The 72,089-nt window shown below is 36.1% G+C and overlaps 1 long non-coding RNA gene across 2 annotated transcripts; it reads right to left on the bottom strand.

The window, feature by feature from the left end:
* Positions 1-20,818: 20,818 nt before the first annotated feature.
* LOC117076885 lies at positions 20,819-51,164 on the bottom strand. 2 transcript variants are annotated; one of them, XR_004434527.1, is made up of 5 exons: positions 51,125-51,164; positions 40,336-40,453; positions 24,898-25,050; positions 22,415-22,593; positions 20,819-21,331 (listed from the first exon to the last, which is right to left on the bottom strand). It is a non-coding gene; the product is annotated as an uncharacterized LOC117076885 (long non-coding RNA). The 2 variants fall into 2 exon arrangements; XR_004434521.1 differs by lacking the exon at positions 24,898-25,050.
* Positions 51,165-72,089: the final 20,925 nt, after the last annotated feature.

The following is a 72,089-nucleotide window of genomic DNA, read 5'->3' as shown; positions in this document are numbered from 1 at the left end:
ACAAATTAATGATAGCGTAGGTAGGTTTCAAAACAACAACTGGCCTCACAAGTTGGTGAGTTTTGTTATTTTCCATTGTTCCACATCTGCATCATAAACACCTATAAACCCTCCCGAGTTTGTTACCATTAGTTAAGAGATTATAGCTGTAAATTAAAATTATTGCTCTGCCTTCTTGAGAGGAGTTAAATTAAAATAAATAAGAATTATAAGTCTCTACTTCAATATTTTCTCTCATCTACAAGAATACTTCTTGAAAAGATGCCATATCAGCCTTCAACTCTTTAACTCAATGAGAATTCTATACCTTAACTGAGAATTTCAGTGTTTAGTCATAGAACATGCATGCCACAATATTTTAATGATTATCCATTTACTTTATCTGTGGTCAAAATGCCATCTGCTATAAATCTGGCCTTCTTTTTTTTTTTTTTGAGGCGGAGTCTCGCTTTGCCACCCAGACTGGAGTGCAGTGGCACCATCTCGGCTCACTGCATGCTCCACCTCCCGGGTTCACACAATTCTCCTGTCTCAGCTTCCCGAGTAGCTGGGACTATGGGGCGCCCGCCACCACTCTTGGCTAATTTTTTCGTGCTTTTAGTATAGATGGGGTTTCACTGTTTTAGCCAGGATGGTCTCGATCTCCTGATCTTGTGATCTGCCCACCTCAGCTTCCCAAACTGCTGGGGTTACAGGCGTGAGCCACCGCGCCCGGCAATCTGGCCTTCTTACAACATAGATACCATATAGAATATTATACTTCAATATGTAAATTATTAGTCCAAAGATTTTTCCTATGTAAACGCTATATTGTTAATCTGCTTCAAATTTACTCCTGCTTAGAATTTAAAATAATATTATGCATACAAAATGAACAATTAATTCATTCAGATAATTTTGCATTTCCAAATGTATTATTATATAATGTTTATTTGGAACACTTTATAATAGGGTATGTTATTTATGTTTTAATTTTTAAAGTTTTGTGAAGATCATTCCTAGTTTGAAAGTATAAAATAAATTTTTTTCTACTTTATGCATTTTAATTTTAAAAAATCTGCATTTTATTTTCAAAGTTTAGCTTTAGATTATTGCCTAATATAACACGATTAGGACCCAAAATAATTTATATAATTTGATATTCTCTATTCTTGTTAGTTAAAATATTAAAAATCATAAAAATTATACATGATAATAATAACAAGGTAGGATAGTTTAAATAATAAAATACTAAGCCAGGTGCAGTGGCTCACTGCTGTAATCTCAGCACTTTGGGAGGCCAAGGTGGGTGGATCATCCGAGGTCAGGATGTCAAGACCAGTCTGGCCAACATGGTGCAACCCTCATCTCTACTAAAAAAAAAAAAAAAAAAAAAAAAAAAAAATTCTAAAAATTAGCCGGGCATGGTTGCGGACACCTGTAATCCCAGCTACTCAGGATTTATTAACACAAAAATTTGTTTAAGACTGTTAATTAATTGGAAAAGAACAGGTTAAAATACTACATATAGTATGACTTTATTTCAGATATATTTTACTCTTGATGATTATTTTTTCAAACCCTGTTCATTACAAAACTTGATATTCTTTACCTGTTACATTGTGTAAGTAATTTTTGCACTTATTTTATTTGACCTTTAAAATTATTCTGTAAGGTACATGAGGCAGATTTTATCATATCCATTTCACAGATAAGAAAAGGAAGTCTTACGTAAATTTAAATGAGTTAATCAACTTTCATGTGACTAGTAAATTACATTGAAAAGAAACTCCAACTCAGATTTTTAAATTCCAGGTCTGGTGCATACTTTCTTGGAGATGTGTAACTTTCTATAGATTTTGGATTCTTAGACCTAAAGTATCAGATAGATTCAAGATAATTTGCAGATTCTATTTATTTATGTGTTTTTGTTTTGTTTTGTTTTGTTTTGAGGTGGAGTCTTGCTCTGTCACCAGGCTAGAGTGCAGTGGCACGATCTTGGCTCACTGCAACCTCCACCTCCCGTGTTCAAGCGATTCTCCTGCCTGAGCCTCCCAAGTAACTGGGACTACAGACATCCGCCATTTATATGGCTTTTTTCTTAAAAAAAAAAGAGTGTCTGGCTCTGTCATCCAGACTGGAGGACAGTGGCACACCCATATCTCATAGTAGTCTGGAACTCCTGGGCTCACTAAGATCCTTCTACCTTAGCCTCCTCAATTACTAGGACTGTGGTCACATGCTGCCGTGCCTGGCCAATTAAAGCACTTTTTTTTTTTTTTTTTTTTTGGTAGAAACATGGTCTCACTATTTTGCCCAGAAAGGTGTTGAACTCCTGGCCCCAAACGATCCCCCCGCCTTGAACTGCCAAAGTGCTGGGATTATAAGCATGAGTCACTGCACCTGGCCAGATTATATTTTCATTGTAAGTGTGGGAGCAATGCTTTTTGCCAGCTTTCTACATTCTAGGTAGAATCTTGCTGTCTTTGTGAATTTACTTTTGATCTTCCCTCTCTCTCCTATCCTCCACACACAAAATAAGTTGCAGTTCTAGCTTTTTGTTGAGCAATATATTAGTATTTTATTGCTGTAGCAGAAATTGCAACAAATTTAGCATCTCCTTTGAGTCTCATAGGCTTAACTCCAGGTGTCAGCTGGAGCTGCGATCTCACAATTGAGACAATGGGTCTGCTCCCAAACTTACTGAGCCCTGGTGAAACTCAGTGACTTGCCACTGTAGGATTGAGGCTCTCAGTTGTTAGAGGCCACCAGCTCCTCCTTGACTCGTGGTCATCTCTATAATGTAACAAATTACTTCTTCAAGGCCAGGGAAAGAATCTCTCATCTGCTGCAAGGGAGTTTGATACAGACTAATATCATTACCAGAATGATTGTCTCATCACCTTTTCCACATAGTGTTAACTAATCCAAGGAGAGATAGTGTCACACTCACAAGTCCCACATACAGTCCAGAAGATGGCATTGTACAGTGCATGGAAAGGGGGCAGTGGTCACGGTGTCATCTTAATTCTGCCTACCACAGTTACTGATTTAACAAAAGATCAAATAGATAGTAAACTGTGATAATTCTTTATACCAGAAAAATGATTTTGAAAAAACCTTTGTAGTAAACATCTTAAAAATGTATTGAAAAAGTCTTCCAAAAAATATTCCAGTAAAAATCAACCTGTAAAAGGCAAGATTGTCTTACCTCATGAGTTTTTGACTTTTTTTTATAATGACTTAGAATTTTAATACAAATGAAATAACAAAATAATGAAAGATTAAAAAGTCTTGGAAAAGTCAAAAAAGATGACTCACTAGACCCACCAGGGATGTGCCTCTTCCACATAGAGGAAGCAAAATATTGAGTAAACCTTTCCATTTTGAACAGATCTTTTGAGAGAAAACAATGAAATTTAATAGAGAGGTGATTAAAGATACCATGGTTGAAAAGCAAGAAAGCAAGACTGTCTGGCTGGTGTCACCAGGCTCCAGGACCAGCTCCAAGACCTGAACCAGACCCAAGGAAATTGTTAGTGAAAAAAGCCCAGGGCACCCCATTCCCGCTGCAGACCTCTGACGTTCTAGCTACAGGAGTTCCCATGACCCCGACAGACATTTGAACAGGTGGGCCGAGCTGCCTGAAGACCACACCAAGGCACTGCTTGAACCTGCATGGAGCCCAGATGCTTCAGTGTGCTGGGTAGCTGGAGCAAAAGGAAACTCTGGGCGCCCACCCTTCAGGGCTCTGCATTGTGCCCTGAGCAGCTGCAGCTTGTGCTGTCTGCTAGGCCAGGAGAGTAAAAATGGGGCTGGGACCGGCTAGTGTGCCCAAGATAGGCTCCATCACCATTGCCACAGGACTGAAATGCACTAGAACCACGTGGCCTCATGCCTATGAGTCCCTCCCAAGACTCCAGGCTTGGCGGTTCCCACAACAGCCTAACCTTCTTTGCCCCATCTGAGTGGTTTGCTGGCAGCCTGCGAACAGTCCATTCCCATCACAGCTGATGCTTGACCTGAGGGGCCAGAGGACAAATCCGCTGGCCTGTGACCATTTCTCCAGGACGTGACCACGCCTGCAGGAGGTATGGCAATGTAATTGTGTTTTTATCTCAAACAAAAAAGGAACACCCACTATCAGAACACAGAGAAGGGTGTGGTACGGTTTTGTGTGGTGGCACAGGAGCTGGGCACCCCCCCATTTAAGGAGAATAGGCCAAGGAGGGCACAGTCACATTGCCATGGTTTTAAAAATGATAATGTGACATGACAACTAATACCAGGGGAATAAAAAAAAATCATCAGAGATTATGATGAACATCTCTATGCCCACAAACTGGAGAATCTAGAGGACATTGTTAGCATTATTGGACATGTACAATATCCCAATATTGAGTCAGGAATAAATAAAAATCCTGAACTGACTAATAACAAATATGAAATTAAATCTGTAATTGAAAAAAATTCAAAAAGAAAAAAAAAAAAAAAAAGCAAAGCGGGACCACACAGATTCATAGCTTCATTTTACCAGAATCAGTAAGGAAGAGCTGATACCAATCTTATTGAAACGATTCCAAGAAACTGAATAGGAGGGATTCCTCCCTAATGCATGCTATGAAACTGGCATCACCATGATACCAAAGTTAGGCAAGGAAACAACAAAAAAACAAAACGGGCCAATATCCCTGATGAACAAAGATGCAAACATTCTCAATGAAATGCTCATGAACAATCCAACAGCACTTCAAAAAGGCAGTTTATCACAATCAAGTGGGCTTTATATCAGGAATGCTAGGATGATTAAACATTTATGAATTAATAAGTGTGATCCGCCACATGAACCAAATTTACAACAAAAACCATATGATAATCTCAATAGATGCAGCAAAAGCATTTCATAACATCCAACATCCCTTCACAAACTAGGCACTGAAGAAATACACCTCAAAATAATAAGAGCAAACTATGACAAACCCACAGCTAACATTGTACTGAATAGGGAAAAGTTGAAAGCATTCCCCCTAACAACTGCAACACAAAACAAGGATGTCCAGTCTCCCCACTCGTATTCAACCATAGTAATGGAAGTCCTAGCCAGTGCAGTCAGGCAAAAGAAATTTAAAAAGACACCCAAATCAGAAAAGAAGAATTCAAGTCTCTTTTTACTGATAACATGATCTTCTACCTAGAAAGCCCTAAAAGATTCCTTCAAAAGGTTCCCAGACTTGATAAATGATTTCAGTAAAGTTTTAAAATACAATATCCATGTATAAAAATCAGTAACATTTCTATATGTTAATAATGTTCAAGCTGAGATTCAAATAAAAACTCAATTCTATTTAAATAGCCACAATATTACCTAGGAGTACATTTCGTCAAGGAATACATTTATTTATTTGCTTTTGTTACTATTTTAATAAACACAAAATTTTGCATATTTATGGGGTACAAAATGGTATTTTGATGCATGTATAGAATGTGTAATGCACAAATCAGGATAATTAGCATATTTATCACCTCAAACATTTATCATTTCTTTCTGTTAAGAACATTCAAAATCTACTCTTTTAGCTATCTGAGAATATACAATAAGTTGTTAATTATAGTCTACCACTATGTTTTTTGTTTCCATTAATAATGTTCTCTTCTTTTTTTAGACATATCATTAAACCCCTCCCAACTACAGCCCTCACCAAGTGGAAGTTTTTCCTCTCTGTTTCATTCTCTCCATTCTAATAGGACACAACTTTTAGGTTTTCATGCCCCATTTCTATCTAACTTTTTAATTTGATTGTAATAATGTATTATTATACTTTTAGAATATTATTAAACTTTTTCTTGAATTACATCTCTTCTATATTAAAAATCTTTATTTAGCTATTTCAATATATACCAAGTCCCTTTGTCATTATTTAATTTCAAACGACGAATTTACCAAAAATTAACACATTTTCAATCATTTTATAATGACTCTATTAAATCTACATTTTTTTTGCAGAGTTCAGCACTCACTTTTTCTTATCTTTTTGTATTTTTCCACTTTTAACTTTTTTGATACATTTGAAATTTTGGTTTAAACTGTTTATTTAATATTGATCTTAGAGTTCAGGCTAATATTGCCTTCCGTATATGTATATAAGTATTTGTATTTTATGGTGACAGGTGAATGATATCTTAACTAGATGTAGAATTATTAGGCTCCCTTTTTACAGCATTTTATAAATGATATTTTTATGCTTCTCAAGTTGTTGATTCTTATTCTGCTACAGGTGACTTTGTCTGGCAATTTACCAGAAACTACATTTACGTTTTCAAGGTCGTACCTAGAGCTATATGATTTTCAAATCTGTCCTATCATAAACTTGGTGAAACCTTCCATAAGAAAGCTCCAACATTTCTTTATTACTTATTTAATTATTTCATCTTTTTCTCTTTTTATTTCTTCCCTCTTCTGGTAATTTCATGCCAGTTTGTTGGCACTCTATGTTCTGGTCTTCTCTGATACATCTGCTACCATTTACTATTTACTGCTGTAATATAGCTCCATGTACATTCATATTTAATAGCTGTATTCAGTGGGAGAGGCAGGGCAGAACGTGCTTATTCCATCAAATGGGTAAACTTGGAAACTTCTTAGTGATTGAAATGAAAAAGAAAAAAATATTAAACAGCAGATTAAACAAGGATGAAACTGAGCTAGTAAACCTGAAGAGAGACATAAAAATTACTTTAAAAGTAACAAAGATAAACATGTAGATAAAAATTATGCAAGACCAGATCAGAAACATGAAGAATAAACTGAAGTATGGCATACATTAAATGAGAATTCCGGAATGAGGTAATAAAGAGAATGAATGAGAGAAAATATTTAAAGAGACTTAGCTGAGAAATGAAACAGATTGCTAAAGTAACTAGAACTTCTGCTTGTCTAACACCAGTCTACAATATGTAAAGCCGGGGAAAAAAGATCGCTATAACTTGTAATAAACGAAGATTTTGTATTAAAATTGTTGAAGCAATCCCATATATCAATAAGAAAAAAATAGAGAAAAATGAACAAATGATACGAGGAGGTTTTTCTTTTTGTTTTGTTTTCCGGAAGAGAAAACACTGATGGAGGATAAAAATATATACAAAAGTATACGGTCTTGGTAATCAAGGAAATGCAGATTAAAACTCTAAGGAGACCTCATTTTACACGTGTTTTAAATGTAGTCAACACTTACTCTATTGAGCACTCATTAAACACAGGGCATTGTCCTAAGAACTCAAGGGGCTGTAAAGTTGGAAAATGTACAGCAGATTAACTGCCATGGACAATGGTACAGAAAAATAATTTCTACAGAGACAGAGTAAGAGAATGTTATCCCACTTAATGGTAACATTAACCGTAAATTATTAGAATAATAAAATGAGTGTATGGAAAAGGAGATGTCCTATTTAAATGTTATATGGAGAAATAGTAAGATACACTAACCTTCCCCAACTGTGAAAATGCAGGGTTAACTCAAATTTTTCATAATATTTAGTCTTTGGAGATGGAATTAATTGTTCTCTTTATTTACAATATTGGACTAGCCCTTATAATCTAAAAATTACTACTACATATGTCTGCTTCTCTCAAAACATGGTAAAAATGTTCAGAACAGCAATTCTGTTTTTTCATCTTGGATAGCTAGAATCCATCACTGTGTATGTCCCAGAACAAATTTTGGTTCCATGAATAAAATGTATAAAACCATTTATTCAATGTGATAAAAATTGAATACCAGGCAAAGAAATCTCTACTGTCTTGGATAGACAATGAAAAATCAATGAAGATGGACTGACATGATCAAAATCATATTTAAGAAGATTAATTGGCCTGCACTGTACTTGATAGACTGGAAAAGAAAGAGACGGAGTTACAGGACAATTAATATAGTCCATTATGAGGGAATAAGCATCTCAACAAGGGTGGCAGCACACAGTACAGATAACGGGACTGTTCAGCGGGCAAATTGAATAATAAATGAAGAGGTGTAAGGAGCTCATTGGTAGGTGTTGATGGCTAGGAGAAAACAAAAGCGGGAAGGAAGAAGAATACTTGTTCAATGTGAATTTCTCTACAATGTTCATAATGTTCAGAGAGGATCATTTCAATTGCATGTTATGAGAAGAAATTAATCTAGCAAACCAGTTAAGTAGAAACAAACACCAACACAATGAATTGGGTATCAATAATATCTAGGGCAGCTCAGAATTAAAACAAGTTAAAAAAGAGTTGATAGTGCATGAAAATATGCAAATTACTTGGTGTGGAAATTATTTCTGGAAGATGAATATTGTAAAGCATTATATTAACACAAGAGTAAATAGAATTAGAAAATAAGAGTAGCAGATGTTATCTTTTGTTTTCTACGTGTTGGAGCCAGCATGTCTTGTGTTCTCAGCTTACGCTTGAAATTCCTGTCGTCCACCTTCCGCTAATCATCAGGCGTTTGAATTTCATCTCAGCGCTGGATAGGGAAGCTAGAATAAAAAATGTGGCACAATGCTCTGGAAGCATTGCTAAATAAGTTCCAAAAACGTGGCCATTCTATTGTCCGATTTTTCATGTATAATTGGCCAATATGAGTTGGGATATTTGCAATATGTTTTAAGACTTTAAAGCAGTGGTCCCTAACTTTTTTGGTGCCAGTTTTGTGGAAGAAAATTTTTTTCATGGACTTGGGTTAGGGGGCTGGTTTTGGCATGATTCAAACACATTACATTTATTGTGCACTTTATTTCTATTATCATTACATCATAACATATAATGAAACAATTACACAACTCACTGTAATGTAGAATCAGTGGGAGTCCTGAGCTTGTTTTCCTGCAACTAGATGGTCCCATCTGGCAGTGATGGGAGACAGTGACAGATCATCAGGCATTAGATTCTCATAAGGAATAGGCAACCTAGATTCCTTGTATGTGCAGTTCACAATAGAAGTCTCACTCTTATGAGAATCTAATGTCCCCACTGATCTGACAGGAGGCGGAGCTCAGGCAGTAAAGTAAGCAACAGAGAGAGGCTGTAAATACAGATGAAGCTTTGCTGGCTCACCTGCCACTCACCTCCTGCTGTGCTGCCTGGTTCCTAACAGTCCACAAATCAGTACCAGTCCCTGGCTCAGTGGTTGGGGACCCCTGCTTTAAAGGACTGAAAAATTATTTCCCTTCATTGTCTATCTGTTTATACATGCATAATCTATGCTTCTCACTCTGTTTTATATCTACCTGAATAGTAATATATAAAAACAGACATAAATACGTTCAAATTAGACTAAAATATTCCTGAACACTAAAAACTGCATTGTTATTCAAGATCCCAAAATTAATTTCAAAATATGATTTTAAATTTTCTAATATAGATAATACTTGCTTCATACTGTAAATAGGAGCTAACATGAGGTGTCCCCGGAAATCTAAATCTACCTTTTTAGCTTGAGTACAGCTTCTATTTGAAGAGCCTCTCTTTATGTTTACTATAATGTTGTAGATGTATGCTATTTCAAGTTAAAATTTAACACATCTTGTTGGTGAATTAACATTCTCCATTATACCCTCATTTGCATATATTTAATGGTTCATAAGTCACAATATATTTTCGTAGATTTTATCAGAAAAATGCTAAAATTATGTCAAGTCAAAATAACCAATTTATATTAAAATATTATAAAATGAAATATTCTTGCCAATCAGTTTCTCTATCTCTAATATATGAAAATGAGGCCTGCTTATTACAACTTCAAAAGAAGAGCTAACTGATGATAGGTGCTTATAATAAGACCTTCAGTTCTTTGGAAGAAAATTCACCAGGGTAATGGTATATAAATAAATGCTTTTGGTTTTGATGACTTGGGTATAAAATTGTTCCTTTAACCAAAATCTGTATTTATAGTCATTATTGACAAGAAAGCTGATTTCTCCATGAAACAGGTTATTGGGGCATTCATTTCCAACCAAATCTGTTCTTGTACTCTTTGGTTGCATTTTTTTCCCTTTGCAGAATTGTTATAAAACATCTACAGCAAAAACATTTCTCTTTTAAGTAACAACAAAACCATTCTATGGGACCAAATTCTTTTCAATACATCATTTTCAGATGCTCCAAAATTACTAACATTTTCTGTTATCTGTGTAATTATGCTACCAGGTTCCCTAAGGAATTAGGTTTCTGTGTAAATAACTTTATCATGAAACATAATACATACAATCACTATCTAGTTTGCAACAAACAAAAAATATTTGAATATGCTCTAACATTATACACACAATTCATATATATGTTTCAATTCTTCATACATGGTAAAGTCCAAACCTTGCAACCCATTGAAGTCACCAAGAGTAACTTTATTAACTATTTTATGGTTAACTATTGACTACTTTAATTTTATTAGATTTGCATCTTTTTTGCTTCTTTTCTTAAATACCATTTGTAATATCCACTTATTTTTCTGAAAGTTAGATAAAATATCTTAGGGAATTTTAAATAACAATTAAACACTTCATACATCATTTTGTAATTCTCTGTCAGTGCTTTACCATTTTCGGTAAGGTTTGTGGTGATTTGTGATGACCAGGAGCCATTGCTGAAGATGGAGCGTGTTCATCCTCTGTGAGAACCAGTGAAAAATAACCGTGTGGAGAGGGCCTGAAATACATGGTATAATTAGCCTGATTAGTTTCTCTGCATGTTCAGATTTTGAAAAATCTACAGTGAATAAAATTGTCCTTTTCAGAAAAACAGCATTATTTTTATATTAACCATGTAGTTTTATTTTTACATATCATTTTTTTTTAACTTTTATTTTAAACTTAGTGATACAAGTGCAGGTTGGCTAGATAGGTAAACGTGTGTCCTGGGGGTTTGTTGTACAGATGATCTCATTACCCAGGTATTACGCTTTGTAGTAATCAGTTGTTCTTCCTAATTCTCTCCCTCTTTCCATCCTCCACCCTCCAGTAGTTCCCGGTGTGTGTTGTTCCTCTCTATATGTCCATGTGTTCTCGTCATTTAGCTCCCACGTACAAGTGAGAAGATGTGATATTCGGTTTCCTGTTCCTGTGTTAGTTTGCTTAGAATAATGGACTCCAGGTCCCCAGGTCCCTGTGTGCTCCTGTAAAGGACATGATATTGTCCTTTTTTTTTATGCTTGCATAGTGTTCCATGGTATATATGTACCACATTTTTTTAATCCAGTCTATCACTGATGAGCATTTTAGGTGGATTCCATATCTTTGCTATTGTGAATAGTACTGCATTAAACACACATGTGCATGTGTGTTCATAACAGAATGACTTATATTTGCTTGGGTATATACCCAACATTGGGATTGCTGGGCTGAATGGTATTTCTGTCTTTAGGTCTTTGAGGAATCACCACACTGTCTTCCATAATGGCTGAACCAGTTTACACTCCCACCAACAGTGTGTGTGTTCCTCTTTCTTCACAACCTCACCAGCATCTGTTATTTTCTGACTTTTTCATCACAGCCATTCTGACTGGTGTTAGATGGTATTTCATTGTGGCTTTGATTTGCAAATATCAGTGAGGTTGAGCTTCTTTTCGTATGATTATTGGCCACATGTATGACTTCTTTTGAAAAGTCTTGGTCGGGTGTGGTGGCTCACACCTGTAATCCTAGCTACTTGAGAGTCTGAGATGAAAGGATTGTTTTAGCCTGGAAAGTAGAGGTTGCAGTGAGCCAAGATCGCACCACTGTGCTCTAGTCTGGGCAACAGTGTGACACATCATCTCGAGAAATAAGTAAATAAATAAAAAAGATAAGTGTCTCTTCATGCCCATTGCCTACTTTTTTGTGGGGTTGTTTGTTTCTTGTAAATTTGTTTAAGTTCTTTATAGATGCTGGATATTAGACCTTTGTTGGTTTACATAGTTTGCAAAAATTTCCTCTCATTCTGTAGGTTGTCTGTTTGCTTTATTGATAATTTACTTTGCTGTGCAGAAGCTCTTTAGTTTAATTAGATCTCATTTGTCCATTTTTGTTTTTGTTCCAATTGCTTTTGACATCTTCATCATTGACGGCAGTGGTGGCCTGTATGGAGTGGCCGCTGGGAAGATGCCAGCTGCAGCAGGTGAGGTAGGGCCGGGGGCGCCAGAAACAGGCAGAAGCCCTGTCCCCTTCCAAGTTGGCAGGGCAGGAACCCCACCATCCAGGCCAGTCATGGCTGTGGACCTGGGAGTCCCTATGTTCTGGGGGGCCCGGGAATTCCCCCTGCCTCTGCAGGCTCAGGAATGCCTGTTTCTGCCTCCTGGCCTCTCCCTGCTCTTGGTACCCACTCTGATTTCAAAGCAAATTGAAGCCAAGTCCAGGTGCTCTCGTGACCTGCCCAGGTATGGGTGGCTCTGACAGACTAGCACCCTGCTGCCTCAGCCCCCTCTGGACTTTGAGTGCCAATGAGCATGAGAGGGAGGCTGATGGAGTGGTGAGGGTGGCTCAGCATGAACAGCCTGGGAGCAGTGGATGACATGTAGATGGAGGCAGGAGGCAGACAGGCTCCTGGGAAGAAGGGGTGGGTCACTGTTCCACCCTCATGTCAGCCACAGCTTGAAGCCTGGGGGCTGGGCTGTCAGTTCTAGGTGGAGTCCATAGCCCACAGCAAGAACTTATGGTGCTTTTTCCAGGCCCGTCCATGCCCCCCATGGACCAATCAGCATGCACTTCCTCCTTCCTGAAGTTCATAAAAACCCTGGACTCAGCCAGATTCACAGAGATATCCAGACAAACTGCTTACAGCTAGGAGCTAACGCTTCCAGGTCTTCTCTCAGCTGAGGACGGCACACTCATCTGGTGACCTGTCTGCAGATAGGAGCTACCCACTTCATGTCTCCCGAGAGCTGTACTGTTGCTCAATAAACTATCCCTTCACGTTGCTCACCCTCCATTTGTCCGTGTACCTCATTCTTCCTGGACTGAGTAGGAGAACTCAGGACCCACCGAATGGAAGGACTGAAAGAACGGTAACACAAACAAGGCTGAAACATGCCCCCCTGTTCGCCACATTGCAAACAACAAGAAGGAAAGACGAGCTGCAGCCCTTCAGGAAGCCCAGACCTAAGGGATCCCTGAGTCAGGGCTGTTACACCCTATTTGGGGTTCTGTGGTTCCTGGCACATCCAAGCTTCGAGGTGCCATTGCGTTCCCAGGGCCCGCAGCAGAAACTGCTTGCAGTATGTCTGGTCTAGTCACAGCCTCCCACGGAGCTGGCACATGTGCTGGCACCTGCAGCTGTTCTCCTCGCTGCAGCAGCCGATAGCTGCCTGGCTGTGTGCAATGGCTGGCCCCCGTGCTTACTCACTTATGCATCCCTTGCTGATCTGCGTCAGCAGTTGTGGGATTCCGGCTGGCAGCACGAGCCCAGTGCAGCCTGCCAGGCCGAGGAGGTGGAATGAGCCCAGGAGGCCCAAGCAAACTCGGGCAAAGGCATCATCAGCCACAGACGCTTCCAGCTGGAAGAGCAGCACCCCAGGGATCCCGTGACAACAATGGTATAATATTCTGAGAAATGTCTTTTTTTTTTTTTTCATGTTTGCATTACATACAACTTGTAACACAAGCTCATTTAAGATTTCTTGTGTCCTTTTAAATCCTTCGAATAGGTTTCTAGGCAAATTAATGTTTCTATTATAGTCACATTTTCAGAATATTATAAAAATATATTTAACAATAAATGTACCACATATTATTTGACCAACTATAATGAAATAAATTTAAATACTGATTTATTCACCGTTTTATCCTTATGGTTTTAATATATTGTTTTAAGTGTCTCACATACACACACGAAAACATACATAAGTATATATCATGTGTATATCTATATAGTTATAACTACAGATAGCTATACCTGCATCTATGTAAATATGTATAGAGATATTTATATGTGCACAACATAAATCTATTCTCTCTCTATATATATATAGTGATTGCATACCTTTTTATACACATACACATACATGTGATGTTACTCTTTAATGTTATAAAATGTATGTTCTCTCTCTGAGTCAAAAGATCAAAAATGTATAAACAATAGCAGATCAATTCAATTTTTCTCCTAGTTGCTGAAGAATGAAGTAGGAGAATTATAATTAAATGTATAATAAATTAAGTATATGATACTCTTTCTTTTTTTTTCTTTTTTTTTTTTACAAGACAACCTTAATAGAAAGATTGGAAGCTTACCAGATGATCAGATGATTTCCAAAAGTAGAAGCAGTAACAAAACTGTGATTTTTTTTTTAGTAGAATAAACAGCATTTTTTTGGAATCATGGAACTCTTACATATTCACTGGATGGCAGAGTATTAACAAACTCTGGACTTTAGATACTTTACTTATGAAATCAAAACAGCAATAGTGTTCAATATAAATAAGCTTCAACACACTATAAAAATGCATTTTAGAAGGAAAAATTAGATAATGCAGACCATCTATATAGGGGATATTTATAAATGATGTGTGAAATATTAAAAATGCCTACTTGAAAGAGGTGGCAGACTAGGCAGTAAATAAATAGATGTGTTAGTCTGTTTTTAGGCTGCTGATAAAGACAAACCCAAGACTGGGCATTTAAAAAAAAAAGAGGTTTAATTGGACTTACAGTTCCACACCGTTGGGTAAGTCTCACGGTCACGGCAGAAGACGAGGAGGAGAAAGTCATGTCTTACATAAATGGCGTCAGGCAAAGAGAAAGCTTGCACAGGAAAACTCCCATTTTTAAAACCATCAGGGACTTTTTCACTATCATGGGACTAGCAAGGGAAAGATCCACCCCCATGATTCAATTATCTCCCACCAGATTCCTCCCACAACACGTAGGAATTATAGGAGCTACGAGATGGGATTTGGATGGGGACACAGAACCAAACCATATCAGTATAGGTCCACAAAAATCCAAGGTTATTAATTTAAACTGGGGTCTCTTGCCTTTGGAGAGAGTTGCTGATCTCAAAGACGTGGATTAGAGATTGTGCAATGCTTTTGACAACCTTGAGAGTCTAGAGTGGCACAAATTAAAATTCAGAAAATGGCTTAGTGAACTCTCATCCCTTCACACTGGAAGCCTAAGAATCTACATCTGAGCAGTAAGGGGTAATTAAAAAAAAAAAAAAAGAAAAGAAAAGAAACTCAGATTGACTAGAGTCCATTTAAGTCATTGCAATGGTGCAGATGCCTTTTTTTTTTGATAGTTACCACTCTTTTTTTTTATTGTACTTTAAGTTCTGGAATACATGTGCAGAACGTGCAGTTTTATTACATAGATATACACGTGCCATGGTGGTTTGCTGCACCCATCAACACATCATCTACATTAGGTATTTTTCCTAATGCTCTCCTTCCCCTAGCCCCTGACCCCCTGACAGGACCCAGCGTTTGATGTTCCCCTCACTGTGTCCAGGTGTTCTCATTGTTCAACTCCCACTTATGAGTGAGAACATGTAATGTTTGGTTTTCTGTTCCTGTGTTAGTTTGCTGAGAATGATGGTTTTCAGCTTCATCCATGTCCCTGCAAAGGACATGAACTCATCCTTTTTATGGCTGCATAGTATTCCATGGTGTATATGTGCCACATTTTCTTTATTCAGTCTGCCTTTGATGGGCGTTTGGGTTGGTTCTAAGTCTTTGCTAATGTGAAGAGTGCTGCAATAAACATACGTGTACATGTGTCTCTACAGTAGAATGATTTTATAATCCTTTGGGTATATACCCAGTAATGGGATTGCTAAAAGTTACATTTCTTTTTTTTTTGAGATGGAGTCTTGCTCTATCATCCAGGCTGGAGTGCAGTGGCATGATCTCACTGCAATCTCCGCCTCCCAGGTTCAAGCAATTCTCTTGCCTCAGCCTCCCGAGTACCTGGGATCACAGGCTCCCACCACCAAGTGCAGCTAATTTTTTGTATTTTTAGTAGAGACAGGGTTTCCCCATGTTGGCCAGCCTAACCTAGATAATTTCAACCCCTGACAGAGAGATTGTCGGTTATTGACTTTAGCATTTGTCAGAGCAAATGATAATCTTTCCTAAAGCAAGATAACATCATATAAGAACTCGAATTATTTCTACAATTTCATTAAGTACAGTATCTGTCTCACAATCAACAAGTTCAAATATTAGAATTATCAGACAATTAGCTTCTAAATAACTATGCTTTTTTAATTCAAGAGATAAAGACAATATTAAATACTTCAATCAAGGATTGAAAACCATAAAAACGGGCCAGGCGCCGTGGCTCAAGCCTGTAATCCCAGCACTTTGGGAGGCCGAGACGGGCGGATCATGAGGTCAGGAGATCGAGACCATCCTGGCTAACACGGTGAAATCCCGTCTCTACTAAAACAACAACAACAACAACAACAACAACAACAAACTAGCCGGGCGAGGTGGCGGCGCCTGTAGTCCCAGCTACTCGGGAGGCTGAGGCAGGAGAATGGCGGGAACCCGGGAGGCGGAGCTTGCAGTGAGCTGAGATCCGGCCACTGCACTCCAGCCTGGGCGACAGAGCCAGACTTCGTTTCAAAAAAGAAAAAAAAAAAAAAAAAAAAAAACCATAAAAATGTAAGAGTAATTTTGCAAAAGCACTAAATAGAAACTCTAGATCTTAATATATATTCTTTACAATCAAGACATCTATGGGTGTGGAATACAGAAATAAATTCAAGTAAAATGAGCAAAGGACAATTAAAAAATATTTATACGTTTCAATATAAAGATAGAGTTCTCAATTACTAATGGTAAAACAAAAAATCACAGTTGAATTGTAAAACTGACTGTTAATTGAAATATAATATATAAACACTTGTGACATTAAAGTAAAACAGAGCGTGGAATGGTATTTGTGGCTTATCTGTATTAGAAAAATTTCAAAACATAAAATCATTAGCTATTTCTATATATACACACATATATGAAAAATAGTAACCATAATGATGGTTTTCTGACTGGCAAAATCTGCAGATCCCACCAGAGCTTCTTTTTTATAGGGGAAGAACACCACTCACAGCTGGCATATGATGAGGACACTAGCAGAGAAAGTCACTAAGGAGAACCACACAACCAGGCGTGAATATCTCATCACCACTGCATGCGCCCACAAGATATTCCTATGTTGTCCCTGTTTCCTCCAAGAGATGAGCCAGTAAGACAGAGGAGAGTAAGAAAGAGTCCTTCAAATGGCGTGAAAACCCAGAAACGGAGCTTTCTTTAATTGTGACCCAATGTTAATTCTTGAATTTTCTTACATAGCTTGTCCAAATTGTACTGATAATTAAGCCAGAAATAATAAATGAATAATTAAATTAAAATTAATTATCTCGCTATCATTGCAAAAAGAAATGAGTACACCTAAAATATTTTTGTCATAAAAATATTGATATTTGTGTACATCTAAGTTATAGTTATCAGATTAGTATCACTAACAGAATATTCATATAATATACTGAGATTAAAAGTGTGAAAATGTTGTTTCTGCTTTGGACAATTTATGACCCATCTCTGTCACTCTGGCTTTATCAAACTAATAACCTGTCAATCTAAATTCTTCATGACAATGAGCACTTTTCTCCCTTCCAATTAGGTAAGTGAGTCTTTAGCTAAGAGGTTAGATGTAAGAAATGAATTAAGATCAATACATAATGATGTGCTGCTGTGAAGGAATATAGAAGACTTTTAGTATGGCGTGAAGAGTTTTGGAGAAAGATTCATATATTTGAATAGATGATGAGCAAAAATGTAGAAAACATGGCAGAAAATTGTTTAAAGTATGAGAAAGTAGAGAAAAAGAGAAAGAAAATAAATGTTTCATGATTAGTGAGGACTTCAAAGCATACAGGAGCCACATCCTATAACTTTTGTAATAGAAGCACAGCCATGCTCTGCTGTAGATGGTTTCTTAAAAGGAATGATGACTGTAAGCTGTCAGTCAAATTCAGTAAAACAATGCTATTTATTACAATACAATAATCACCTACCTTGGGAAAGTTTTTAAAACTCAGGCTTCTTGTATTCTTCATAGGCCATTGGAGGGCAAAACATTGTAACTCTCTTGAGCAGCAAGTATGATACTATAATTTTACTCTTCTAAAAATAGAAAATCTTTACACATGTCTATGGCAATGGTTTTCCACAAATGTCAGCATTATGCTTTGTTTTTTAACTTTATCAGTCATGTCAATAATACTCTACTTGATTTCAGTCACTGTGAGGAATCCAAATATACCCTGTATTCTCCAGGGCCTCTGGCGCTGAAGAGAAGACATCAGCTCTAAATAAGGAATAAACATGAGGGTTAAAGAGATTTTAGGAGAGCCTGTAATAGATATGAGATTTTCACAAATTGTGTGTGTTAAATTTTACCAAAATAATCTTAGAATCCTTTAAACATATACATAAAGCTCCAAAGTCATGTTTGTATCATAGTGACACACATGTATTTGTGATTGATGGCTGGTAAGAATATTAAGCATATTCTGACATATCCCATAGATAAGATCTCTGAACTACTTTATACAACTACATCCACCTCCTTTCACCATCAGTACTAAAAACTGTTCACTGTTGTAGATGAAAATTGAGTATCGTTTTTAAATTTTTAGTGGTTAATAGATATTCTATGATAAAAAGGATTATAGTCAACAAGTTTGAGAAGTGTTCGTTTACAAATTAAACAAGTTGATACATTTCAGCACTTTTCATAACATATACTATTTTAAAGAGGATCAGAGAGAATAAGCCTGGAATGTATAGGCAGAAATAGACTAAAATCTGACTATGGGATTTTATAGGATATATTATGGTTTTGTCACTATTCTAGGAGAAATAGGAAGGCTTTGAAAGACTAGAAATGAATTTGTAAATAACTTGGAGATTAATGGATGACTCTGGAATGAGTGTAGGAAATGGATGTAGATGTGGAAGGAAGAAAGGAAGGAGAATCTAAGTTAAGAAAGTATACCAGTTGGTGAGATGCAAAGAAATATATTTGGCCTAGAGCAGGGATGTCCAATCATTCGGCTTTCCTAGGCCACGTTCGAAGAAGAATTGTCTTGGGCCACACATAAAATACACTAATACTAATGGTAGCTAAATGATGAGGTAAAAAAAATTCCAAAAAAAAATCTCATAATGTTTTAAGAAAGTTTACAAGTTTATGTTGGGCCACATTCAAAGCCAACCTGGGCCACATGCTGCCCGTGGGCCGTGGGTTGGACAAGCTTGGCCTAGAGTAGTGACTATGGAAATGTAGAGAGAGGCATATATATATGTTCCAGTGTTCAGACAGTTTTTTTAACTGATACAGGTATTCAGCAAAAAAATTATTTGGTACCTGCTATGGAAATAGAGCTTTTCTAGTCAGAGAAGATGTATCATTGAACAAACAAGATATTCCTAGGTATGAAATTTGCTGTCTCCAGAATCTGAGGAGACCCACCAGGAATTGTGCTTCCTTCTTTGTGGCAGGCAGTGTAAGGTATAGTAATTTGTCTTTTACTTTGAACATTATTTCTTTGCATGTCCCTGAACACCAGATCTTTAAAAATTTTATGAATAGAACAGACTACTGTTTTTCACATGATAAATCTCTCAGTCCCCAGGTAATGTATCCTATCAAGGGCTCCAGTCTGTCCAGTCTTGCTCATCCTACCCAATCAATACAATGCCATCCATGTAAAATCAATTTGATGTTCTGCAAGATATTCAGACAGCCCAAGTCACTTTGTTCTATATTATAACAGAGTGCAGGATATTAACATAGCTTTAGGGAAAATGTGGAAATGCACATTGTCTGCTCCACATGAATCTTCAGTTATCTACTTCATACTCTGCTGATAATGATGGAAAAGGGTTCAGTGGAAAAATTGTTGGCTGCATACTATGTGTTTGAAGATTTTTAAACATTTATTATAGCAATGGCTGGAATCGGGTCTACAGTTGGTTGAGTTTGTAATAGTCTATAATCATCCTCCAGGATACATCTCATTTCTGTAAGAGTCACAATGGTGAATCAAAGAGGAATATGGCAGATACTACTAGTCATAAATCCTTTGGATTCTTAAGGGTGGAACTAATTTCTACCAATGTCTATTGACCGGGATGTAATATTGGTTTTGATTTACTATCATGGGTTAATGTGAGTAATTACAAAGGCTTCTACTTGACTTGAACCATTATAATAGCCTTTGCCCTACAGTCTAAGAATCCAATTTTGAAATTGTGTCAATTGCCAATTATGTCAGTCCCAGTTATGTATCTATCCCCTCAGCCTCATATACCCCTACCCTAAAGGTGCTATGATAATGCTCTAGGACTCTAGCTAATAATGTCTTCTCAGATCCAGTGTCCATCAATTCTCAGAATGTCTGGGTATTCACAGACTGGGTATCCCGGTGCTCAGTAGTCTGTGTAAATGGCTACATGTCCCTTTTAGGCAATAATTGGAAGAGTCATTAGCTTGTACACTTGCCACATTTTCATAGCATGAGTCCTTCTAAGTACCCAGCCAGCTCCTCAGCTGATGGATTACAGGGTGGTCAAGTGCCTATGTGTGGAAACCACACACAAAAAGCAAAACTTTTAATTGGGAGAACAGCTTTCATCCAATAAGTCACTCATCCTTGACTTTTTCCTGCTGGGTGCTACCCTTATCATCTGCCCTCAAAGAACACTGTATTTATCAAGCATATTTATAGCTCTATCAGGGCCAAAACTTTTTGGTTGGCATTTTGACTTTGGAGGTTGTTGAAATAATTGTGATCCTCTCCCCCTGCTCCAACTTCTGAAAGTTAAACGCATCCACTTGTACTGTATTTCAGGATTCTAGCTTTACCATGCTATCTTTAAGCTGAGTTCTGTAACAGGTTCTAATATTAACTTGGATGACCAAATATCTGGGTTTTTCCAGAACTGAGGGGTTTCCTGGGATGTGGAGCTTATGTTGCTAAAACTAGGACCACTGTCCATCCAATATAGTCTAGTTCTCCTCTGGGCTCCAGAGAAGAACAATTGACTATGCTGTTTCATTGATCCTTGTGCCTCTTTACCAGAACATTTCTCATGAACTGGGTGAAGGATGCAGCCTCTGGGTATTCTGTGGGTCGTAATTATGTGATATGTCTCTGGCCATACATAATGTATACCTTCAACATGCCTGTTTTCCTGAAGTTTTTAATTTGTATTAGTTCATTTTCACACTGCTGATAAAGACATAGCAGAGACTGGGAAGAAAAAGAGGTTTAATTGGACTTACATTTCCACATGGGCTAGGGCGGCCTCAAAATCATGGCAGGAAGTGAAAGCACTTCTTTCATGGTGGTGGCAAGAGGAAAAGAAAAAAGCAAAAGCAGAAATTCCTGATAAACCCATCAGATCTTGTGAGACTTACTCACTGTCTCAAGAATAGGATGGGAAAGACCAGCCCCCAGGTTTCAGTTACCTCCCACTTGGTCCCTCCCACAATATGTGGGAATTCTGCGAGATACAATTCAAGTTGAGAGTTGGGTGGGAACACAGCCAAACCATATCATAATTCCATCCTTTGTTGTTTGTCATGGCAATTCTGGCATTTCAATTCACTCCGTGAAATTTACCATCACTTTTCCCAGGCATTTAGGAGCCATCTTAATACTCAATTAACATCACTTCCTGGGGGCTTCACCATGATGTTAAGTCTTGTCTCTTGGAAGAGTGCTCCAAATTAAAAAAAAAAAAAAGTCCTATCAATTTTTACGTTGGCCATTCTTTTCCCTCTGCTCTCCTGCTAAAGGCGATGGCTTCCTTGCATGCCACCAAAGATGGCCCTGGCTTACACACCTGTTTCAGTTTGCTCATTACTCAGCCTCAGTTCCATATTGTTTTTTCACAGGAAACCACATAGCAATAGCCATTCAGTTTCTTATTCTTATAACCACTATATCCTACATGTCAAATAGGTAACATATCACACGGACTAGCGAACTCTGTCCTACAGGAATAGTCTCCCAATTCATCACTGCTGATAGTTTTAACAATTGGACTGCCACACTGTGCCAGCAGCTGCCTGTGCTCCATCTATTGCTAGTTCTAGTGTTCTCACTGCTGGCCAGGTGGTGAGGTGTCCAGCTCTGAAATCGCATCTGACCGCCTACTTTCTTGGGTCACTTCCAATACCAACTATTACAAGTTGAGTTCTCTGGAAGCAGATCCTGAGGTGGTATTTAACATGTAGAATGATTATTAGAGATTAATACCCATGGAAAGAAGACAAAATCAGTGGTATTGGACAGAGGAAGATGTTGAACTGCAACTGAAATCCAACAAACCCTTGATTCATCTGATGGGGAGCCTGTAATATTGTCCTGAATCAAACCAAAATGTCTGCACCATATACCACTGCTCTCTTACTCACTAGGTACGGGCAATAGTAGATGATGACGTCTCTGCAGCTGAGGCACTCCCTCCCTGAAGGACCTCACCGCTGGAGGGTGTGTGCTGCCTTCTCTCCTCAACTGTGCAATAGTCTCGTCTTGAAAAGAAATCCTGAGGTCGACCTCCTTCTCTCCCACCACCTCATTTTCTGATGTCATACTACAAGAGGAAAAGAAAGCACACACTTTTGAAGATCATTTTTCGCCCTATTACTATTTGAACCTATATTCTGAGTAAAAATATTTATAAAATTTAAATGTATCTAATCATTTTAATAGTAATAGTAATTATACATAAAATTAACACTCGCATTATAATGATATACATAAGCTGTACATAAAGAAAGGGTATTGAGGAGTTCGTGACCAGCCTGACCAATATGGCAAAACCCCGTCTCTACTAAAAACACAAAAATTAGCCAGGTGTGGTGGCCTGTGCCTGTAGTACCAGTTACTCGGGAGGCTGAGACAGGAGAATTGCTTGAACCCATGAGGTGGAGATTTGAGTGAGCCAAGATCGCGCCACCATACTCCAACCTGGGCCATACTAAAAAAAAAAAAAAAGAAAAATGGTATTGAATGAAAGCTTGGCCTTATTGAACTGGATCATAATAAAAGCATAGGATAATTAGGATGGAGTTCAGCTGCCTGTAATAGAAACCTGACAAAAAAGGCAAATGGTACAAATGGATAATTAGTTTTGTCTTTTTCATGTTAAAAGTAGTTGGAAGGTAAGTATTAACAGGATTGGAGTTGTTGCTCAAAGTCCTAGACTCATCTTTCTTCTCCACTATACTTGGCCTGCATCTTTTATCCTTATGGTTATAAGATGGTAGCTACACTATAGGTATTAAGCCTCTATATCAGAAACAAAGAAGGGAAAAGGGTAAATGGGAAAGGTGGTTGATAACTTTTTTCTTTTTATCAGGATAAAATAGCCTTCCCAGAAGCCTTACTGGGGAGACTTGTGCTTACATCTCAATGTTTAGAAATATGTCATGTGGCCACCACTACCTGCAAGGATGCCTGTAGGTATAGTTTTCTACCTGAGCTTATTGGTACCCAAAACAATGTCAGGGTTCTTTTATTAAGGAAGGGCAGAATGCAGCCAACAGTGTTTGCCATGGGGTATGTTTAATTTTTTAAATGGCTACCCACTCTCTTAATACTATTATTATTGTGAAACAGACTTTATACAGAAATTTAATATTTTTAGGATTATATATAGTATTATATACTATATTCACTTGCTTTTATTTATGGAAAGAGCCCAGTTTTAACAAATCACTTTGCCCTGAAACTATCTTACATATAGTTAGCTAATTAAAGTCACAGGCATCTGAGATAGTCCTTCCAAATTTGAAGTCGCACTTCCAGGATAAAGAAGAAAATAAATGAACTTTTTTTTGCAGTTATCTATCATAAAAGTATGAACAGCTTTTAGTCCAGATGTTTTTAAGATGTACTTTAAAATCCCCTTACCACTTAGCGTATAGCAAAAATAGATATATTATTTGACAAGAAAAAAGATAAGACCATACTCTAATATAAGATAAAAATCCTAGGAGATCAGAAATAAAATAGAAACTCAACAAGGTAGGACTAATGCCTGAGGCCAGCTGGACTGCAAGACCTGAGGCAGAAAAGAGTGGCCGGGAGGTCATTTTCTGTAGCATAATTGGGAATTAAAATGCCCCTCTTGAGATTATGGTGACTAAAATCAGTTTCTCTCTATGAAACAGCAGGCTAGAGCATGGAACTTCGTGCATGTAAGACGGATGAAAATAGCTGAGGGCAATTATTGCTTGGGGCTGCAATTTCTATCAAGCCGTCTACTTAGAGTCTCAGGAGGAAGCAGGCAGAATCTCAAAGCCAGAAGTTTAATCAAGTTGCCTGCATGCTTAGTGAATCGTCTGTAATATCCCCAGTATAACAATGGGGTAGAGGTGCTGAACATCTGTTTTTACTGGGGACTTCCAGAAGCTACTATGAAAGTAACCAGAAAACCACTGGACAGAGATAGGTGAGCCAGAGTTTCCCCACAACCCCACCCCCTCCTACAGTCATACTTTGACTTGCTTGAAACTCAATTCTATTTCCCTTTGTCTCTTTTCACTTTTCTGAATCCCACATTTTGAAAAATGCTGATGTCAGAAGTTCTAATTACCTAATGGAAGCAAATTATTATTTCTTATATTCTCCATCTTTAAAAATTTTTAATAATACAGTGTCATGTCTGCCACCATTTTCTTTTAAATACATGCCCTCCTTCCATGATACAGAATCAGCTGAAATCTGTGGTAGAGTATCAAACTATTCATTCAAGCTGAAATATAGTTTATTAAATTAGAATATTTTTAAAAGTATGTTGATAAATAGACTGTTTTCACATTTAGCAGTGAGATGCATAACTGATTTAATGTGAAAGAAGAAGGAATTAAACGAGGTAGGATTTCAACATCACCTGAGGCAGAAGATGCAGTAAATTTGCTGTAGAGAGTAACATGGCTGGTTCAGCTGAGAGAGAAACTTCTCTTTGACATGAATGCAATTCTCCAATTACTATCTTTTTCAAGGATCCAGCCTGGAAGTCCTGAAATCAACTTTCTCTGACTTCCTGAAAAAGTTTAGCATGTGCCAAATACAAATATACATATATCTTTCGGTGAAAGAAAACTATATGATTTCCTAATCCAAATACCACCGTTTTCCAACTAGACCTAACTTATTCAGCCTTATTTTTTTTTTTTTGTCTTTTCAATAACTCTGAGTCATCGTTGATACTTCCTCTGAATTACTCTGTCATGAAACAAATAATTAAGGCCTAAAATTTAAAGAATTGTTTTTAGTCAGGCAAATAGATGCTTCTATAATTTGGACACAAGAAAGGAAACCAATTTTACTTTTACTCTGGCCACCAAAATGGACTTCAGCTTAAAAGCACAGATTATTTATTTTGCTTTTTCTCCATAGCACATGTAGTCACAACATAGTAAGATAAAAGATATAATACATTATTTCATATGCATAAACATATGGTTAAATTTTGCCCAAGAGGAGTGGGAATGAAAGATAAACACACGTGCCTGTGTGGATACACATATATATTCAGGCACACTCAATAAATGTTTAGCATTTAAGAACTTTTGGTAGATGCAATACTCCAGTTCTGTTCTTTTCGGAGGAAGAGGTAGTCCTAGAAAGCACTTCAGCAGCCACTGTGTTTAGATTTGATCAGAGATGAAATAGATTTTACTGTCACTTATCCAACAGAATTGCAATGTGATCCATTGACAAGTTGGTGGAGAAAACTTGAGTTGCATTGAATGCTGTAATAGACTTTTTTCCAAGCAGTTTCAACATTGGATACATTTTTAGAGTTTATAAAGTTTATAGTGTTTGCTCTCCTTTCTCCTCATCAATCTCTCTCTCTCAGATTACTTCCCCTTTGCTTACCTGACTCCAAATTCTTTTATCACCCTCCCCAACTCATGAGAATTATACCATATTCTATTGTTTTAAAGCAGAGTGCATAAACTGTTGGCTCCATTTCTTAGATATTTTGCCTAGTGCAACCATTATCAATACTTAAATCTACATTTGCAGCTTTTCTCAGAAGCAATTTGAAACTGTAGCACTGTTAAATTTGCCTTTCGGCATGACAGTAATTGGGTAAGGGCTGAATAGAAGTTACCCCTCTAGAAAGGTTAGATGGTCCCCAGTTCTCAGAAGTTTTTCCAGCCTCTTTTGTATTATGCTTGGATTTAGGTTGTTTCTCTCATTTACATTAACAGCATGGCCCTGTAAGCTTTCAAGTTTGTGACCCCTATTATATAACTTTCTCTCTCAACTGTCAACTAAGCCCAATTAACATGTTTATTGATAAGACAATATCTCCCACTGGTACATGTTAATAAGAAATTCATGTTAGCCTTCAACACTTAAACTTTTCAAAAATCTTGGTTTTAAAAAAGAAAGTGGTTAAGGGAGTATCTGTTTATGTAATGATTATCTCTAGACAGAGTCTATTCTGAAAAACGCATAAACATGGAATGCCAATCCTAATGTCACCATTTAGCTATGTCTTCATATCACACCTTTTTGAATTTTTATATCCACACCTGTAAATATAAGAAAATCAGATCCCCAAACCTCTTTTCCCTACTTCACTACCTCTATTTCCACCATGATTTCTTCTTTATCTCATACTTTTTAAAACTCAGATATGTTTTTTTAAAACTCAGATATGTTATTTCCTTCTGGAGGACATGTCCAGTCTCCTACTTACTTAGACAGAGCTCTTCTATAATTGCAAACGTTTTATGCATGTAGGTATTATAACCACTATCACACTGAGTTATGATTTTTCTGTTTTCATATATAATGGGGATGGATTTCACTCAATAAAATATAAAAAGTGTCTCATTCATTAAACCGTATTCTTTAAACTGGATTATCTATTCTAAGATTTAAATTTTCCACTCAAGGGAAAATCCAACTCTAGACCTATTAAGATGGAACTTCTTCCTGTCCAGAGTTACAAGATTCTCATGAGATTAAACACATCCAATGACAAGCACTTTTCTTAGTCAATAGTGGTCATTTCTGATATTCTCATTGAGAGGTTTTGCTGACTCTGTCAAGCTTGGGCAGTCGTGGCTTGGCTGAGGCTGGAAGCCTGACAACTGAAATTCAGTCTCTCTTACCAGCTCATTCAGCCTTGATTACCTGATACCTTACACGGGTCACATCCCACCAAGCCACGTAGCCACTGCCTCTCTCGCCTCAAAAACATCACTCAAAACATTTTTTTCTTCAAATCGGAACACTTCCACCACTTCTATACTTTAACATTTTTGTCTTCAAGGATTTCAAGAATTCCATTTACTCTAAGACTCTGGTAGGGATAAAATGTTAAGTCTCTCTCAGTGTTTCCACCTATTCCACAAATGTTTGTTAACAACACTTGAAGGGAGGTAAAACAAAAACAAGAAGCTTTTTAGCAATCTTCTTAGGAAAACAAGCAGAATTGTAAGATGGTCCTCACAATTCCTGCTCTTTTTTTTTGAGACACTTTCTCTAATTTCCTGTCCTTGAGCATGTGTGTGTGGGTGGACAGGAGCTAACCTAATCAAGTGGACCTCTTAAAGGAGAGTCTAGATTTCAGAAAGCGTAATCAGATAGCGATTTGAAGCTGCACTAAATGCTTTTTTGGTGACTTTGTATGAGAAAATTATCATGTTGTAGAGAGAGGGCCATGTGACAGGCAACTCTGGGCAGCCTCTGAGATTTGAGAGTGACCTTCAGTGGACAGCATGAAAACAGGGTTTCCATCCTATGGCTTCAAGAAAATAAATTCTGACAAAAGTCAGTGAGCTTGGAAGAGGATCTTGATCTCCAGATGAGAGTGTGGCTTGGTTTGACACTTTGACTTCAGCCTTGTGAAAATGAGGACAGAAAACCCAAATACACAGTGACCAGACTTCTGACCTACAGCCAATATGAGATAATAAAATATATATTTTTTAAACTACTAAATTTATGGCAATTTGATATGCATTATTGGAAACCAATATGGTGATTACTTATAAGAACCAGAAAAAGATTAATATCTCAAAGAGTTACCCTATGGTATTAATCAGTCTTTTTCACAAAAATTTTAACTTTATTAAGGGTAGAGATCGTCTTGGTTGTCTTATTTTTTTCTACTTTTTCAATCTATAGCATTTTTAAGTTTAGAGTTCAGTGGTAATAAATATATTTATAGCTGTTTTTAACTCCATCACCACTAGCCCCTGCACTTCCTAGTGTCTGATAACCACTAATTGTCATGAGACCCACTTTTTTAGCATATGAATAACCTGTGATATTTGTCTTTTTGTGCTTGGTTTATTTCCGTTAACATAACGGTCACCAGCTCCATCTATGTCGCTGCAAATAGGATTTCATTTTTTTTTATGGCTGAATAAATCCTATTGTGCATACATACCACATTTTCCTTATTTATTCATCCATCAGCGGGCACTCAGGTTGATTCCATACTTTGGCTATCGTTAGGAGTGCTGCAATAAGCATGAAAGTTCCGAGATCTCTTTGATGTACTAATTTCCTTTCTTTTGGGTATATAGCCACGTAGTGAATTGCTAGATCATATGGTAGCTCTATTTTTAGTATTTTGCATAACCTCTCAAAAGGTGGCCGTAGTAGTAATTTGTACTTTTACCAACAATGTACAAGGCTTCCTCTTTCTGCACATCCTCACCAGTGTCTGTCATTACACGTGTTTTACATATAGGTCCTTTAAACTGGAGTGAGATGATATTGCATTATGGCTTTCATTCGCATTTCTCTGATGATTAGTAATGTTGAGCATCTTTCATATACTTATTGGTCATTTGTATGCCTTCTTTTGAAAACGTCTAGATCTTTGGCCCATTTTTTAAATTGAATTATTATTATGATTATTTTCTGAGTTGTTTGAGCTTTTCACATATTCTGGTTATTAATCCATTGTCAAATGGATAGTTCACACTTTTTTTCTCCATTCTGTGGGTTTTCTCTACACTTTGTTGGTTGTTTGCTCTGCAAAAACTTTTTAGCTTGATACAGTCACAATTGTCTATTCTTAGGTTGCCTATGCTTTTGTGGTCTTACACAAAAGATCTTTGCCCAGGCCAATGTCCTGGAGTGTTTCTCCAATGGTTTCTTTTAGTAGATTCATAGTTTCAGGTCTTAGGTCTAAGTCTTTAATCCATTTTGATTTGATTTTTGTGTATAGCAAGAGACAAGGATCTAGCTTTGTTCTCCTGCATATATTTATCCAGTTTCCCCAGGACTACTTATTGAAGACTGTCATTTTCCCATTGTGTGTCTAGTATCCTAGTCAAATATTAGTTGGTTGCAAATTCATGGCTCTATATCTGGGTTCTCTGTTCTGCTCCATCAGTGCATGTATTTGTTTTTATGAAAATACCATGCTATTTTAGACATAACTTTTTAGTAAATTTTCAGGTCTGATATGTGATAACTCCAGTTTTGTTCTTTTTTCTCAAGATTGCTTTGACTGTTTGAGGTCTTCCGTGGTTTCATGTAAAATTTAGAACATATTTCTATTTTTGTGGATTATCATGTATTCCTACTCTTAGTCTAATATCCTGATCAAAACAGGGCACATATTTTTGTTGGATGAATTAATGGATAATATAAGCCAGTAGACATTATTATTTTAAGAAATTTGTCTATGAAAGAGAGGAAGAAATACTTGGAAATGACTTCAGAAAATAGCAGGACTAATTTTAATACTTTTTATCATAATGTATATTTTAGGAAGTTTATAAATATAAGCAAAAGAGATTGAAGGTAAATTAACATCCACTTAATATGATTCTGTCATCATATGAGATATGGACTGTATACTAATTGTCATTTTTGTTTTGGAAAAAACACCTGAGGGAATAAGAAAATATATTTCTTAGAAGCATTTATAGATAACACATAAAATAAAGTCACTTTAACCTTTAACAGTACAAAGAAGCACACACAAATCCACACACACAGAAAATGAATTAACTGAAAACTAGTGTCCCTGAAAAATCCTACATTTGAAATAAGGTATGAGTGAACACGGGAGGCATTACAATCTAATGTTATATGGCAACAAAATCTAATACAATTTGAGACTTCATACAGAGAGCAATCATATCAGGGAGACTGAAGGTAATAGTTCCTCTTTACTAAGTTCCAGTAAGAGCATTGAGAATGCATTGAACATTTAATCCTAGAGATCTCCAGACTGAAAAGAAAAAGAAAAAGAAAGAAATTCATCTGTTACAGATAGGTGAGATGACAGGTATTGGAGGTTGGGGGCTTAGAAGGATTGAGGCATTTGGGCAAAATAAGAAAATAACTTAAAACATCTAATTGACCCAAATCATTCTGGAGTAGGTGAAATTTTCTTCAGTTACCTGGAGAGTGTAGTCCCAGAAGACACTGAAGAAATCACTAGAGCAGTGCTTCCCAAAGGTTACCTTGAAAACTATGTTCTCAGGAATATGAATACACTCTGGAAAGCAGTTCAACCTTAAAATTTCTATCCCCAATGATTTTTTTCCATCACTTTCGACTCTTCATCTTGCTATTTAACATTTTTATCTTGCCTAGGAATTTGTCGTTTCTTTTTGTTAGAAATTGTAAGGTATTTTGTACAAAAATTTATCCAAATATGGTTATTTTGTTATTGTTAACAACAATAAGCAGACTCACAATTTTTCAAATTTCAGGACAGCTAAAGAATACATGTCTTGTTAACAGGAAAGAATGTGTTAATTTGATATAGGGAAGTAAAAAATGAATAGCACTGGTGCATGGAACAGTGCATGTATTAATGCATTTACTGTGTTTTAGGGATATTCAAAAGCATATGTTTACATTTTTAAAAATGCCAGGAGAGAGTTTCTTAATGCTTAAGTAATTCAGAATTCTAAAATAAATGCACCAAGTCATTGCTAGATTTGAATGCTCTTTGACTTGGTTTTCACAGTCACAAATATCGGAAAGCAGTATTTGTCCTATAGTTAGATTTCTTTATTTCCTTTCCTTGGTATTTTTTTTTTAAATAAAAAGAATTTATTAAAATAACCCACAAATTGAATGGGTCTTTATTGAAGTATTTTGTAAAATGCTTAAAAATAATTCCTAAAATTTTTCAGTCATTTTCTTTATGCTGTTTTCATTTAATTGATGGTTTGTTTTATTTTCGTGTCTTTAATTAGTTCTTGATTTTGTCCTTCCTGAAAGAGGTAAGCCTGCTTAACAGGAGCTAGCCTTGGTGAGTCTCTTTCAGGTTTCTGTGTGAGAGATGTTGTGCCTTACAGGCTGCTGATAGAGCAACGTGTGCTGCACAACGATACCCTATGCAGCTCCTTCTCCTCCCCACCTCCTTTACAGCTCCAGTCTTTGAAAGAAGAAACCATTCAAAGATGTTACCCCCTTCCTTTGGACCTTTAGAGCTAGGAGTTGTTACCATTGTGTCTGAAGTGAGTGATGTCAGAGAAGAGTAAGAAAGTGAATCTCAGTCTTTCAAGAGTACAAGCACTTATCTGCCAGAAGAGGGCTAAATGATAACCCTCAAGTCATCTTATCGGGGCAATTGTGTTTCTGCTAAACAACCAGGTAAAGGCTTTTTAAACTACATTTTGTTTACAATAACTTATTTTCTTTTAAGTCAGTTCATTTTTGTCAAAGGAGGTAAACAATATACCTGAGGGTCATTCCATAATGACCTATTTATTCCACTATGCTATTTACCTATACCAGTTGTAAAAATTGATAAATACCAAGGATTGCAGTTGGAACAAGTGAAGGGAATTAGCACTTAATGAGCCATCTCATATTAAATTCATCTAACTGATTTCACAAGGCGTTTCAACCAATTGAAACCATACATAAAAAAGTGTTTTATTATTTTCTCCTAACTATTGACAGATGTATTATCGCGAGTCTACTCTGCTGGTGAAAAATATTCCCTTGACAAAATTTTAGCCTGATTCCATTTTTAAAAAGTAATTTAGAGATGAAATTCAATGCTGCCAATTAAATTTTAATCTCATATTCTTTTTTTTTTTTTTTTTTTTTTGACAGAGTCTCACTCTGTCCTCCAGGCTGGAGTGTACTGGTGCAACCTCTGCTCATGGCAAACTCCACCTCCTGAGAGTCAAGCGATTCTTGGATTCCTGTGCCTCACCCTCCCGAGTAGCTGGGATTTTAGACATGTGTCACCATGCCCAGCTACTTTTTGAATTTTTAGTTGAGATGGGGTTTCACCTAGTCAGCCACGCTGGTCTCGAACTCCTGACCTCAAGGGATCCACTCACCTCTGCCTCCTAAAGTGCTGAGATTACAGTTGTGAGCCACCTTACCTGGCTGTCATATTCATTTTTAAAAATAATAGGTGAGACATGGCTCTGGACTAAAGGCATAAAGTCGTCTATTCTCTTTCAATTTCTTCCATCTTCTCGGGGCTTATTCCTTGTATACTGGTGAGAGGAGAGGAAAAAGAAAAAGATCTTCTACACCACTAATCTTAGTGATTTTGTATCTTCAATGTTAGCATTAAATGCTTCTTAGTTTGTGGGTAACTGCAAAGCTGGAAAGACAGGGTTGTTGACCCTTCTTTTTTTTTTTTTGAGACGGAGTCTTGCTCTGTCACCCAGGCTGGAGTGAGTGGCCGGATCTCAGCTCACTGCAAGCTCCGCCTCCCGGGTTCCCGCCATTCTCCTGCCTCAGCTTCCCGAGTAGCTGGGACTACAGGCGCCCGCCTCGTCGCCCGGCTAGTTTTTTGTATTTTTAGTAGAGACGGGGTTTCACCATGTTAGCCAGGATGGTCTCGATCTCCTGACCTCGTGATCCGCCCGTCTTGGCCTCCCAAAGTGCTGGGATTACAGGCCTGAGCCACCGCGCCCGGCCGGTTGACCTTTCTTAGTGACCCTAGTGGTGATATACATAGTTCATGGCTCAGTCTTTGGTGGAGTGTGTTGTATGGAGGCCCTAGCAGACCTTGCTGGCAGGCATCTCTCCAGGTCTTGGTGGTTCCTTTGGAGATTTGACTGCATCATCTGCTTGTTTCCCATATAATGACTTCACATAAGATTCTTTGGAAGGATTTGATCACCATCAATCCTATAATCCTTGATCTCTACCATCTTCCAACACTCTAACTCAGAGGATAGTAGGCAACAGTAGAGTCCATTTTCCTTAGCTCATCAACACAAGAGAATTAGGATTGGGAATTGTTCTCTTTCTGTCTGATCACAGCAAAGAGTCATTTTTTTTTCCTCTTGATTTCTTTTTTTCATACTAGGATAGGTCAACTCATTTTGCAAATGAACATATATCCAACTGGAGTGAGATGTTGATCCTAGCTTTGAAAGACAACCACACATTTCAGAAGGTTTTTAACATTCTGTTTTATGGTTTACTTCCTTGGGTTTGGAAGGGAGAACCAGTTGTATACCATCCCCCATTTCCTTATCAAAGTGAGAAAATAGGGGTGTCTTCTTTCATGGGTACTAGGAATTTATCAAAGTCCACTATTAAGTCTTGAAATATAAAATTTTCTATTAAGTGTTATGACCCTATCAAGAGATCTACTAAATATGCCCAAACTGAGCAACCTTCTGAAGAAGAGGTTCAGGTGTATTGCAAGGTGTCTGGATCATTAATAAGTTGGTATGTATTCACAGATATCTAGCTGTGACATTTATTCAAACATAAGTGACCCAGCATAATAATTTCATCATTTAAAAAATTGTATGATTGTATGGACTGCTAGGTAATACTAGAGTTACTAGATTTCTAAAATAAATTTTCAGTCAACAAATGTATCATAAGATGCGTTGTGAAAAAAATTCAGCTAATGTGAGAGAATACTAGGCACTAGTATGAATGCCAGTTTCTGATTTCTTAGTGCTATCTCTGCTGCTATTCTTGTTCCCTTAATAGACACATTTTAACAAAGCAGCCAATGTAATTCTGGAAAACAACAAACAAACAAAAAACCCAAGAAACAAAAATCTCAACAAGTTAAATTAAATCAGGCCCTCCAATGGCTTCCATCAGTCTGGAGTAAGTTCAAACACACTGAGAACTCTGTTAAGCTGTTCCAGGGTAACCAGGACTGAGTTATGTTTTAGCATTATCCCCTTTCATTATTTTTCTCTTTTATTTCTCCTCTAGCCACATTGGCTTTCCTCTGTCCCTGGAACGTATTCCACTGATTCATTTCTCTAAATTTTACCTTTGCTGTTTCTTCTTTTCAGAATATTCTTCACTTATTATTTTTCATAGTAGACGTTTTCGCTTCAGGTGAGCTATAGGCTGAGCTGCAATTCTTCAAAAACTTACATTAGGATCCTTAACCTACAGTGTGACTATATATTAAATGCATTTGTAAAGGCAGGGGGGTGGTTCTAGTTCTACAAGACTTTGGGTCTTATAAGAAGAGTAAGAGAGAGAGCAAGGGTGCACTGAGGAAGCAAGGGTGCACTGAGGAAAGCCCACATGAGCACAAAGCAAGATGGTAGCTGCTTACAAACCAAGAGAAGAGGCCTCAAAATGAATTCCACCTGCTGGTGCCTTGATCTTACACTTCCTAGCCTCCAAAATGATGAGAAATAAATTTCTGTGTTTAAGACATTTGCTTTATAATATTTTGTTACAGCAACCTGAGCAGACTAAGACAGGTGGTGACTGAAATGGCACCCCCTTAGAGAGAACTTTCTTGACTGCTCATAACCTTTAACTAGTCCAAAGATTAACATCAAATATGATTTATGACTTGATCTTTATTTTCAGCTTTCAAACTTATTCTCTTTTTTATTATATCATTCCCAATGCTTACCATTACTTCCCTTTTACTTTTTCACTATGGATTGGACTTCTCAGATCCAACTAACTTTAGCCTGTACATAGTAATCACTTCCTTTGATCTAGTATAGTGCTAGGGAATGCCTTATCCTGGGGGCCCTTCCTGGAAACTGTTCTTATCAGGTGTTTCTGTGGTCTCATGAGCAAGACTAAGATAACACAGTATCTCAGTTAAATTTCGCTCTAAGAATTGTTGTAATTGCTATCACAGCAATGCCCACTTACCTGAAAAAAAAAAAAAAGTATAAATCCTTTCAAATCTGCTAAAATATCACATGTGCTTAAACTTAAACAACTAGGCTAAATAGAATATCTCTGGGATTATATTGGTCTTTTTTCTTTATTGGAACATACCATAAAAATGATTGGGATATAATGTGAACAAATATTCAAATATCACAAAAAGTAAAAATTGCAATATACAAACCATATGATTAAATGTAATTTTCTCCAATTTTAAACTATAACTTTTTTTGTCTAAAATAACAAATTAACAAGAAGAAATCTAAAACTATCTTTCCAAACAACTTCCCTATTAATTTGTGAAACTCCCTCCCCATCCTATTTCTCATACACACACACAGAGATCACAGAACAGAAAGGCTTTCAGACCAAATTTAGATATTGAATCCCATGATTTATTAAATCAACTTAAAGCACACATCAAATAGCAGAATGGAAGAGATTAGGTAAATTAATATATTTAGGATATGGTGCAAGTAGGGTAGAAATAATTAGTGAAAACACAAATTACTTAATAATCTTACAGAGTTTGTTTAGGTTTATAATCACATGAAAAATGTATAGCACAGTATATATGCTTTTATATTTCATATTTTTTCTGTAATAAATCATCTCTACCATTACATGTGAATTTATATAATAATTGTAATGTCTCTAGCATTGCCTTGTAATATTACTTTTGAAATTCCATATTACTAAAAATTAGCTATCAATGGCTATTTTTATTGTAAGACATGTTGTATAGAAATTGCACAATTGTTAAATTCCCTTGGAGTCAATTTCCTGAAACATAACATTTAGATAAAGGGAAATGTATCTTCTTGATAATTTTGGAAAAATATATATATATGTATTTATATATTGTGTCAATGTACAGTTTCTATTGTCATCACTAGCATGGCTCTTGGGAATTACTTACCACAGACTGGACATTCAGGGTTACTACTCTCAATAGGTTCTCCTCAAGCCTCAACTGGTATAGGATTTTAGTTAATTAATTAACTTATATTTCAGAGACTGGATCTTGCTCTGTCACCCAGGTGGAGTGCAGTGGCACAGTTACAACTCACTGGAACTCCTAGGTTCAAACTATTTGCCAAACTCAGACTCTAAAGTAGCTGGGATGACAGGTGCACACCACGAAGCCCAGAAAATTGTTTATTTTTTAACTTTTTGTAGGACACGTCTCACTGTGTTGCCCAGGATGGTCTGGAACTCAGCTGCAAGCAATCTTCCCTCCTCAGCCTCCTTAAGTGCTGAGATTACAGGCATGAGCCGTACCTGGCTGGATTTTATTTTAATTTTCAAGTCTTCACAGACATTATTTTAAACTTGATGTAGACAATTAACATTTTTAGCAAAGTCTCAGGATACAAAATCAACCTGCAAAAATCACTAGCGCTCTAATACACAAACAACAGTCAAGCTGATAGCCAAATCTCGAGCAAATTCCCACTGGCAATTGCCACGAAAAGGATAACATATCTAAGGATACAGTTAACTAGGGAGGTGAAAGATCTCTACCACCATTTAGGGTGTGGGTTCCTTGTAAAGGGGGCATTTTGGTCCCCATTCACTTTTCCTCTCTTCTGTCTTTCGTTTTCCTGCCCTTCTGTTTTCTGCCATGGGATACCAGCAAGAAGTCCCTCACCAAATGCTAGCCCCTCAATCTTTGGCTTGCTAGCCTCCAGAACTATGAGAAACAAATTTCTGTTCATCATAAATTACTCAGTCTCAGGGATCCTGTTAGAGCAGCACAGAGAACTAAGACAGCCTAGAACGAGAGGTCAAAGTCCAAGCAGGGTGAGGAGACAGTGCATGTGGCGACAACAACATGCAGAGTGTAACCTCAAACAGTTTTCAAAGAGCATCTATACAGAGTGATAATTGGCGTAGGATATCTGAGCCCCAATGTAGTGAAAAGGGTACCCACATGGGGAAGGAGGTGATAATGAAAAGGGGACATTTGTTACATACAAGGGAATTGATCAAATAAGTAAATATAATAAGGGTGATGAAAACCAGATTTCTTACTGTCAAAGAAAAAAATTCTAGCTATAGAAAGACAAGGAATCTAGACAACAACTGTGGTGCTAGTTATACATTTGGATATATTTGTTAAACACATATATTTGCTAGATATACATCTCTATATTTCTGGACTGTATATACATACACATATATGTGTATATGCTTGCATATGTGTTTATGTACACACACACACACACACACACACACACACAATCTCCTAGCTCAAAATATTTGGCAATAATCACACTTCAATAGTAATGAGTACAGTTATCTCACTGGAAAAAAAATCCAGCCTTCTCATAGAAATGGCTGATTTTTAGGCTGGGTAAGGGAAAGTGTAAGATGAGCCTGGAGCATCTCATGCTCAAAAGCAAGAAAATGTTTAAATAATGTAGGAGATACATCCAAATGACTCAAAAGTCAGTTTCATTGTGTCAGCACTGACCAAACTAAGGATAATTTTGTCATCAAAATCATGGTAATATTATTTTGCACCGAATATTATAAGAAACCATTAATATACATAGATTTAAATAAATGAGTAAATAGAGAGTTTGATAAAAAAAAAAACCGAGATATTTTATAGAGTAAAAACAGCTCCCCACACAAAATTACATAATTATAACATATTACAAAGTGGGGGTAAAACAGTAGCTTCATAGTGGAGAAGTTTGGCTGGTAACACCTTAAGCGATCCAAGTGAACATCAGCAATAATGGGACAAATTGATACTGCATGAAACTTGATGGAAGCAGTGAAAGAAATACACAATTATGACTGTGATAGTTCTGTCTGAAAACCTTATACTGAGGAAACATCAGACAAACCCAAGTAGAGAGACAGTTTGCAAAATAACTGGCCTATAACCTTCATAAATGCCAATGTCATGGAAATCAAAGACAGACTGAATAAATGTTCCAGACAGAAGGAGACTAAGGAAACAAAATATTTAACTGCAGTGGATGATGCTGTTGGAAACACTTGCTATAAATAATGTTCTTTGGATCTCTGACAAAACTTAAAGAGGTTCTGAAGATTAGATGACATAATAAACAGATTCTATGATTGTCCCAATGACTCCCACCCCTGGTTTTCACAATCTAGTGTAATCCCCTTCCTTTTAGTGTGAGCTGGACTTAGAAACTCATTTCTAATGGAAACTAGATAGCAAAGTGATAGGATGCCTCTTACAAAGAGAATGGGGCTCCCATCTTCTGCTACATCTGTTGCTTTTTCACTTTTTCACTCTGTTGGAAGTTTTCTGCCACATTGTCCCCTGGTCTATGGGAAGGCCCACCTGGCAAGCATGTGAGGGAAACCTCTGACTAATAGCTTGTGGGGAGCTGTCTCCTTCAGCTCAATAGCCTGTGAACAACTGAACCCTGCCAATGACCGAGTGAGTGAGCTTGATTCCAGGTCCTCCCTCGGTTGAGTCTTTAGATGAGACCACAGCCAGAGTAAATACCTTGCTTGCAATCATATGATACCACTGGAAGACTTAGCAAGCCACACCTAGATTCCTGATCCACAGAAATTGCGAAATTTAAAAACTTTATTGTTTTAAGTCATTTTGTTTTGTGACTTTTAAAATGCAGTAGTAGATAACTATTACAAATGGTTGGTAGTAATATAAGAGTGTTAATTTGTTGATTTTGATGATTGTATTGTGGTAATGTAAGAAAATGTCCTCATTTGTAGAAAATTCACACACACATTTTGGAGGGTAATTTCTTGGCAAACTACACTCTAATGATTTGAGAAGAAACATTTCTTTGTAACACCTTTAACAATTTATTTTTCAAAAAATGTTTGAAAAGAAAATCAATATAATAAAGCATAGAGATTCTTTACTGTCTGACCCCTTTCTTCTTGAAAATACTATTAGTTCCTGAGTTTACTTTTGATTGTATATTTAGAAAATAACGTTTACTTCTCTAGAAATCATATTGTTTTCCATGGATTTAAGAAAGTGGAGATCAAATATCAAAGTGAATTGTGTGAGTTCAATAGCTAACCCAAATATCTCTTTTCTCTTTATTTCTGAAGGAAGCTTTGATGATGTGGAAATTATTCACTAGAATATATAACAATTATATTACTTGCAGAAATGTATCCCTGCATTACTACAGATAGTTAAGAGTTAACTGAGCAGAAATAAAATTGCATATAGCAGGTAAGAAGAGAGAATAATGACCTGCAGGGCAAACTCATTCTTTTCCTGATTACACAATAACCATTGCTACCCGAGAGCAGAAATTTGGAAAAATGATAATTGTCATTAGGCATTAGACTTCACATTAAATATTTCGATATTTTATTTTCCATAATTTTGTTTTAAACCATGCATTTCAGCTTCTCTATATTTATATTTTTATTTAAGCAACACTTCTTTAAAAAGTGGTCATTAGGTAATATAAATATCTATCTTTACTCCTAAAATAAGAAGAGACATAAAATTTTTGATGTAGTGTAAACCCATATTCACAGAACTTTTATTACTGAGTTTATAGTAACTACTTTGAAAGTATTTCTGCAAACATTTTTTCTATTGAAAAATGTGTGCTCTGTGTAGATGTAATTCTGTATTAAAATTTTATTTTTTTGAATTATTTTAAACAATTTTGCTATGTGGTTGATTACTAATTACCACCTGCTGAGATAAATGAAATCTATGAATAGTCAATGAGACCCTTTGTGATCAACACAAATTCTATAGTGTCTATAAATAACATGAAAAATCAGATAGTATAGGTCAAGCTTAGGCAATCTGTAGTTCTTGTGTTTTCAAGAGAAATGAGAGTCAATACTAAGGACTATATGTCTTTACATCATGTGTTCTTGACTTTTTATTTCTGTTCCTTTCTCTCTACTTTCTTTTTTGTGCATCTCCTGCTTTCTTCATTTATAGCCTCACTTCTAAATATTTTATTCTGTTTTTGTTTTCTGAGCCTATTTCTGCTTCTTCTTCTTATCATTCAACGTTGCCCTGCAAAGATGAACTCAGGTAAGATATTCATATATTTTTCAAGATTACCTTTGATAATAATATTGAAAAAATGTAGAAACATATGATTTAAAAATAAAGAACTTAAGAAAGTTAGTAACAGCTCTAAAGCCAACTGTGATGGAAGACTTTTATACATGGTTTCTATGCTGTAATGCTCCTTGCATTTTTTAACCCAAGGATGTGATCAAGACTACTTACTTTGATGTCTGGGCTGCATAATTTATGGCTGCAGAGGAAAAGTCACACGGAATAAAGACAATGTGCACCAGCTCTCATCTTCAGTGAAATAGGGAATTTTCAGCCATCCTGTTGTTCTCTAGGACCATATAACAATATTAGAGTTATGAAACTATTTATTTGAATCTCAGTCTTAAGAAATTCTTCTTAAACCCTTGCAGGTCCGTGTGGCTTCTTGTAAACATCTTAATTTTAGGAAATTTGGCAGAATGTTTAATTACCAGAAGGAGAACATGCTATTAATCAAATTTGGAATGCTACCATTACAAATAAGTGATTGTAGGCAAATTGAGGATTTAATTGCTTCATTCAGACGCAACATTCTGCTTGCTTTCTCTTCGAAATCTTCCCCAAATAAAGATGGCACAATAACATCTTGAAGAAAGTACTGATAAACCTCATTTAATTTGCTTTCATCCATTTTAAGATTCTATTTCTATTAAAAAGGAATGGCTTGTTGATAAGAAAAGAGTCTCGTATTATGACAGATTCAATCTCCCCAAACAACTGACTTTCATTTTGGCTCCAGTGAAAGAGTATTGCCTGAGATGATATTTATTTTGCTTGTTCCCATATAGTTTAAACTCCATAGTTGAGTCAAAATGTTACAAGAATAAAATGGTCAGAGAACTCTGAGAACTCTTATTAATTTTGTAATGGTGTTGAGAGCTTAACCAAATCTTTTTCTTCCGTAAAGGAATTGCCTTGAGCAAATCAGAGGGCTTTTCTTTTTAACTGCTGCAAAGGGGTAGACCTTTCTCTGGTTTGCTGTGTATGAACTAACAAATGTGGAACCTAGGAATGTCTTAGGGAAACTTGTCTATATTAATTGTGATTTTGGGGATACACACACACAAATAGGCATAGACATGTGTGTGTGTGTATACACATATAAATATATAAAACTACTAATATGAATGAACAGAAAGTAGAAATAAACCAAATGAGGGAAATTCACATAGAAAACATCATCTAACTTCTCTTGCCTATGTGATAATCTTTGTCATGATCTACCATGGGACCAATAATAAAATATTTAGATACATTTAGCCTCTCAACATACATTCTGCTGCTTTTTTATGTTTATGACTATGATAAGCACAAATATAACTTTAGCTACTATTAAAAAGTAGAGAAATGCCATAGAGCTGTTGTTTGTGAAAAATTCATATGGTATTTTATGATTAAATCTAAGGGTCAGTAGTAACGAAATGCCAACTGGTAAAGGAATGGCAGGTGTGGCGAAGAATAGGTATTATTCTAAACGTCTAGAAATAATACATCATCAACACTTCCCTACTTATTCATTCCATGTTCACATTATTTTCATACATTGCACCCAGGTCCACGCTGATGATCAAAGAGACCTGCTGCTGTCCTTAGGCCCTGGGCGCTGAGAGAAGATGGGTTAATGCCATGAAAATCCGTGGACCTACTCATATCTATGAGTTCCTTTTTGTATCTATAATTGTACTTAGAACTGACCCCTTGCAAAAGTTAGATGATAAATGTAGTTCGTATTTGCTACACTCCAGTTTCTCTATATGTGTTTTTCAAAAATCGAAATCCCTACTTTTCCATGTCTTCTGTGTTCTTCTATTTAGTTCACACATAATAATTAAATATTGAGTGCTTATGATGAGCCAGGCACTCAGCTAAGTGCTAGTTACACTTTGGATAAAAAATATTTTTAAAAAGTGAAAATTCCTCTTTTTTGTGGGCGGGGAGCAGGGCTCCAGGCTTAATCCATTTCTACCTATAACATTTCATCCACTTAGGATTAACGGGTGAGTTTTCTGTTAATTTCTAACGAAATAATTATTAACATGGCTTCAATATAATGTCTTCATCTTTTGACAGAAGTCTTCTTTGCATACAGTACTCTCTAATTTCTAAAGAAATGTTGTATGGTGATATGTTTTGGATGTTTGTTCCCTCCAATGTTCATGTTGAAATGTGATCTCCAGTGTTGGAAGTGGGGCTTAATAGGTTTAGTGTCCTACCAGCGGCGATGAGTGAGTTCTCACTTTATTAGTTCCTTTGAAAGCTGGTTGTTTAAAAAAGCCAGACCCCTCCTCCTCTCTCTCTCTGGTTCCCCCTCTCTGCCATGTGACGCACCTGCTCCCCCTCTACCTTCTGCCATGAGCAAGAACTTCCTCAAGTTTCACCAAAAACTAAGCAGATGTTAATGCCATTTATGTACAGCCTGCAAAACCAATAAACCTTTATTTGGAAAAGAGCCAAATAAACCTCTTTTCTTTATAAATGTCTCAGCCTCAGGTATTCATTTATAGCAAAAAACCCAGACTAATGCATATTGTACGCATGTATTTATATGTACATAAATATAGGCATTTTTATAACAAGTATAATTTTAGAGGTGTTAATTTAGTGGGACCCAGAATTTAGAAAAAATATGTCTTCAATAAATTTCTTTCAGAAAATTTTTAAACACTAACCTCAAATATAAGGATTTTTTCCAAAAACATATTATAGCCTTTTTTCCTCTAAAAAGTAGGCACAAGACAACATTCCCTGTAGATTTTTTTTCTGAGTTTCTCTAACTGAAGGAGGCTTTTAGAATTCTATTTGCATTTATCTATCATAGAGTCTCCTCTGTGCTTCTTTTTGTGCATCTTTCTCACAGTTAGAACCGACAAAGAAATACTGTAAATATATTTTATTCTTATTTTATTACTTGCATTTTTGGTAGAAAATAAGGTGATATACTTTAAATGCAAAATAAATCATGACATGTAATGCATGTCATTTATTTAAATTACCCATTCAGACATATTGTTTATAGCGTACTTTCCTTTTGAATATGCCACTTTAGAATTCTCTCATGTAGCATTTCTTAATAACTAAGTACCAATATTTCAAAATTTTAGACATTTTGTTCCTTTTATATACAGGAAAGATTACTTTTGAGGGAATCACCATCTCTTCCTATTATAGAAAAGCTAATAATCTGTAATAAAGCTCAGAGTTTAAAATGTTAATTATAATAAAGAAGGAAAATAAAGTCTTGAAGAATGGCTCTACCATTTTCCAAGTGTCTTAGCCATGAGTTTTACTATTTCACAGGTGCACCAAAAAAGAGATAAATAGTTTCTGTTATTGGTCCACACCGTATTCCAGTGAGGCAGGGGACGGGGTGGGGATGCTGCTTAGGAATCAATAAAAATGCTGTAAGTTTGAGTGAAATTTCAAATGAAGACTCTTTGTGCCATGGGAGTCTCTAACAGCCCATACAATACAGAGACTGCACATGTAGGGACTAATTTATTTAAAAAGTAATTTATTTACACTTGTTATCATGTTTATTTACTTGTTTAAAATCAGAGAAACTCAACACACACATCAGACCAAGAAGAGCAGATCTTGAAAATGCTCTAATAATATTCTAAAATTTTGTTAGCAATTTTGAATTGACAACAAGTCTCCATAAAATGAGTAACTAAACAGTGCAGAAAGGCCACTCGTGTGAATCTTCAAGATTACTTTCCTATTTTGTCTAATATCCAATTATGGAAATCATAATGATAATACTTGTTGAATACATAAGACATGTTAAAACTTCTGGTCACCCATCTCTTTCTCTCTTTTTTCATCAACAGTCACAAACAGTAGTTACAGTTAGTCATGGAATAAAAAGAAAAAAGGAAGAAAAAAGAAGTGTGACAAAGAGGAACTGACAGCCCTGGTGGTCAGGAATAGCTACAGTCTAGGAAAATGATTCCCGGTAGCCTGTTTAATAGCTCTTAGGGAAGTGACAGGAGAAAAGAAAAATACTTACTGAACAACAGATTGTTTGCATAATGATTTTTACTATATATAAGAGAACCATGTTCAACAATCTAGATGCCTTATCTTCTGAAGTCTTTATTTAGGTCTTCATCCAACAAATATTGACTGAGTGTTTACTATGTACCGCATCCTCTTCTAGGCACTTTGAACAGGACAGTGAGCAAAAGAAATACAAATACATGTTTTCACGGTCCTTACATTCTAGGTGGGAAACTGGGAATGAACAAGTTAGTTAACTTAAAATATGTAATAAGTTATATAGTGTTTGGAATTAGCATATATAGTAATATAAACTTCTATAGTGTTACTATATATACTAAATATAGAGTAATATAGATTGTGATAATGTTAAAGAGAAGTATTATATAAAGTACGAAAAGGGTATGGGGGAAATATAATTTTAGTATGGTGGCTATGAAAAATGTCACTGAGAAGGTGCCTTTTGAGTTTGGGGGCAGTGAGGAACTCTCTGTAAGATGTGGGAAAATAATATTCTACATGGAGGGATAACAATTGAATGGACTCTGAGAAAATGAGGTGTTCCTGGCTGTGTCTGCCAAAGAACATGGGGCAGTGAGGTTAGAGGCGTGTGAAGGAGAAGAAGAATAGTAGGATAGGACATGAACTCTCGGAGGTGACAAGCTAAATTATGAAATCCTTCATAAGCCAATGAAGGATGATTCTAGCTTTTTTTCTGTATGAAGAGGAAAACATAGAAAGAATATAATCTGATGTGTATTCAAGACCTCTCTGTTGATTGCCATGATGGTTTCATGAGTGTATACATAAGTCAAATATTATTTAAATGAACACTTAAAATATGTATAATTTTTTTATTTTTATTTTTATTTTTATGTATGTATGTATGTATTTATTTATTTATTTATATTATACTTTAAGTTCTAGGGTACATGTGCATAACATGCAGCTTTGTTACATATGTATACTTGTGCCATGTTGGTGTGCTGCACCCATCAACTCGTTAGCACCCATCAATTCATCATTTATATCATGTATAACTCCCCAATGCAATCCCTCCCCCTCCCCCCTCCCCATGATAGGCCCCAGTGTGTGATGTTCCCCTTCCCAAGTCCAAGTTTCCTCATTGTTCAGTTCCCACCTATGAGTGAGAACATGCGGTGTTTGGTTTTCTCTTCTTGTGATAGTTTGCTAAGAATGATGGTTTCCAGCTGCATCCATGTCCCTACAAAGGACGCAAACTCATCCTTTTTTATGACTGCATAGTATTCCATGGTGTATATGTACCACATTTTCTTAATCCAGTCTGTCACAGATGGACATTTGGGTTGATTCCAAGTCTTTGCTATTGTGAATAGTGTGGCAATAAACATACGTGTGCATGTGTCTTTGTAGTAGAATAATTTATAATCCTTTGGGTATATACCCAGTAGTGGGATGGCTGGGTCATATGGTACATCTAGTTCTAGATCCTTGAGGAAATGCCATACTGTTTTCCATAATGGTTGAACTACCATCCCACCAACAGTGTAAAAGTGTTCCTATTTCTCCACATCCTCTCCAACACCTGTTGTTTCCTGATTTTTTAATGATTGCCATTCTAACTGGTGTGAGATGGTATCTCATTGTGGTTTTGATTTGCATTTCTCTGATGGCGAGTGATGATGAGCATTTTTTCTTGTGTCTGTTGGCTGTATGAATGTCTTCTTTTGAGAAATGTCTGTTCATATCCTTTGCCCACTTTTTGATGGGGTTGTTTGTTTTCTTCTTGTATATTTGTTTGAGCTCTTTGTAGAATCTGGATATTAGCCCTTTGTCAGATGAGTAGATTGCAAAAATTTTCTCCCATTCTGTAGGTTGCCTGTTCACTCTGATGGTAGTTTCTTTTGCTGTGCAGAAGCTCTTTAGTTTAATGAGATCCCATTTGTCAATTTTGCTTTTGTTGCCGTTGCTTTTGGTGTTTTAGACATGAAGTCCTTGCCCATGCCTATGTCCTGAATGGTACTACCTAGATTTTCTTCTAGGGTTTTTATGGTATTAGGTCTAACATTTAAGTCTCTAATCCATCTTGAATTAATCTTCGTATAAGGAGTAAGGAAGGATCCAGGTTCAGCTTTCTACTTATGGCTAGCCAATTTTCCCAGCACCATTTATTAAATAGGGAATCCTTTCCCCATTTCTTGTTTCTCTCAGGTTTGTCAAAGATCAGATGGCTGTAGATGTGTGGTATTATTTCTGAGGACTCTGTTCTGTTCCATTGGTCTATATCTCTGTTTTGGTACCAGTACCATGCTGTTTTGATTACTGTAGCCTTGTAGTATAGTTTGAAGTCAGGTAGCGTGACGCCTCCAGCTTTGTCCTTTTGACTTAGGATTGTCTTGGCAATGCGGGCTCTTTTTTGGTTCCATATGAACTTTAAAGCAGTTTTTTCCAATTATGTGAAGAAAGTCATTGGTAGCTTGATGGGGATGGCATTGAATCTATAAATAACCTTGGGCAGTATGGCCATTTTCATGATACTGATTCTTCCTATCCATGAGCATGGTATGTTCTTCCATTTGTTTGTGTCCTCTTTTATTTCACTGAGCAGTGGTTTGTAGTTCTCCTTGAAGAGGTCCTTTACATCCCTTGTAAGTTGGATTCCTAGGTATTTTATTCTCTTTGAAGCAATTGTGAATGGAAGTTCATTCCTGATTTGGCTCTCTGCTTGTCTGTTACTGGTGTATAAGAATGCTTGTGATTTTTGCACATTAATTTTGTATCCTGAGACTTTGCTGAAGTTGCTTATCAGCTTAAGGAGATTTGGGGCTGAGACGATGGGGTTTTCTAAATATACAATCATGTCATCTGCAAACAGGGACAATTTGACTTCTTCTTTTCCTAACTGAATACCCTTGATTTCTTTCTCTTGCCTGATTGCCCTAGCCAGAACTTCCAACACTATGTTGAATAGGAGTGGTGAGAGAGGGCATCCCTGTCTTGTGCCAGTTTTCAAAGGGAATTTTTCCAGTTTTTGCCCATTCGGTATGATATTAGCTGTGGGTTTGTCATAAATAGCTCTTATTATTTTGAGGTACGTTCCATCAATACCGAATTTATTGAGCGTTTTTAGCATGAAGGACTGTTGAATATTGTCAAAAGCCTTTTCTGCATCTATTGAGATAATCATGTGGTTCTTGTCTTTGGTTCTGTTCATATGCTGGATTACGTTTATTGATTTGCGAATGTTGAACCAGCCTTGCATCCCAGGGATGAAGCCCACTTGATCATGGTGGATAAGCTTTTTGATGTGCTGCTGAATCCGGTTTGCCAGTATTTTATTGAGAATTTTTTTGCATCGATGTTCATCAGGGATATTGGTCTAAAATTCTCTTTTTTTGTTGCGTCTCTGCCAGGCTTTGGTATCACGATGATGTTGGCCTCATAAAATGAGTTAGGGAGGATTCCCTCTTTTTCTATTGATTGGAATACTTTCAGAAGGAATGGTACCAGCTCCTCCTTGTACCTCTGGTAGAATTCAGCTGTGAATCCATCTGGTCCTGGACTTTTTTTGGTGGGTAGGCTATTATTGTTGCCTCAATTTCAGAGCCTGCTATTGGTCTATTCAGGGATTCAACTTCTTCCTGGTTTAGTCTTGGGAGAGTGTAAGTGTCCAGGAAATTATCCATTTCTTCGAGATTTTCTAGTTGATTTGCGTAGAGGTGTTTATAGTATTCTCTGATGGTAGTTTGTATTTCTGTGGGGTCGGTGGTGATATCCCCTTTATCATTTTTTATTGCATCTATTTGATTCCTCTCTCTTTTCTTCTTTATTAGTCTTGCTAGCGGTCTGTCAATTTTGTTGATCTTTTCAAAAAACCAACTCCTGGATTCATTGATTTTTTGGAGGGTTTTTTGTGTCTCTATCTCCTTCAGTTCTGCTCTGATCTTAGTTATTTCTTGCCTTCTGCTAGCTTTTGAATGTGTTTGCTCTTGCCTCTCTAGTTCTTTTAATTGTGATGCTAGAGTGTCCATTTTAGATCTTTCCTGCTTTCTCTTGTGGACATTTAGTGCTATAAATTTCCCTCTACACACTGCTTTAAATGTGTCCCAGAGATTCTGGTATGTTGTATCTTTGTTCTCATTGGTTTCAAAGAACATCTTTATTTCTGCCTTCATTTCGTTATGGACCCAGTAGTCATTCAGGAGCAGGTTGTTCAGTTTCCATGTAGTTGAGCGGTGTTGATTGAGTTTCTTAGTCCTGAGTTCTAGTTTGATTGCACTGTGATCTGAGAGACAATTTGTTATAATTTCTGTTCTTTTACATTTGCTGAGGAGTGCTTTACTTCCAATTATGTGGTCAATTTTGGAATAAGTGTGATGTGGTGCTGAGAAGAATGTATATTCTGTTGATTTGGGGTGGAGAGTTCTATAGATGTCTATTAGGTCTGCTTGGTGCAGAGATGAGTTCAATTCCTGGATATCCTTATTGACTTTCTGTCTCGTTGATCTGTCTAATGTTGACAGTGGAGTGTTGAAGTCTCCCATTATTATTGTATGGGAGTCCAAATCTCTTTGTAAGTCTCTAAGGACTTGCTTTATGAATCTGGGTGCTCCTGTATTGGGTGCATATATATTTAGGAGAGTTAGCTCTTCCTGTTGAATTGATCCCTTTACCATTATGTAATGGCCTTCTTTGTCTCTTTTGATCTTTGATGGTTTAATGTCTGTTTTATCAGAGACTAGTATTGCAACCCCTGCTTTTTTTTGTTCTCCATTTGCTTGGTAGATCTTCCTCCATCCCTTTATTTTGAGCCTATGTATGTCTCTGCATGTGAGATGGGTCTCCTGAATACAGCAGACTGATGGGTCTTGACTCTTTATCCAGTTTGCCAGTCTGTGTCTTTTAATTGGAGCATTTAGTCCATTACATTTAAGGTTAATATTGTTATGTGTGAACTTGATCCTGCCATTATGATATTAACTGGTGATTTTGCTCGTTAGTTGATGCAGTTTCTTCCTAGCCTCGATAGTCTTTACATTTTGGCATGTTTTTGCAATGGCTGGTACCGGTTGTTCCTTTCCATGTTTAGGGCTTCCTTCAGGGTCTCTTGTAAGGCAGGCCTGGTGGTGACAAAATCTCTAAGCATTTGCTTATCTGTAAAGGATTTTATTTCTCCTTCACTTATGAAACTTAGTTTGGCTGGATATGAAATTCTGGGTTGAAAATTCTTTTCTTTAAGAACGTTGAATATTGGCCCCCACTCTCTTCTGGCTTGTAGAATTTCTGCCAAGAGATCTGCTGTTAGTCTGATGGGCTTCCCTTTGTGGGTATCCCGACCTTTCTCTCTGGCTGCCCTTAAGATTTTTTCCTTCATTTCAACTTTGGTGAATATGGCAATTATGTGTCTTGGAGTTGCTCTTCTGGAGGGGTATCTTTGTGGCGTTCTCTATATTTCCTGAATTTGAATGTTGGCCTGCCCTACTAGGTTGGGGAAGTTCTCCTGGATGATATCCTGAAGAGTGTTTTCCAACTGGTTCCATTTTCCCCCTCACTTTCAGGCACCCCAATCAGACGTGGATTTGGTCTTTTTACATAATCCCATACTTCTTGCAGGCTTTGTTCATTTCTTTTTCTTCTTTTTTCTTTTGGTTTCTCTTCCTGCTTCATTTCATTCATTTGATCCTCAATCGCTGATACTCTTTCTTCCAGTTGATCGAGTCGGTTACTGAAGCTTGTGCATTTGTCACGTATTTCTCGTGTCATGGTTTTCATCTCTGTCATTTCGTTTATGATCTTCTCTGCATTAATTAGTCTAGCTGTCAATTCTTCCACTCTTTTTTCAAGATTTTTAGTTTCTTTGCGCTGTGTATGTAATTCTCCTTTAGCTCTGAGAAGTCTGATGGACTGAAGCCTTCTTCTCTCATCTCATCAAAGTCATTCTCTGACCAGCTTTGATCCATTGCTGGCAATGGGCTGCGCTCCTTTGCAGGGGGAGATGCACTCTTATATTTTGAATTTCCAGCTTTTCTGCCCTGCTTCTTCCCCATCTTTGTGGTTTTATGTGCCTCTGGTCTTTGATGATGGTGACGTACTGATGGGGTTTTGGTATAGGTGTCCTTCCTGTTTGATAGTTTTCCTTCTAACAGTCAGAACCCTCAGCTATAGGTCTGTTGGAGATTGCTTGAGGTCCACTCTAGACCCTGTTTGCCTGGATATCAGCAGCAGAGTTTGCAGAAGATAGAATATTGCTGAACAGTGAGTGTACCTGTCTGATTCTTCCTTTGGAAGCTTCCTCTCAGGGGTGTACGCCACCCTGTGAGGTGTGGGGTGTCAGACTGCCCCTAGTGGAGGATGTCTCCCAGTTAGGCTACACAGGGGTCAGGGACCCACTTGAGCAGGCAGTCTGTCCCTTCTCAGATCTCAGCCTCCATGTTGGGAGATCCACTGCTCTCTTCAAAGCTGTCAGAGTCGTTCGCGTCTGCACAGGCCTCTGCTGCTTCCCCTGCTGTTTTTTAGCTGTGCCCTGTCCCCAGAGGTGGAGTCTACAGAGACAGGCAGGTTTCCTTGAGCTGCTGTGAGCTCCACCCAGTTTGAGCTTCCCAGCGGCTTTATTTACCTACTTAAGCCTCAGCAGTGGCGGGCGCCCCTCCCCCAGCCTCACTGCTGCCTTGTGGTTAGATCGCTGCAGACTGCTGTGTTAGCAATGAGGGAGGCTCCCTGGGCGTGGGACCCTCCCAGCCAGGTGTGGGATATATTCTCCTGGTGTGCCTCTTTGCTAAAGCACAGTATTGGGGTGGGAGTTACCCGATTTTCCAGGTGTTGTGTGTCTCAGTTCCCCTGGCTAGGAAAAGGGATTCCCTTCCCCCTTGTGCTTCCCGGGTGAGGCGATGCCTCGCCCTGCTTCAGCTCTCACTGGTCAGGCTGCAGCAGCTGACCAGCACCGATTGTCCGGCACTCCCTAGTGAGATGACCCCAGTACCTCAGTTGAAAATGCAGAAATCACCGGTCTTCTGTGTTGCTCACGCTGGAGGTTGGAGACTGGAGCTGTTCCTATTCGGCCATCTTGCTCCGCCCCCCCATATGTATAATTTTGAATGCTAATTATGGTTCAACAAACGCTGTCAAAAAATTCATCTGGTTGCAACGTTGACAATAGTGCCCCAGGGGCAAGCTGTTGCAGAGATACCTGTCTGGGGTTAATACAATAATGAAGTTGTGAGATCACAATACCTTGACGAAGATGACATCAGTGAAGATGATGAGAAGTGAGCATGTGCTGGATAAATTCTGAAACTGATGAGTATGTCAAGGTTTTCTGTCTAAGCAACTGTGAAGATAGTTTTCTTATTACCTAAGATGCAAAAGATTAAACGAGAAGCAGGCTTGGGTATGGACTAACAGGAGCTCCATTTTAGAAGTGTTATGGCTGAGATTCCTAACAAATATCCAGGTGAAGCTGCCAAATAGGCAGTTGAAATAAAGTTCAGTTCAGTGGGGCAATATAGGCTAATGATAGGAATTTAAGGCTATCTATCTATCTCTCTATCTCTCTCTCTATCTATCTATCTATCTATCTATTTATCTATCTATTTATCTACCATCTGTGTATCTGTCTAAACTATATATACATATATCTCTATATCTGTATGTCTAGGGAATGCTTAAAAGTATAAAACTGTGTGTTATTACTTAGGAAAAGAGTAGACTATGAAAGGGACAAAAATACTAATCTATGGGAGCATTTCCATAATCAGAAGTTGGGGAGATGATATAGGATCAGTAAAGGAAACCGACAGAAAATGGCCAGAAAATAGAAGGAAACTCAAGAAAGAGTGATTAACCATGTAAATTACTATTATTATACAAAGTAAAATGGACCTTTTGAAATAACCTTCACTAAAACCCCGTCTCTACTAAAATTACAAGAAAATTAGATGAGCGTGGTGGTGGGCACCTGTAATCTCAGCTACTCAGGAGCCTGAGGCAGAAGAATCACTTGAACCCCGGAGGCAGAGGTTGCAGTGAGCAGAGATTGCACCATTGCGCTCCAGCCTGGACAACAAGAGGAAAAATCCATCTCAAAAATAAATACAAAAATAATAACCTTTCATACCATTGAAGTAATGTCAATGCTAGGCAATTGAGAGGGAAAACCTTATTGGATAAAGTTTAAAAGAGACTAGGAGAGAAATTAGAGACAGAGAATGTAGACAACCGGTTTCCTGGTTTTTTTTTCTCTAAAGGGATAAGGAGAATTATGGCAGGAACTGAAGAAGGAAATGGGCTAAACAATTTGTTTAAGGTGGGAACAAACAGTATCTTCCTATGTTAATAGAAATGAACTTTTTGGCTGAGAAAATTTGATGTCACAATAATTAGGGAAGAATTGCTGGAATTATGGCATTAAGCCAGCAAGAGGACTTGTGATTAAGTGCATGAATATAGAAGCTGGTCTTAACTGGGGCATGGCTAGCTCATGCAAAGAGAACATAGGATGCATACCTACAAATGCAGATAAGTGGATGAATGTGGTTGTCCCTTGTAAAAATCCAGTGCGATTTATTTTTCTTTTTCAATAAAATAGGAAGAAAGACTATTGAGTGTAAGGTTGGGGAAAAGGGTGTTGGAAATTTCAGGAGGAAGAAGAAATTATGACAGAGGCATGTTAAAGGTAGAAGAGAGAATATACTCAGGATGTCTAATAATTGCCTGGCAGCATTAGGACCTACTTGAGGTTCATAAAAATGGATAGAAATGAAGAGTAGTCAGCATAGTATCATTATTTTTTACCTTAGCCATGTTCAAAAAAGCAGATGCAGTTATAGGGTAGGAGGAGAAAAGATTTATAAAGGATTTTGGCTTAGTCAAAACGAGAGAGATACAGGGATGAGAGTTCTGAGTCCCATTTTTCTGGCTTCAAAGCTCTTTTGCTAAATTATTCTACTATATTCTTCCTGAAGCAACCACATAGATTCTGAGAAGAAAAGGAAAATAAAATATGTCATCTTCTAGATGCTTAGAAGAGGTAAAAATATGTAGATAGCAGAGATTTTAAAAAACTAATTATAACAAGGTTTGTGCTTTTCCGTTAGATTCATTGTACTAGACAGTAAATATTTTCGCCGTTTCTTTCAGTCCAACTAGACAAAAGTGGATGAACATTGTAAAGGGACTTTCCTCTAACAGATTTTTTACCATATGAGAAAACATATTTCGGCAAAATCTTCCTCTCGGTAAATACCGTAAAAATTGTGTTAATAAGAAAAGAAACAACTTTCGTTAATTTTAAAGCTTTACATATTCTAAGAAAGGCTATTCTTAATGTTACTATTGATGTTCATGTATGTGGCAAACAAAATGCTTAATGAAAACTACCATAGTTTAGATTCAGTTTTATAGATTCTGTTGGTTTTAGACAAGTTACAATGTTTGACATAGCTGTTACTTGTGTACCTAAAATTAACACAAAACACTTAAATTTTAATTGTAATTAATATAGAAGTAAATATTTTTATTTCAAACATTAGAAGTCTGTCTGAAACTTATGACCAAAAACAAAAATTTAGCAGTTAAATTTGGCCACTTACATCTACTGAACTCTTACTATATTTCAGATGCTGTTTTCATATAATTCAGATGCTGTTTTCAGTGCTTTACAAGAATTTTCTCACTTGAAATACACAACAATCTGAAATAGAAGCCAAAATTATTCTCATTTTACAGAATAAAGCCCAGAGAGGATTTATACAAGGCCACATATCATCTCCATTGTAAGAATTTTTGTGTAAATATCATCTGTGTAGATAAACATGCATTCCTTTGTACAAAATATTGCATTATAATTTTTTGAAATCAGCTTGTAGTCATTTGGAATTTGGTATTTGTTCTTTAAAGGAATATTCCAATTCAATCCAAATGAAAACCCTTTAGGAAAATTCAAATCATGGCCCAATGAGAAGGGAAAGAGAAAGAAACAAACATAAAATATGAAATGAAAAATAAAATATATGATTAAAAAACACAATTTCACAAATATTTTGTAGAATTCCTTTATAATCTGCCATAGAAAATATTAAAGACAAGACATTTTACACAAATTTATACATATTCACAAATAGTATACATGCATGTCTACACACAGAAACACAAGTTGAAATACTTGAGCATTTTGCAAACTTTCTAGCAAATGCCACTTTTTTGGAAATAATGTTAAAATGCAAAAACATGTAAGTTAAAGACGTAATTGTTAAATAAAATGTACTTTATATGTTTAGCCTAACGAAATATATGGTAAATTCACTTGAATCAGGAAAATTAAAATGATCTCACCAAGCTAGTGTGGTTTCTTGAAGACAAAATAAATACTCTGGTTGACAGTTATCGGAAAGTTATTTTGTTATTATATGTTTTTAAATATTAGGGTATTAAATATTAGGATATTTAATGCATAATGCAAACATTAATGTAGCATTTTCTACTCAACTAATTATGATGATTGATAGCAATATACGTATACGAGAAAGAATTCCTGACTTGAAGGAGGTCATTGTGTAAAGAAAGGAAATATGTATTATTATAAATTATAATCTGGCAAAAATAAAGACAGGATGATATGAAAGCCCACAGAATGAGTATGTGAACCAGATTTTTACGTGTGAATATGCTTATGGATATCAGAAAATGTTTCACAAAGGACGTGAGAGAAAGTAGAATCCTAAAGATGAGTAGCAATTAGCAAAGTTGAGGTAGACTGTAGGTAGAAAGGAAATTGCTAAAAGAAATACCATTGCAGTTCTGATTCATGGTACCAATACCTACCACCTAGATTATTACAGTAGCCTGCTAAGTGTCCTCCTGCCTTTACCTTTTTTTCCCTACACTCAGTTCTTCGTGCAACAGCTCAAGTAACAGTTAAATTGCTGTCTCTTAAAATCTTTCCATGACTGCCAATGACTCCTTAAAAGACCTCCTGAGATTCCTGCTCCCCTTGACTTACCACACCGAATCGCATCAATCCCTCTCTTCTTTCTTTCTTAAATGTTAACAGGTAGCCTTCTTAGGGTGTTTGGACCTGACGTTCCATCCACTTTTCCCTGTATGACTTGCTCCTTATTTTTCTCTATCTTTATTTAATGCCACCTTCTCAATGCTACTCAACTTGACCATCAAAATATAAATAAACACTCCCTTCTGTGGTGCATTTTTTCCCCATAGCATTCAGTATGACTAATAAAGCATGAGATCTACTCATTAGATATTTTTGTATTTACTGTGTTTCCTCTGGGAAAAGGAGATTTTTCAGCTAAAGGAAGGTGGGGATTATTTCCTGTTTTTAGTATACTCATGCATGTCAAGGACCAAAAACATTATTGAGCATATAGTGAGTTTTCAATAAATATTTATTGAATATCACAACAGAATGGAATGTTACATGTGAGAAGGTACAGAGAAGTAGGCATCCGACTATCTAGAAACTTGAAGTGGTTCAGAAATTCTAGAATCTTTAAGCTTGAATGTTAATATTAGAGAAATAGCATTCTAAACACTATGCAAAGGCTATTCTGCCCTGATGCTAAATATAAGGAATACATTTATCTTGAGCAAATAGGATAGAGAAACCTAGGGCTCACATTAAAACATGAAAAATGTATGTCAGAAGAGTAAACATTAAACTTTTATTTAGTAAGCATTACTCAGAGATGTAAAACTGTCAGATGCATAGGGCCATAAAATAGCCTCAGCTTGTTTAGCATGGGTTGGAGAGAAAAAAAAATTGAAAATGTGAACCTCCCTTCACTCCCATTCCAAATTTTAAAAATGTGGTACAAATAATGAAAGGAAAGGTCTGGCCTTATACAGAGTTGTACAAAAAATTAGAAGTTACTTTTCCTTGGAAGAGTTCGTAAAAAGCTAAGTGTGTGCCTCTTAAAATAAGTCTATTATGTCCCTGTAGGACTCTTAAGTTAATTATAATAACAAGCTATATATGATTTTATATTAGAAAAAATTCTTGGCTTCTTGTGAGACAGACAAAAGGTAAAGGAAAGCTTTTTGTCATACAGATTTTCTATTAAATCTCTCCCTCTCTCCCTTTTTCTCATACTTTTTCTATTATAAATTAGAAATAAAGTTTAAATCACTTAGAAGATTATTTTTTATACCCAAGAAGCCAGACAGGAGTATAATCTATTCTGAAATTCATGAGAAAATCCTTTAAAATGTCAGACAACAGTTAAAACATTCTATGATTAGGGCATATTTTAATTTTCTTAATGTCAAAACTCTGCTGTGGGAAAAGCTTATGCACACTCATTTCATATTCACATGAGCTGATATTAAAATGGAGCCATACTCTTAGAAGTGTCGATATCAGGGATTGAGAATATCTTTCAAAAAAAGACAAGTCTGACCTTCAGGGAAGACAGTACACAGTGAGATGAACCAGAAATAAAATCACTTTTCAACAATATATAGCATATTTTATTTTAAAGAGAGCTGATCAAGGGTGGGTCAGCATTTTTTAAAACGGTGTTGTTCACTAAATACATCCCCATTTAATAATAGGGACTGACCCGGCAGAGTCTTAGTATGAGTTGCATACAATGATTTTAAGTATAACATGCTATTATTCTTTCAAATTAAGCATGAGGGGCAATGGAAGGGCTCTGTGAATATCTTCCAGACATAGATAGACAAAGGCAGACAAATTTAATGCCTTTAACAATTTATAAATATTTCTTAATATCATACAATGTACCAGGTGCTAACCAGTAGATTTTTTATTTCATTGAGCTCAGGCTTCATAAGTACCTGTGTTTGTGTGTGTGTGTATGTGTGTGTGTGTGTGTGCTGGGCATTGTGCAGTAAAAGGCCCTGCCCTCAGGGTGTTACATTTTAGTGAGAAGGATGATGAAATTATGCCAATATTTAAGTAGTGAACAGGACTATGAAAAAATGGCAAGCAGGATATGGGGATAAAATATGATAGGGAAGGCACTCTTTTTGATAGCAGGCAAGAAAGTTCACTTAGAAGAGGGAACATTGCAGCAGTAGCTCAAGAAGTTGGAGCCAAGCTACGTGATTACAATGGAGAAGGGCCTGTTTGGAAGAGGGGATAGGAAGACCAATAACATTGAGGTAGAAAGATGCTTTGCATATTTTTGGAAAAGTAGATGCCTAGAATGGCTGGAACAGAGAGAAAAAGGCAGAAGAGTCATAAGTGGTGAGGTAAGTACAAGAGTCACATAGTTTCATGTCATGGAAGACCTTGCACGTGACCTTGCCACTAATGAGGGTTTTAGACAGTTTACTCGTGAAGAAAAGTCTTTGAACAGCTTAGTAACTGGATTCACACTTAAAAAACTAGAAAGAGTAAACAATCTCCTATAATTTATATTCTCGTGGCTTCGACTACAAAGAAATGAACTTGAATTTGGGGTTGGTAACAGCAGCAACTAAAGGCAAAACAGTACACCACCTCATATTCTACTATTGATATTAGCAGGTACTGTTTCTTTCTATTTTAAATATTTTAATATTTTAAAAATAAAAAAAGGCAGGGAAATCTGAGTCTTTTATACATACTGTTTCCAATCAAGAGAAATTTTGATCATGACCTCCTTAGAGAGGGCAAAATAAACCAAAAAAAAAAAAAAAGAGAGGATGCTTTGCAAACAAAACAAAAACATTAAAAAATAGCAATGCCATCATGTATTGGACAATGTCAATATAATTGTTGAAATGTTAAAATGGAGCATGTAAAATATAACAGAAAACAGCCAAAAGCAAAAAATCCTAATGTAATCCTTTAAAGTACATTTAAGATACATGAAGAAAAATTAAACAATCATGGCCAACTTAAAATAATGCATGCTTAACTGAACTCCTTCTGAATCATCTGACTTACTGAGATATGCACAAGAAATACTTCTCAAAGTGGTGGCCAAACTCCTTGGGAAGATACTAGTTAGGAACTTCAGGAAACTCCAGTAACATGAAAATTTTGTGTATGGACAACAAGTTTAAAAATCTCCTATTGGCTTGCTTAATAGACTAATAGCAAATAGCCCTTACTTATATACAAAATTGAAATCCACATAATTATCTGTTATTTATTTATCAGAATCTGAGAAAGGACTTTCATTCTTGAATTATTTTACAGCCCAGCAGGAAATATTTGATTGCTATAGGTCCTACACTGTAAAAAAACTATTCAAGTCCAAAAACTTGGAGTCATATCTTGATATATCAGTGGACATGTCAATATTTTTTGACTAGCATAACAAAAAATTAGGTAATGAGGATACTGGGAATATTTACATTCAATGTCAGATGCAAAGTACTATATTTTTTTTAAAAAATGTAGGGTTAAATTAAAAACACTGATTTTGTTGAATCTTCTTTTAATATATGTTAATATGTGTTGTACTAATATTATGATTTACTGTTTTACTTGTATTTATTTGCATTCTGTGTTAAAACCTTGATTTGTCCTTAAAACAACAAAAAATAAGTTGAAGAGAAAATAAATATGCGTTATCAGATTTTTGGATCACATGTATTCAAAGCAGTAAATTCTGTATATTTGATGTTATTTGGATACAAACACACTTTTTTTCTTTAGTTCCTAGAGCATAAAATAAACTCAGAAGTCAAATAAAAATTTGTATACAGGCATTGCTATTTTAGTTAAATATAACTTTTCCATTAGTTTTTGTGAAACTGATTTTTATTGTATGAGAAAAATATTTAATATATTTGAGAAGGGTAATGCTAGAAGAATTTTTCAAATTGTGTCTTTATCTCACATTAAGTGGATATATAATGAATCATAAGTTATATAGCCAATTGCTGGATAACTGGCATTGCATATTACATTTGTTTTTTAGTGTATGTATTTCTATACTTTATAATGATTACTGGAATATATCCTCCCTAAAAGTATGAACTACAGCTGTCTTGTTTATTCGTGTATTTCTATTGTGTTGAATAGACATTTGTAAATAAATGAATGAATAATATTTCTCAGTACATCTTGACTCCTCGCTACCCTTTAAATTTCCCTTGTCACCATTGTGTCAAGGTCTTGTACGTTATGGCTTGCTTCGTGATCTTCCCAAGTTGATATATTTTTCTTAACAGAGATGCTTTTCTTTTTAATTCTGCTTCTGTATTCTCGTAACTTTAAGTATTTTCTATGCATCACTTACTTCCAAATTTTTAATTTCAACCTGGTCACTTCTCCATGCTCCAAACTTCAGGCCACATTTCATGCTTGATATCTCCACTTAGATGTTCCATAGCCATCTCAAGTTTACTATGGTCAAGTTAGCATATTTGATTGCACTCAGCGACCCCAGATATTTTTCATCTGGTCTTCCTTATCTTGGGGATCAAGCTTGAAATGTAGATGTCTCTTTTTGATGTCTTTATATCTGCGTGCCCAAAATATCAGCAAGTCCCATTGGCTATTTGTCAATACAGATGCTTCTTGAATTATAATGAGGTTGGGTCTGTATAAAGCCATCGTAAGTAAAAAATATGGCAAGTCAAAGTACATCTAGTACTTCAAAAATAAACATTGTAAAGCCAAAAATCCTCTATTAAGCCATCCTTAGTCAGGGAGTGTCTGTATATCTTGAATCTATGCATACTTTCTATTTTTACTATCATCAGCAGCCTTGATTTAGGCCACAATCCTCTTTCATCTTAATCACCATAATTTATCTCTAACTGATTCACTTCCCATTTATACGATTGCCTTCCTATACAACATTTTCTACATAGTAGTCAGAATGTCTTTTTAACTATTAACACTGCGTATTTAAGGTGCAAAATTTGGTGTTTTGACATGAAATCACCTGTGAAACTATAACCATAATCAAGATAATAACTGCACCCATCACCCCCAAAGTGTCCCCTTTGTAATCCCCCCTTCATGTTCCACACACTCTCTTTTCTACTCCATCCTCAGTTACCCACTTACCTGTTTTCTAAGGATTACAACCTAAATCATAAGTAGAATAATAAGTTGAATTAGAAAGCATGTACTCTTGTCTGCCTGACTCCACACAACATAATTATTTTGTGATTTCTCCATGATGTTGCATATATCAATAGCTGGGAATGTTTCTAAAAAAACATTGTTATCTCTTTTCTATTTAAAGATGTCTGTTACTCTTACAGGTAGTGGATGTTAGCCCTGTTTATAATTGTTAAATGTATTTGAACACCCTTACGGCGTTTACAAAATATCCATATTGTAAATGGAATTTGTTTCCTATGCTTCTGTAGCACATTACCACAAATGCAGGCTTCAAGCAACACAAATGTACTCTGCTCCTGTTCTGGAGGCCCGAAATCTAAAATGAGTCTGCATGATTGCATTCCTTCTGGAGGTTCTAGGATAAAATTCATTTCCTTGCCTTTTCTAGATTCCAGAGGTCCCTTGTATTCCTTGGCTCATGACTCCTTCCTCTATCTTCAAAGTCTGCATGACATCTTCTGTCCTCTCTGAACGTTCTTTCCATCTTTCCATTCTTACATCTCTTTATCTCTCTCTCTCCCTCTCATTCTCTCTCGCTCTCTCTCTTTCTCTCTCTCTCTCTTTCTCTCTATCGCTCTGACACACAATTGTAAAGTCCTTTTTGACATGTGAGGTAACATATTCATAGATTCCAGGAATTAGAATGTGAGCATCTTTTGAGGAGTCACATTATTCAGCCTACCATACGAGCCCTTTAACTCTAAAGTAAAACTAAAATTCAAGGCTTCCTTACTGCTAGAGTGTAGGCATATATTCTAAGTTCCACCAATCAGAGTCATCTGTGCAAGATTGCAGTTTGGAGAGAGGAAAATGAGAAAGTAGAGGTGAATTTATCTTTTGTTGTGTATGAGTGGATATGTTTCGAAATTCTCAGGGGTAGTAGTGGTGTAACTTCTGGATCCCGGTCCTGAATAATGTCAGTGGGCACTTTATTGTCTATAGAAATTGCATTGTTGATGTCAAAAGATGGCAACATAAAATGTTTGTTAGAGGGAACCCAAATATTTTTTGGCAATTTTTTCCTAAGGAGCTCTTTGGTCTACCCAGTTCTTCTTTTTTCGTTTTAAGTAGACAATCTTACTGATATGAAAATTGCTCCTTAAAGTGGTTCCTGATGAGAGATCCAAAAGAAAATGGGAATCTGTAAATGAATATGAGACCTGGATGGTCCAGGAGCTCTGAGGTGGTAGCTACAACTACACAATTAGACTTTAATCAGCCCATGGAATAAAGTGGCAGAACAACTAATTAAAGTGTTTCCTGGTTTCTCTGGAAAGAAATATCCCTGGAAGAAAATGCTTTGAGGACATTATGATTTGCATAAGAAATATAAGAATTAAGGAGTTGTTTCTGAAGTTGTGTTAAAAATGGAGAATTGGCCGGGCGCGGTGGCTCAAGCCTGTAATCCCAGCACTTTGGGAGGCCGAGACGGGCGGATCACGAGGTCAGGAGATCGAGACCATCCTGGCTAACACGGTGAAACCCCGCCTCTACTAAAAATACAAAAACTAGCCGGGCGAGGTGGCGGCGCCTGTAGTCCCAGCTACTCGGGAGGCTGAGGCAGGAGAATGGCGTAAACCTGGAGATGGAGCTTGCAGTGAGCTGAGATCCGGCCACTGCACTCCAGTCCAGGCGACAGAGCGAGACTCCGCCTAAAAAAAAAAAAAAAAAAAATGGAGAATTATGAGCTCAATATCCAACATTTTAGTTGAAAGAACTCATAGAACAGAGAATTTTTTTTTTTTTTTTTTTTAGTGTAAAAGAATCTCAACTAAAATTGATAACTGAGATGGTCAAAGGTCATGTTGAAAATTTTAATTTCAACATAATTGGGATTCATAGTCTCAGCAAATCTCTTTTATGATAAAGAAAGCATTGATAGGCAAAGAGTGGGGCCCTCTGATTTGCAATAGGGCATATGGGAGTGTTCTTTCCACTCAGTGTTCTCAGTATTAAGCCTTCCTGCTTCTCCTCCACCAACAAAAACATCACCTCTTCCCCTGGCTGATGATGCTGATTTTCTTTGGCTTCATGACCCTGTCATGACATCTTCTGATGCCATTAGTCTGCTGGGAAAGCTACTTCTCACTTCCCACCCAACAACCCAACACCTTTGTTAACCTTCACAGCTAGAAACGATGGCCTCCATAACCCAGGAGGTCAATTATTAAGTTAAATACTGGAGAAAAAGACACACCTGAAATTTATATCAATCAAAAAATATATATAGCTATGGATGAACTCTGAAGACTGAAAAAATAATAATTTCATTTTTATTCAGGCTAAATGAATCCAAATAGGTACATTTACCAAACCCTCTAGAGCCAGGGTTTAAATTCTATCAGGTGCAAATAGCTCTACTTTAATATTTATTGATTTATTATTCAGAATTTTAAAATAAATATGGACTCTGGTGGCCTATGAAAAACAAAATTGATACACTAAAATTTCATAAGATAATGTTGTTAAATAAAATTTACAGGAGGCCATTGGTTGCACTGAGCTTCTATACTAGACCTCAGGGGACCAAGCCAGAATGGAGTTACTCATGCTGGGTTTCACATAATCAAACTGAACTTAAAAACAGGCCAGTTTTTCAGAAAACAGAAGAGTCACAGCAACCAATCAAAAGGGCGTCAGTCAACCCAGGTCAGCATGGTAAGGAAGTCCCCTCTGCTTTAACCCATAGAAGCAAAGTAACATGAAATAACTTGATACTCACAAATCTGCTTCCTGTACTAAGCTGTTTCCTTGTTCTTGCAAAAGCCGCTTTGCCAAAATTGACTACTCTGCCAGGCCCAGCAGAGCCCCTGTCTATTTTGTAATGAATTGCTAATAAAAGCCGATTTAATCTTTAAAAGTCATTTGTTAATTTCTTTTTCTTTTACAACATAGATGACGAATGCAAAGATTCAGGCAGCCAGAAATGTTGAAATGAATATATCTTATGAAATATACCCAACCACCCACTAACCCTAACTGTATTCCCAGTGGGGACTCAGATAATCAAGATTTCTGAAAAACAAACTGCCTTCCTCATAGGCTAGAAATGCAAGCTTATACTTTGCCATAGTAAAGGGCTTTCAGTGTGCCAACAGGCACGTTACTAGATTGGTAAGGCTCAACGTTCTTTATATAGTTTCATAGTAGGTAGCAAGGTGTCAGTGTTAATAGGTGCATACAATTTTTCTACCATTTTTGTATCTGAAACTTTGACATCATTTATTTTATGTTAAATGTCTTAAATGTTGGAATAGAGCTTCAGAAAAGAAGTTCTATTCAGAAAGAATATATGTATTCTCCGCCCTCTTATTCTATATAAAGACAGAAAATACAAACAGACATTGTCATTAACCAAATCTAATATATTAGAAAGCAATCACAATATGTCGTAATAATGTGCATGTCTTTGTTCTTGTATTTCTTTGCCATGGTACAGCAAACAAAATTTTCATCTAATTGTAATAGTAAATCACACTAAGATATTATGTTTGTATTTAAATAATATGTATTAAGAAATTTCGGGGGGAAGTAAAAAGAGAAATATATAAAGACTTCTAAGATTTAAGTGCAGGTATAAAGTTGGAGAAGATAATATAAGGCAGGTATTTTGTGTGTTGAGAATAAAAAGAATGTGCTTGAGGTTACTTTATTTGGGGAAGAAATATCAGAAATAAAGAATGGGGAACTATGAAGAATGAAGGATACATTTAAGGGAAAGTAATACACTGCTGGGGGGTAATGGGCTCACTGCCATTCAAACCTAAGGAGACTTGGCACAAACCTCAAAACTATCTGTACCAGCAACAGAAGATGAACCTGTAACTCCTGTCCCCTTTTATTCAGGGAGTGCTTGTGAAACATTAATTCCCTTGCATTTCCAGGTTTGCTCATGCAGGAAAGTCACACTGGTTTCCTTTGGAATCCCAAGATTGCCATTTCCAAGAAATCTTTTGGTCTTTGCTCTTACCTCTACTAAGACTCTTCCACATTCTGATTCTCACGATGGCATGTTACAGAATGGTGGACTAGGAGAGAAAGACATTGATTCAATCGCTTTACTCTAAGGAATGCTTTTAAATTTGTGCAATATTCACTCAGTTGATTTTCTTGAGTGAAAAATTAATCTAGATGCCATTAGCATAAAATATACTTAGAAATGAATTTCAGTTTGAATATAAAACTGGTAATTAGAGAACTTTGCATATAAAAAAGAAAATTCTTCACCTGGAATAACCCAGTGCCTGCTGTTCATTTGCATATCCTCACTTTACAGATTCAGGCAGTCAGAATATGCTAATAGCTGCACCCATTTCATATCCTAATACAGGAAATCCAATCGCTCAATGATAGGCATAGATGTGCATTACAGAGAATCTCTGAAATTGCTTGAAAATGAAAAAGTATTTCTTGCAGTTTTGCACAAGTTCTCAGGGAACCCTTTCAAGGGCTTCAGCGAGCAGTCCATCAGCTCCAGCTTTAAGCTGCAGAAATGAAATCTTTCTACCACAGGAATATGTAATCTGAATTTTCATCACCTCTTTTTCCTCCCATCTCTAATCCTCTCTTCTCAAAGAGTTGATCAATTTAGCTCTACCTTATAAAAAATCTACATATGATCTGTTTCAATACAGGAAAAAAGTTCCATTGGTGGCTAATGCAATGTTCTTGGTTCAAATTAAGCAGCAGCAATTTTAATTTAGCTAAATAACCTTACTTGACTTTCTGCAATTACACTGAATCTCTATTTAATCTCACACATTACAGTATCAAGCTTTACCCAAGACATGGTTCAAAATTGAGGTCCTCAATACCTATACCCAAAGATGTAAATTTAATCATTCCAGGTGTGGCTTATGTTTTGGTTTTAATAGTCACCTAAACGATTTCAATTCTGTGTTGGGAAATCCTACTTTAAGTTGTTTAAAAAAAAAAAAAGACTTATACAGTACCCACATCAATAATATGCAAGAGTTATTAACAGCATACATCTATGTAATACATCTAAACCAAATAGTCTCATATATTCTGATGACTGCCTTCTCGCTAGTTCCCAAACAGATATAGGCAGCATGAGAATATAATAACTGCCAGTTGTAAATTGGAACATTGTATCCTAACTACACAGTGTTAGAGGAGAAACTGCCAAATGCTTAACCCCCTTTATGGTTATTTGGGGCATCATGAAATCAAAGCATGAAATTTCTCATTGGGTTAGAGGGGAATAATGTCAATCAGTTAAAATCAGTTTTATAAACCACTTGGGGATAACATCCCAAAGTGTGAAAACTTAGTACATGTGTTAACATCATATAAAATTTCATATATAATTAACCCCAATTCCATTTTGGGTTTCATGCTTTATTTGGCTATTCATTGCTACCCATGCAGTTCTTGAACCTAGAAATGATTCAGTAAGTCTATAGTGGAATGAGTGTTGTTCGTGAACAGATTTTTGGAAACTACACATTTACTCCATTTACGCGGACCCACATGGCATTTCTTTTTACTTTCTTATTTTGTATGTCCCATAGCCATTTGTATTAGAAGCCAATTTGATGGGCCTGGTGGTAATGTTTCAAACTGGAGATCCCTATTCAGTGGGATAGTGTTAACACCTCGTTGCCTGAACGATATTTTGGAAAACATCCCAGTTCTACCTCGAAAACAGGTGGGACTGGGAAAAGACGCGCCTGTCAACAGGGCCCTATGACTTCTCCAGTTTCTGTCAAGTAGTCCAGTGATGCATCTACCTTCCCTTCTTAGATTCACTGTACAGACATCAGGCTGTTGGCTGATGAACTGCTTGCTGGCAGTAGGGCAGCAGTCCAGACAGAACACACATATCTCAGCTGCCTACGGGAAGGAAAAAATGCAACTATTCCATGTAAGTGGAATAATCAGTGGTCATCACTTGAAAGGGTCAAACTTAGTACAAATGAAAGTAGAATGAGCATCCCATTGTTTCTGAATCCACAATTTAAAGTCAAATTCACAGTTTAAAGAATGTCTCACCTCTGTCTGATTGAAGTTGGTTTGATGACTGAGAACATCAACTTGGCACATTATGACCAGCATGCCAAGTATGCAGAAATCACTACTGGACTGAGCAACATATTTGTGATTGATAAATGGAGTACGTTTCAGTCTTCGGCCTTTCAGTATCAGTTCAAGTAAATTCTCATGGAAGAGTAAACTTCTCAAGTAAAGGGTATTTCATTCTTTAGTTCCTCAGTGTATTCATATTAGTTTAAGAAAAACACATTTGTTATTGTTTTCATTATAATTCTTTATTAACAAATAAATAAAAAGTATATTGTACATTAAGAACCTGAAAAATAATTAGAAGTGCCAACTAGAACATTCTACTTTTTAGTTTTCTTTTTTAAAGGTCTGTCATTTCAACACACTTTATATCTGGTCTACTATTTTTATTCCTTGTTTCCCATTCATTATAGATTTGCTTTATTAGGTATGTTGCATAAGAATGAAACTAAATTAAAAATTAGAAAAAAATTACATATCAACTTTTTATTGATTTTTGCCTTCTTAATAATGCAATATTTAACATAACACAGGATTCACTTTTGAGAAAACTGATTCAGAAAACACATTTCTTAGTATCAAATCAGTTTCTGAACATGCACTGAAAAATATCAAAAATTATTATACAAATTGAAGCAATACAATTGTTTTCAAAAGTGATATTAAAAATTCTTCACTTTGTCACAGTTAAACTATCCAGCTGTTCTTTTCTTTTAAATTTATAGTTTAAATAATTGAAAGCAATTGTAATACGTTGATTAGCCATAAGGTATATCTGGTTAAAGTTTTCAGTAACTTCTACGAATGGCCAAAACTTGCAAAATTATTGTTCATTTCTTATTCAAATTAATTGAAAGATTTGCCCTGAAATATTCCAACATAATAAGTTGGAATAAAGTGGAAAGGGAAATAGATTTTTTCAAAGAACACTTGTATTTAAATTGATACTAAGAAATAATATCATTTTACCAGTTAACACTTTCATAATGCTGAGATATAAAAGAAGCTTGTTATCTATAAGCAGGCAGATGTTCCTGAATTAATTCATGTACATCACTGGGAATTTGGTCTTTAGGTAAAATAAAATTTATCATACTAGTTATAAGGCAGAAATATTAAAAAGAAATCCTATGTGATTTATTGGACTCAGAAGAGCTGGAACAGGGAGAAATAATTGTCTTAATTAAGCATTCTTGTTGATGAGTTATTTTATTTTATTAAATGTGTCAATCTTTCTCATTTTCAACACTATTTTAATAAATTACTTTTAAGTAAAAATATAAGTACTTGGAATATAAATAAAATATGTTTAGGAAAATCGATATATATTGAAAAACTTATCAGATGCTATACTAGAACTACAGTCAGAGACTATTCTATGAACTAATTCTAAATTGCTCAGCGGTATACTATAATCAACATAATATGCCATATCCAATATATTTATAATTTAGTTGAAGAGATGGTATGAGAAAATTGAAAAGATATTACAATTGTGCATTTCAGTAACCTCAGTTTTCTATTAGTGTATACTAGTATACTCTATGATACTACTCGATATTTCTGTACTATGCTACTCAGTGAAGGGTAAGACCTCTAAGTAAAAGGCTAATTAGTAAAATGTAAGAGTGCTAAGTAATGTCTTCAGGAGGAGATGAACTCTGCAGGAGGGTTAGATTTTAAATAAAGAGAAGCAAGAGCATCTCAGAGATAAGGGAACTACATAGGTCAGAGTGCAAGAATGTGGAAAAAAACTAACATGAATCTAGAGTAAGGAAACTGGTGTAAGTGCAGGTACCTAACTTGTTTTCTTAACCTAAGGCTTCTTTTAGTTATCAAATATGAAATTATCTGGGAAGAAATAATACATATAGGTCCTAACAATGGAGAAGGCAAATAAAGGGGTTTTGTTGTTGTTGTTTGTTTGTGTGAAATTCTTTTCACACAAAGAATTTCAGAAGTGAGAGGTCACCATTTTTTTCACTTCATTTACTAAAATTTGCCAAGAAAGTGCCTTGAGATGTTTCCAAATTTGCTATAAGAATTCCTATCATTACTTTGAACAAACACTAATAATCTGAAATTCCTGTCGATTTTATTTTCTAAATTTTAATATTCCCATATCTATCCAGGGTCAGAATTAAAAGACAAAAATGTGATAACTAAAAAGAGTGTCCTCTTTTTCCATTTTCAAATCCATTTTTGTCCAATCTACTCTTTCCTTAGGCTGCTAAATTTAAAGATTTTTCTATATCCATATATTAATATCAGAAATGAAATAAAATATTCTCTTCTAATTTTATGTAGACATTTTTCTTCCTCTTATTGCTTTATGTCCATTTATTTCTGGTTTCTTTTCCTAATTTTAGAGTATTAATTTATGATGCTGAGAGTTCATAAATGTAGAGAAACAAAAAGTAGGAGAGTATGAAATGAAGGGGAAAAATTTAAAAATTTAGCTGTCGTTTTTTCTCCTTGCCATTCATTTTATTAAAAAGCCAGGATCATTTACCATAGCTGACCAGGTATATCTTGAACACAGTGATGAAAACTGGAGGAATTTCAGAAATAATTAAGAACAAAACAAGAGAAAACCAAAGAGATGTGAGAAATATAAACAGAAATATTTAGTTAAAATCCCATTTTATATTCTTCCAATGCCTAAGCTAAACACGTCATATTAATTCTGTATTTTGTTCAGATACATACCATTCTTTAAAATTGTACCAAACAAAACTGATGAAATACCCCTTAGTAAAATATCTCGTTTACCAAGATACTTTCTCTGCTACACAAAAGAAAAAGAAAAAAAAATTCCTCAAATATCTAGAACTGAAACAAGTAAAAGAGATTTCCTGGTCAAACTTGAATTACAGATTTAAAAAATGAAGCTTAGAATATTTATAAATTTTCCAAGAAAGCTCAGGTAAAAAAAATTGAAATAACCTTAAACTGTATCCTACATATCTATATCTAATCTATCTCTCTATATATCTAATCTATATCTATATCCATATGTATAGATCTATTTATCTATCATGTATCTACTCTATTTTTCCATTCTTGTGATCTTCCTGATATATACTAATTTGCCTCATACAAAGCAATGTAATTAAATTATATAAACATTAATATCACACACACAAGAAAGAAGAAAAAGGAGGAGCAGAAGGAAGAACAGAAGTAGGGGAAGGAAAAAAAGAGAAATAAGAAAGAAAATATTTAAAAAGAAGTGAAAAGTGAAAGAAATGAAGGGAAGAAAGTGATAAGAACTTATTTTAAGGACTCAAAGAACATGTGGGAGATAGACTATTATATTTGCATAGTGTAAGGAGCTTTATGAAATCTGTTGCCCACTGAAAATTTTAAAAATAGGATGTCATTGAAGGCCAGTTCTTCATTGTATTTCTACACATCTTGTGACTACTTTTGCCTTAGAATATCTTTTTGAAGATATCTACATAGTATTCATCAGGTGTGTTCTGTATAACTCATGGATCCTGGGCAGGGTCAGAGTTGGAAGGAAGAAACCAAGGCAAACCTTAGCATGTTCCTTTGGAGTGACATAAAAAATAAAGTCCTTTGTCTCTGACTCAGACGTTTTATGTTCTCTGCCAGCATCAATGGCACTGTAGCAGGATTACTTGTTAGCTTACAAGTACCATAAAGTCTCAGAACTGTCTTAATTTCTAACTGAGGGCTACCTCTTTTTAGGGGAAGTGTCTATGAGGGTATTATGAAGACACAGGGTATGTAATATACCCCTGTATATTAAATGAGTTATCATTGTCTTTATAGTGAATGAAATTGTAATTAATTTAATCTATTCTCTAGTACCATGTGGCTAAAGAGCTTTATTACCTTATCTGATGTGTGATGTGATAGACAGTGATTTCTTGCTAAAAAATATGGCATATCTGTAATGAGCACATCATGATCTTTGCCGGGATAATGGTCAAGCTTGATTTTTCATGTTCCTGGGGTTGGGGGCACAGCTTCAGCTTCCAAGCCTGTCAATCTGTGCCCATTCATTAGCACCAAAATTGTTCTAGGATCTAGAATCCAGTTGAGAGTAATCGGTAGCCGGCTTGATTGAACCTGTTATCATGCCTGTACCTGCTTTTTACAGCAAGGCATCAGATGTTAGAATATTATTTGTCAAGCACACAGTGAGATAAAGAATCTGTAGATGCTATTTTTCGATGTCACAAAAATTAGAAAAGATATGCTGGAAAGATAATAGAGTGTACAGCCGGGTCAATCTTGCAGGCCAAAATGGAATGTCAAAGTGTCAGTTGTGGTAATTATAAGATACATTGTGATTAATGGACTTCCATCTGGAGCACTGGCAGAAGAATTAGGCCTTGAGAGATATAACTCAAAGGGCTGGTGGCAGTTGGTACTGAGTAACTCCTGAACACATCCATTTGACTATATAGCAGAATTCAGACTGACAGTCACTGACCACGTTTGACACACTGCTGAGGCACTGCTATGATAGGCATAACTTAATTCATTGTCAAAAACAAAAGCTCCCTCCAGGCAATGTTAATAACTAAGAGTATAAGACTTAGAATATGCATTTTTATTTGCTATTTAACTTATTCCTAAACAAATTGTCTTTTTACTCTCTCAATTAGAGCATCACTGTTTTTTCAAAACACAGGAATTGCATTTATCTAAATGAACTCAAACAATTGAAGCAGTTCTCCTGTAAAATATTCATATTTCTTGTATCAAAATGACATTGATGTGATCTTCAGATATTCTTGTTTCCTCTAACAACTTAATATGCATCTTAATAAAATCTGTAACTACAATTTATGGCAATTCTCAAAAACTTTAAAATATCACTTTGGTTGGTCAATAATATGTACTAGGCGCATTCCAGTTCCAAAATATTATTGGAGGTGATACAAATGAAATAAATTGTATAAATGCTGAGGTCAAAATGCTTACAGATTAGTTGGGAATACACAGCATAAGTCTTTGAAAAAAGGAATTAAATGTATATAGGGAATGATATATTCAGGGCTATATATGATTTCATATTATGATGTTCAATATATACTGAATACTGTCTGTAAAGTTAATTGAAGAGGATACAAAGAGTAAAATGAAAACAAAATATAAACATTAAGTCCATATGAACAGTCATGGCTTTCTTCTCTGAACACTGCTATCATGTATAGTTTTCTCCACCATAAGACTTAATTTAGATACAATTTTAATTTGAAAAGATACCGTATCAAATGACAGCGTGTGCACAGATTTTTACAAGCCATTGGATCAACATGACTGTGACTCATTAAAAAAGAAAATGCTTATTTATCTACATTAATCTCTACTCTTCTAACTAAAAAAAAATATGTTGGAGGAAGTCAATATGCTCTGGGGCCTTGTGAGTCACCAAGAAAGGTATTAATCATTGATATAATTTACAGCATTTCTTATTTCCAGCACTGCATACATATTTTACCTAAATCTATCCATTTCAGACAGCTTATATAACATCTTGCTAAGATTAAAATATAAACCGCAACCCACAACATCACTGTAAGAATTTAAAATCTCATATTAATAATATAAATGTACATGCTAATTTTCTTTCTAGGTGTTCATATTTTCTTTGACATGCATCCCTTCTTCAACTAAATGAAAGATTGGGGCTTGATTTTTACTTAATGGTGATGTCTTTTTTTCTTTTTTCCTCTTTCTTTTGAAAATTATTTTTCATTTGAAGAATGTGAAATATCCACTGAAAAATGAAAATTACATAAAATTCATCAAGAGATTTGTATATTATTTCATAGATTTTAAATATTCTATTTTTTCATTACTTTCTTTAGGTATA

Source organism: Trachypithecus francoisi, unplaced genomic scaffold (genome assembly GCF_009764315.1).
Source record: "Trachypithecus francoisi isolate TF-2019V2 unplaced genomic scaffold, Tfra_2.0 Lachesis_group0, whole genome shotgun sequence".
Taxonomy (NCBI): Eukaryota; Metazoa; Chordata; class Mammalia; order Primates; family Cercopithecidae; genus Trachypithecus; species Trachypithecus francoisi.
The sequence above is the reverse complement of the archived record's forward strand: the minus strand, read 5'-3'. Positions and strand labels throughout refer to the sequence as shown.